Below are 72,089 nucleotides of genomic sequence, written 5' to 3'. Positions count from 1 at the left end.
AATTCTTGAGACATATTTTGGGTTACTGCTTGGAATTCTTATTCAATGTTATTTGCTATCCAGATTCTGAATTTGATTTCTGATATCTCAGCTATTTGTACATGGGATCTTGGGCTATGTCTGCCCCATTGTTCCTTTGGAGAGTTGATCTACTCTGATTATTCATATTGCCAGAGTATTTCCATTGATTTTGCCTCATGATTGTTTTTCACCATTGCCTCTGGCCATCCTCAGATTTGGGGAGGTGTCTCTCCAAGATTAGACCCCAGCAGGATCACTCTATTGTTGCTGGATCTTTGTAGGGAGTGACCCTGTGTAGCTCCTCTGGGGCTTCCCCAGCCATGGAGTTCTGGTTGTGGATGAAGCTTTGGAGTGTGACACACCCAGATCCAGCAACAGGGCGGGGAGTGGTGCACATGGTTCTGGGAGTGCCTGGCACCCAGTGACTTTGGCACACAGGGCCCAAGGCTCCAGCAGTCTCTGGCCAGAAGGGCTCTGTGCAGAAGCAGGGAGGGCTCCAGAGGGCACACGGCTACCAGAGTCCCTGGCCAGACGAGCGAGCCAGTGTGGTGGCAGGGAGGGTACAAGAGGGAGGGCGCAGGGTTGCGTGGCTCCCAGAGTTCCTGGTCAGGGCATGCGGAGGCCCGGCGTGCACAGGTCATGGGTTGCAGGTTGCGGTGCCGCTCATACAGAAGTCCGGGCAGGTGTGGGGCGTGGGGCGCGGCATGGGAGCTGGGCTTTTATTTGCCATTTCTCCTGCATGGCCAGACTGATCCATGCCTTCTCCAACATCACCCCAAGAGTTCAGGAAAAACACAGCCACAAAGGAAGGAACTCCAACAAAGCGGCAACAGTGATTAGACTTGGGGTTTCAGAAGATAGCTCTGCTGTCTCAGTAGACTGAGTTTGCACTGATGGACAACACAGCTGGAGGCATGAGGGTCAATGGGGTTGCCCACACAGTATTCCAGGTGGGAAGTAATGGAAGCTTGAATGGTGGGATGGGATGAAGAAGAAGAGATAAGCATGATGTTGGTCAGGAGTGTAATATGACTGCATCTGTTGACTGGATGGCGAAGTGAAAGGAACATGAAATCAATGGTTTCTATGGTTCTGGCTTAAGAATGGGGTAGTAGGCAGTATGACTGGCGAGATCCTGCATATAGGAGTCAGGATGGACTTGAGAAAAGGTTGGGGCAGTTGGTGATCTCATGAGTGTGTGTGTGGGAAAACTGTAGGAATGTGCCCCAAAGGAAGTCAGTATGTAAGTCTAAACTTTATGGGAAAGATTTGGAGACAGAGATTGAATTCACTACATTGTAGGTAATAGTTGAATCACTGTGGGCAAGAGCTGCAGAGAGAAGAGTTGAATAAGATGAGAACCGAAGAAGGGGATCCCACCAACCACTGAGGATTGGGCAGAGGAGTCTGAGAAGCAGCACTGGTCAGGTAGGAAGGGGGAGACTTCAAGAAGTCAGCATTCAGCATCCCATAAGGCAGGAAGGTCAGCAGACAGGGACCTGAATGCTTCATTAATGATTGTGGGGCAGCAAGGAGTGGGCACGGAAGGTTGACAGGAGTGGGAGAGGAGGAAACAAGAAAGCCAGGATTCTCTTTCACCAAAGCCCAATGATGAAGGACAGAATGAAATAAAGTGACCACTGGAGAGGGACATGGATTCAAGGAAATGAATTGTGTGTATGTGTTTGGCTTTCTCTGTCATTTTTATTCCCTCCAAATCAGCCACACTTTTGATCTCAAGAAGTCTTAGAAGAGTCATTGACTCCTCAGTACTTCCTTCTTCTTCCTTACAGAAGAGTTAAAGCTGGGTATTCACTCATCTCAGAATGTCTGATATTCACGTAGGGTTTGGGGGATGTCATGTAGGATTCCTGGTCTTGGGAGGCTTGACACACCAATCTGTGGATTCAGTCTCTTTCTCCCAGTTTAACTGAAGCTCTGTCCACCCATGACTTCAGCAATTAGAAGTGAGACTCTTGCCAGCCAGTCATAGCATAGCTCCAGACCCAGGGCTATCCGTGTTTGTGTGACTGGGGAATTTTGAGAGCAAAAGGCGTGTTATTAATAATGACACACAGACAAGAGGTACAAATGGGGGTTGCCAGAGCCAAATGGAGAAATAAGGCCACACCACTCATACTCTGTATCTGCACTGTCACACCTTAAAACACGTAAAGGGATTTTTGTATACATTGTATTATTTGCGACTTTTTTGAAAGGGCCACACATTATTTTAAAAATAAACAGGTAAAGGGAATGATGTTTGCAGGTGGAATGGACTGCCTGGTGCAAAGCACTCATTCTGTAAATGAAGATCCTGAGGCCCAGCATTCTGGAAGCTCTAGTAACCCCTGAATAACCCTCCGATGTGAGGTCCTTCCTGCCTCTGGTCCACCCTCCCTTTCTCTGCCAGTGGGTAGGAGGGTGGGAAGAGCCGCTGTTAATAGATTAGTCTTAGGAGGAAGAGCTATGATGATGCTTCCATGAGTGTCCCCAAATGGCAACCAAAGCATGAAGCCATTTACTCATATCTCACAGAATGTGGGGAGGGGGCCCAGATCACTGTTGCCTCTCTCCCGCTCAGGGCTTCCCTGTTTCAAGAGAGAACCACACCTGCAGTTTGCATCACACTACAAAGGTCCACATGTCCACAGGCTGTATTTCATCTGCATTACAGCACCAACCTTCGTCACTTTCTGTGCCACCAACTTTGGGAGAAAGAGATTTCATGGCTTTGATGGTCTCTCCTAAAGAGATAATTCATTTACATAAATGAATTATTAGTAAAACATAAAAATAAGGAAGTGTGATGGTTAATTCCAGGTGTCCACTTGACTGAATTAAGGAATACCTAGAAACCAGAAAAGCATTATTTTGGGATGGGTCTATGAGGGTGTTTCCAGAGGAGATTGGCAGGTAATCCTGAGTTGATCTGCCCTCTGTGTAAAAAGGCACCATCCAAGCTTCTGAGAGCAGCCCACAGAGGTCAAAAACAGAAAAAAGGAAAATGGACTGCTGTATCTGCTAGAGCTGGGTGCATCTTCCTCCCTTGTCAGCTCCAGGCTCCCACCCTTTGGATTCCAGGACTTAGTGACAATGGCCACTTGAGTTCTCATGCCTTTGGCTTTGGGCTGAGAGTTGCACCATTAGCTTCCCTAGTTCTGAGGACTTGGACTTGGACCGAGCCACACTACTCTCATCCCAGATGACTGGTCATGGGACATATACGCCTCCCTAATCACATAAGCCAAATTCCTAATAAATCCCCTCCATCTATCTATAATTATATCTGTATCTATCTATACGTCTATCATTGGTTCTGTCTCTCTGGATTACCTTGATTCACACAGGGAGTAACAAAGCATTTTTCCCAGGTTGTTTTGTCCTTCTTCTCAAAATCTAACTGATCACTCCCTTAAGTACTGGATTGAGCCACCGGAGGTTTGGGTCATGGTTCCTCTGCCATTTGCATCATCTTGTTTCAGACAAGATGCTCTGGCATTTGTCCACTGAGCCCCAGCACACCAATATCAAGATGAGAGATCTGTTCCAGACCCTGCAGTTTTTACCTCTCTCTAAAGTTATCATTCCTCTTAAATCATTCCCTATTATAAACCCCAAGTCTGAAATCAAAGAAACAAGGACTTGGCTTCTCTCATAATTGGAAAAGAGCTGTGAGCAAAAAAAGTCTGTGGGGACTTCTACAAATTACAGCGGAGCACCTGCAATTATTAGAGGAAGAAACTGCGTGTCTACAACATTCAAGTGGAAAGAGGCATCTCAGTGCTGTTCTCAGCCAGTATTCAGCATGGTGATGTTTCTGGGCTGGGCCAGCAGGGCAAGGATTCCTTTCTGGGTTTGCAGCACTCTATCATGACTATGGACGCTGTAGGACATAACCTGGCTTATTGTTCTGCGAGGCCCGGAACCCCAACCAGAGGAACAGCCCTAGCAGCAATCTCAGGGTCCCAGGCTGTGTGTACTGAGAAACAGCTTCACAGTTTGTGATCTGATCAGAGAAGAGGGGCAAATGGAGAAGCTCCGGGCAGAGAGGAGTGACCATGTACAAATGCCCACCCACCCCATCTCTTGGACCTCCATGCTCCAAGTCTACTTTTCAGGTTTCCCTTAGTCTTCCCCTCCCACTAATCACTACTATGACCGCAATACCCACCCTAGTTACCAACTAACAGTAATGTGATCTGTGAGGCCTGTATCAATGTGGCCCAGAAGCTTCTTGCTAGTTAATTACTCAAGTATACAAGCTTTAATAGAAGGAAATCCATCACTCTTCTCCTGACATTTCCTTCTCTCTTTCTCTAAATTGCCCAACCTCCCCGCCCCGAAGCTTAGTTCAAAAATGATGGCCCTCTGAAGTCCCAAGTGGGAGAAATGGCCTCCCTGAGACCATTCATGGCTTCTCACTGCCAGGAGGTGCTGCTGATGAATGCTGGCCCGAGCCATGGGACCCACTCCTGCCTGCTCTGAGCACAGCCTCTGGTCCACATTCCAGGGCGGGGGGTGGTGGTGGTGGAAAAGCACAACAGGGCACCAAGTTATGTTCTCTTAACTCACACACACATGTGCAGACATTGTTCCCAGAAACATAACCAGTGAGCCCTGGGGCAGGTTACAGAATATCATTATCACCTCTTATGTGCTATCCTGTATACCAGCCAACATTTGTGATGGTTGCTGAGGCCCTGTCTTAAGCCTAGACGACAAATATGTCTTAAAATATAATGTATTCATAAAAATTTTGAAGAAGGGTAAGACCAACAGATCAGGAGACCACCGCTGTTGGAAAAAGGAGTTCATTACTCACTGTTCCTAAGAGAAGGCTGCAACATGCCCCCGGGGGGCTGCATAAGGAAGCAGCAGGGTTCGTCAGGTGGTAGACAGAGAGGAAAGATGTATAGGGAAGAGAATTTATTGTGCTTCTGCAGGAAAGAACAGGCAGGCTGGGTGAAGAGACTTAACGTTGGCTAGTTTGAGTAATTTCAGTGGGTTCTGAGATATAGGGACTGGCCCTGGTTGACTGTACCTGACCCTAGGGTAATTAGGGGAAGTGGGTAATGTCCCAGTGTATAAGTAAAAAGAAGTGGCTCGGGGTATAGGCTGAGGACTGGACTAGTTGGTTTATATTGAAGAAGCATGCTCATGGGCCAATGATTTATACTCTCTAGGATCTGGCTAACTCTGGCAGATGCAATCTGCTCCAGGTGCCCCAAGGCCCCACACCGCAAAGCACCAGAGCACAGAATGTGAAAGGCATGGTTAGTAGACAGTGTTGGCTTCCCGTTTTCTTAGGATGATTTCATCCCTGGTGTCTTATTTTCTCTCCCCATCACTGGACACAATCCAGGACTTCCTTGTCCACTATCTCCTTGACTTTGAAACTCAAAAACCAAGGCTTGAGTCCATTCCTCTCACGAAGGTCATGGATGCTTTAGTCTCTTAAAGGACCAGCTTTTGCTGGGGTACTCAAACAATTAAAGTTGCAATACAAATCCATAGATATAATTTTTCGTATTTTGAGTACCATGGCACAAGCATGGTTGTTTCTCTTTAAAATATTAGACCAGACACTGGTCTAACTCTTTTGTTCCTTTCCCACAGCTGTGCCAGACCAGCATTTTAAAAATAAACCCATTAAATTCTGAGGGAAAATATCTAGGCAAAGCTCAATTTTGCTGATGTCTTAAAAGGCATCATTGCACACATTGTCTAACTTCATCCACACAAAACTGAGTGAGATAAGCAGTATTATTATCCAAACTTTACGGGGGGAAAAAAACTGAGCTTAGAGAGATAAAGTGACTTAACCAAAACACAAGTTTTCATCCTATCCAGCCCTCTTCTTATTAACCCACTGTTCAGAAAACACAAGGCAAAATACAGTTGTTTCTAGAGACCGTATTTCCGATTTGCTCCTGTTTATCTTAAATAAAAAACAATATAATGATGAGAACAACTCACTCTTGCATTATCCACAATAGCCCAGATACAGAATCAATCTAAGCGTCTATCAATGGATGAATGGATAAAGAAAAAGGTGGTATATAATTACAGTGGCATATTATCCAGCCTCTAGAAGAAGGAAATCCTGTCATTTGTAACAATGTGGGTAAGCCTGGAGGATAGAACACGTAGTGAAAAAAGCCAGACACAGAAAGACAAATACAGCCTGATCTCACTTATAATGCCCAGAATCTAAAAAGTTGAACTCACAGTAGAGAGTAGAGTGCTAGCTGCTGAGGTGTGGGGGAAATGGAGGAGATACTAGTTAAAGGGCACAAAGTTTTATTTACATAGGGTAAAGAAGTTCTGCATATCTAACCTACAGCATAGTGACTATGGTAATAATGCTATATTGTGAACTCAAAATTTGCTAAGAGAGTCTTAAATCTCACCCCCCACGCACACACACACAAAAATGGTAACTGTGTGAGCTGATGGATGTTTTAATTGGTGTGACTGTGGTAATCATTTCAATGTGTAAATGTATTCAAACATTGTGCTGTACATAAATGTATGCAATTTTGTCTAATGTACTTCAATAAAACTGGAAAAGTTAATTAATTAACAGTTGGAAGAAGAATTTTGATCCGGAGCTCCCATCCTAGCACCTGCCACTTGCTCCTTGTGTGACTTCAAGTGAGTTCCTTCCTCTGAGCTGTTTCCGTACCTCTGAAATGGAAACGTTATCATGGTGCCTTCATAGAGCTCCTATGAAGATAACACATTTCCAAAGCTGCCCGGCACAAAATGAGCCTCGGGCATCTCAGTGAGTATCGTTGTTACGTGAGAGGATTGGTCTAACATCACAGAAGCTTGTTACATTTACCCAACACACATTAGCTGAACACCAGCTGCGAGCGAGGAACGAAAAAGGTTTTCTAAATTAAAGACAGGCAGTTTAGTTAAATGGAGACTGACAGTGAGAAAAGTCATTGCAATGTAGTACCCTGGGTCCCAGGCCAGAGGTTACAGGGAAGAGCCCATTAACCCCTAAGGGTGTCAGACAATGTTCTAGACAGCAGGGGAACAGCTTCCAACACAACAGGAGGGGAGAAATTACTGTATAAAGTGTCTCCCTTACTTGGATACCTCATTGTTTAAAAGACAAAGTTGAGAACTAAAATGAATTTTTAAAGAGCAAAACTATTAATAGTTTGAAAACAAATTCCTTGCATTGTTGCAAAACCACCTAGATTCTACACGGGTTATCACTGTTTGAACTAGTTGTTGGAAATGCACATTTGCACTCAATTTATTTTTGGCCTATTTGCTCCAAAGACAAACCTAAAATACACAGAAAAAACAAAAACACAGAAAAGACAATGTCAAAATGAAGAAAACCACTTCGTGGTGAATCTCCCCAGAATTAGCAATAAACTCCTAGCAAATTCCAAAATTTAGATAATCATTAAACGCATAAATTATTTGAGGAAAACAGCCTCCACAATGCATAAATGCTATCTAGGAATAAGAAAATGAGCGACTGAAAGTATCTATTTTTACCAGTTATTCATTTGGACATACTTTTTTGAGACAGGGTCTCACTATGTTGCCCTGGGCAGAGTGCCTTGGCACCACAGCTCACAGCAACCTCAAACTCTTGGGATTAAGCAAGTCTCTTATCTCGGTTTCCCAAGTAGCTGGGACTACAGGTGGCCTCCACAACACCCAGCTGTTTTTGTTGTTGTTGTTGCAGTTGTTTTTTAGCTGCCCCGGGTTGGGTTTAAACCCGCCACCCTTGGTGTGTGTGGCTGAAGCCATAACCACTGTGCTACGGGCGCTGAGTGGACTTTGGTGTGTTTTTTGTTTGCCTTTTAGATGTTACTAAATTCTCCTCTCCATTCATTGCATGCTGAGGAGAATGGAAATAATACAAGTAGGGCAGAGAGATATAGAGAGGGTGGAGATTAGGGAAGGAGGGTGAGTAGAGGAGGAAAAGAAAAATAGTAGACAAGTGTTACTATTAGACAAGCATAACTGAGTAGACAAGCATAACTGAGAAGGAATTCCTTGCACACCCACATATACATGTGGACATAATTATTTGTCATAGAAGCCAGGTCTCTCTGGCTGTACCTCCCCAGTGGAGAGCTGCATGGTTTGCAGACTAATTTTTTCCATTTTCATCTGACACTTGAGTGGGGACAACTCTCCCATCTCTGCTATTAGAGGGCCTTCACCTTTCACAGGAGGGCCCCGGGGTAGTCACTCCTCCAACACAGCACAGCGCCCCAGGCATCAGGGGATGGTGTGCAAACTCACCTATCTGTTTGGCCCTTTGCCAACTTTCAGACTAGAAAAACCCCAACTTCAGACCCCTGGAAGCTGTCTCACTTAGTCTGCTTTAGGCTTAGGCTGCTGAGACAGCCCCATGGTTAAGAAAAGACTCCTTTTTGAAATTCTAATTTGAGTCGGTGGTCCCTATCCCACCGCATAACATAGACATCCTTCTCTCAGTCATAGATGTCACATTGTGTGGCTACTTGTGATGCTTTTTAACGTGACAGAGAACCCGCCGAAGACGAAGGTGCTGACTTGATCTGGGCACTGCAGCCTGTTTTAAACTAACCCCTCCAGTAATGCACAAACTCTTTTATAGATCTAGCACCCGCATGTCCTTCAAATTTTTATTTTGTGTGGTAGCTGATTTTTTTAAAAAATAGGCGACTCTTTCTTCCATGAGGATGAAATTGAAAGGCATATAAGAATATTTTTAAAATTTCATACACTTAGAAGAGAAGACCCCAAAAAATCAAAACATGAGTTCAAAACAAAGACATTTGGGATCAACAACAAGGAAAAATAGAATGTTCCCTTGCATTTGTTCAGTACTATAGGAGATAAACTGTTTCACCAGAGTAAATTCTTTAGTCAACGGAAATATAACCCTTCAAAGTACTTCTTTAAAACATTTCTAGCTGGGCATGGAGGCTCACGCCTGCAATCATAGCACTCTGGGAGGCCAAGGCGGGTGGATTGCCTGCACTCACAGGTTTGAGACCAACCAGAGCCATAAGTGAGACCCCGGCTCTAAAAATAGCCAGTCATTGTGGCCAGCACCTGTAGTCTCAGCTACTCAGGCAGCTGAGGCAAGAGAATTGCTTGGGCCCAAGAGTTTGAGGTTGCCATGAGTTGTGATGCCACGGCACTCTACCCAGGGTGACATAGTAAGACTCTGTCTCAAAATATATATATATTTCTAGTCTTGTAAGGGAAAGTATTTTTTTAAGTTCAGACTTTGCATATTTAGGTGAGGTAGAGTAATGGCAATTTAACGTTTACCCTTCTTGAGTAAGGATTTGAGCTGTGACCCAAGGTCGTTCTAAGGCAGTGAAGAGAGCTGTGCTCTGCTGGAAGCAGCTCCAGGCTGCCCGGTTGCTTTACTTGCCCACGTACATAGTGTTCATTTACCTCCCCTATCCTCCACTTTTTTTTGAGACAGAGTCTCACTCTGTCACCTAGATAGAGTGCTGGGGCATTATAGCTCACAGCAACCTCAAAGTCCTGGGCTCAAGCAATATTCCTGCCTCAACCTCTCAAATAGCTGGGACTACACGCACCTGCTACTATGCCTGGCTAATTTTTCTGTTTAGTATAAAGGAGGGTCTCATTTTTGCTTAGGCTGGTCTCAAACTCCTGAGCTCAAGGGATCCACCTGCCTTGGTCTCCCAGGTTCTGCGATTACAGGTGTGAGCCCCTACGTCCAGCCTTCTTGAATCCACACTAGCAAACACTCACTATCTTCTCTTTTAGGTGAATATTATTATCTTGAAATCGTGTATGTGCCAGCAAACTGTACAATTACATTTCTGTTTAGGTAAATAGGAAATCAGAGACTCACTTCATTAACATCCTCGCAGTCTTGCCTGTTGAGTAAAGTGCATGGGCTTTTCTCTTTTTCTTGGTGGCGATTATTTCATCACTCAGATTTGTCCCCTTCCTTCCCTTTGTTGACTAATTTATTTAATTTTTTTGTTTGGGCTTCAGAGAGAATCAGCTGCCTGAAGACGGAGACACACACATTTCCGTTCTGGGTGCTCCTCTACCATTTCTCTGAGAGTAGCCAGGTGACACGTATAAGCAACTTCTCTTTCTACCCTACACTTTTGTGTTGGCTTTTGGATTGTTTTGTTTTGTTTCTAGAGAGCCTCATGGGCTTAAGCAATCCTCCGCTCTCAGCTATTAAGTCACTGAGACTATAGGCATGTGCCACCACACATGGATAATTTTAAAAAATTTTAGAGATGGGATCTCATTCTATTGCCCAACTCCTGGCCTCAAGCAATCCTCCTGCCTCAGCCTCCTGAGCCACTGGGAGCCTTCCAGCCACCATGCCCACCTCTATCCTGGAAAGATGGGGCCAAACGGTGCATGGATCTCATTTCTAGATGGAGAAAGCGAGGTGTCAACATGGGAGGGGATTTTCCAGTAAAGTCAGGAATACAATTCAGCCTGACATTAGAACGAATATTGGGAAAGATGGTTATAAAAACTATTTCTCTTTTTCCCACCAACAACTATATTTTATCAACTTGATGGTCCCCAGGATAAGCAAAGCAAACCAATTTCACTAATTCTGCTCAGTGTTAAGTCTTGACCCTTCTCAAGACACCCCTCCCTGGGCACTCTGGTCCCATCAGCGAGGTCTTGGCGAGCCCCGCCGGGAGACAGATACTCAGTGTAGCTCAGTATGGGGACACCTCAGCTGGATGCCACTGCATCGTCTTTGCTCCGTCAGCACCCATTGCTCTGATTACACCCATCTCATCAGCCTCCTCATCATGAATGGGACACATTCAGGGTCAGAAAATCCACTCGTCCTACAAATTTGAGTCTTGTGGTTCCTTATTTCTTAAATAAATTAATATTGATGTTCAGCTTTTTCTTTCAGTCCTTTGAGCTGTTTATGTGAGTCTTCCTCTGTGATGCAAGTGGCAAAATTAATTTCTAGTCCTGCAGGCTGAAGGCCAGGCCTGGCAAAATTGCCACAATGTGGAGGGCCACACCAAGCTGAGGGGCCCCTGAAGAGCCACCAGGAAACAAGGACAGATGCCCAAGGGCTGTTTAAATTTTTCAACATGCGTATGCTCCCTATTTATATTGCATTCTTTTCCTTCCTCCGTGCAAATTCCTAAAAGGCAGCCATTATCCCTCACAGGTCTTGTTGAGGTCACATAATGCAGAGTACAAAAGGTAAGGAATTAGTTTTCACTAGAAACCACGTTTTGTCTTTCTAGTTGTATTGACCTGAGAAATAAAATGTTTACATGGCCAAGAACAAACGAGAACTGAGGTCCACATGTTTGCGGACGAAGGAAGAAGCGGATGACAGATCAACAGTTTCACTTTTATGTACAGAAAAGCCAGCAATTCTGGAGAGCAGTGGGGGTATCTCCCCAAAGAACTGCTCTGCCCTCCTCTTTCCCTTTGTTACTTTTTATTCTTACAGCAAAAGTAAACATCAGCAATGTTATTACCCATCATAAGTTAAACAGATTCCCTCTCATAGGATACAAATTTACACTATATCTTTTTATCTTAAAGTGGTGATATCTTCAAAGTATTTTTCTTCTGGACTAAATTTACAGTGAACACTTCACTGGGTGTGCAAAGTGCCCTGGGTCCTTGTCTGGTACCATGAAGTCCAGTTCCACAACTTATCCTTGACAGCAGGTCTTGGAAGTGAATAAACAGCTGCAAATGTCAGTGTGTAGCCTCTTCTCACCTCGATTGGGCCTGACCAGCAGGGCCCTACACGAAATTAATGTTGAGATTCTCCTAAAGTTGGGGTCTGATCAGCCTAAACAAAGGGAGGCAAAAGGTTTCTAATAATCCATTTTCAGAGGATGTGTTCTTAGGGAATTCAGTTTCCAGACCGTTAGACATAAATCAGCACAGTCGGACAAGCACAAAAATAAGCAGTTTTCAGGTGTTAACTGTAATTATATTTCCTTTCCACTAAAACCCTCACAAGCAAATTCTGTCAGGTCAGATGAAATTTTCAAGACTTTTCCAGCCACTATTTTCATGTCAAATATTGTAGTATTTTTCAGCTTCTGTTATAGCTCTAGTGAAATAATTAATGCCAACTGACAAGGTCAATAGACATCTCAGGATCTGTGTATTTAATTCTAAGAAGATTTCAGCTGCTAATACTGAGCTCCCTAGGAAAATTATAACATAGGGATGCAGTTTATAAATGAAAGTACAGATTTTTTTTGTGTGATTAATTCCTTTCCCCTGCCCGCAACCCCATCCCCAAATCCTTAAACTCATTTTGGACCCTAGGGACCAATGACAGAAGAAACTGCCACATGCTGTTGTCCTTGGTGTTGGAAGGAAAGGAAGGCCCCACAAGTGCTGCTCTGAACCTGGCCAGAGCCAGTGCCGGTGCTCTGATGGCTCCCGGGAGAGTGGATGAGTCACTGGGGGAAGCATGGGCATGTCAAAGGCCACCAGGTCCCCAGTGCACGCAATCCCCGTGTTACAAACATGAGGTTTACGTACAACTCATGGGGAGAGTATTACAGGTAATAAGTAAATGTACCTGTTCTAACTTAAATACAAATTCAACTTGAGCAAACCTACAGAGCCGATCTCGTTAGTAACCTAGGGACTGCCTGTAGCCATTTTCTTTTAATCCATCATAGTTTCTTGGAGGAGAGAAGAAAGGGTGGTGAGAATTTGTCAAGTATAGCATTTGCTTCCCATGAGCTCGCAGAAGCTTTCTGGAGGTCACGACTCATGGCCTCCCATCTTCAAAGACAGTGCCACCAGGGTACAACTGTGTGGTGTTCAGCCCTGACCTACCACGTACCATGTGTGAGATTTAGGGCAAAATACCTGAAGTCTCTGAGTCTCAAATTCTTCATCTTTAAAACAACGAAAGTATATATCATTTTAAAGAATCTGGTGAGGTAATAGAAATGAAACTACTTTATATATTTTCAAATCACTTGGTAAATGTCAGATTTGTATCATAATGGCTAATGAAAGTCTTATCTGGAGAAAATTCAAAGGCTGCCAGCTGCCAAGTAATATTTTGTCTTTTAATCCAAGATCTTCTTGGCTGGGAGGCCGATTCTGAAGGAAAGCACGCCTCCTCCAAGGAACTGGTGTTAGAAAATTAAGTTTATTGAATTAGTCATGTAATGCAGAATTGGTCCTATGATAATGTTAGGCAGCACCTAACATGCTAGTACCCATATCAAGGTTTCTTCTGGTATTTCAGTCTTCAAATAGCAGTATAGCAATATCAGTCAAGGTTAGGGATAAGAAGAGTTAATATTAAAACAGTTTTTGTAGCAGTACCTGGAATATTTATTAAAAGCATACACATATACACACACAGAGACAGACGCACACATACACAGCCTGGAAGAAGAAACAAATTTGTGTCAAGTTGCAGAAACTCAGGGAATTAATATTTCAGGTGTGAACTAAAATAAAATCTTAAGCCCCACCCACAAACAATGGACTGATTGGATCCCCTCTTGGCCAAGGGGAGCCCTATACCTGAGTTGCTGGCCATGAGAAGGGAGATCAGACCTTCCTCACCATGCCCTTCGACCCATCCTTCATGACTCATTAACAGACCTTGCAGGTTCTTGATACACACAACAAACCACCTGAGTCTGGGCATGGATCCTGCAGTTTGTCTCTGACTAACAGGCCAATATCTTAATTCAGCTTTCCTTTTCACTGACTCCTGTTGTAAAAAAGCCTAACTCTTTATTTTATTTATTTATTTGTTGTTGTTGTTGTTGTTGTTGCAGTTTGGGCGGGGCTGGGTTTGAGCTCGCCACCCTCGGTATATGGGGCCAGCACCCTACTCACTGAGCCACAAAAAGTCTAACTCAGCCAATTGTCAACTAAAGAACCTTTAAACCCACCTTTTTGGGTCAAACCAAGGTATGCTTTTTACACATTGATTTATGACTTTTTGTGTAATTCCTGTCTCCCTGAAATGTATAAAACCAAAATGTAACCCAACTGCAGAACTCCACTTGCTCAAGGCTCTTTGCTCATGGCTCTGGGTCATGGTCCCCAAATTCGGCACAAAATAAACCTCTTTAAATTATTTTACGAAGTATGGCTTCTTTTCTCTTGACACAGGTCCTCTTAATATCCATTTATGTTTTTCTCTTGGGGAGTTTTATATTCTTCTTACCCATTTCATTTTGGATGGAGACATATTGCTTTGACTTCATGTGTTGCAGGGATTACCATTCTCAAACTTGGGCTCAACATGACCTGCAGTCTAATAATATGACACATTGTCTTATCTTGAGCAAGGAAGGCAAAGTGTGGGGAAGCAAACACACACTATTTAAATGGTAGCTGCCGGCAAGTCTCAGCTATATTCCATGGCCCCTAAAAGCTCCAGAATTTTTTAAGGAAATTCAGACTTCAGTAGGAAACAAAAAGTGTTCTGGAAAAGTTAGTGCAGGATAAGACTTTTGCTGCACCTTACCTCCTCTAATAGCCCTGGGGCTGGAATCATCTCATGGGGCGTTAGGTGGAGCAAAATGTGTGAAAAGAACCCTCCAGCAATCGCATCTTCCCTGTGCAAGGACTCCAAACTCAACAGCTGTCTATGGAAGGAAAGCACCTTCGGAAGAACCCAAAATAAAGTGAGAGATCACAGTACCCAAGGTGTTAACATTATATCAAGGAAAGAGGCACCAACAGGGCAGAAAAGAGTCTGGAATCACCTGTGCCACCACTCTCCCACACCCCAGCAGAGTTGTGGAAGGGAGAGGGAAGTGATTGTCAGACTGCGTTGACAATCTGACAACGTTGATGGGCTCCCCCATCACTGAGGAACACAAGACAGGGCAGAATTCTGCCAGTGCCCACAGAGGGAGCATGTGGACCAGCCTGCCAGAGGGAAATCCTCAGCCTCAAAATCAGCTTGCCCCACAAAAAGAGGCCTGGGGCCTGGAATAAATCTGTAAGGCAGTCAGGCTGTGGCAAGAAGATGAGGCCCAGTGGAGAGAAAGAGCACCATGTTTATTTCATACAGTGGATAGAGGAACAGAAGAATTCAAATGGCTCAGTCTTCTCCTTTTTACCCCCAATCAAAAATGTCCAGCCCATAGGTACCTTTCTCATTGGTCAGTTTGAATCAAGCTGAAGAAGTGGGCTCCAGCTTTTACAGAACCATGGGCTTTCACAGAAGTTCAGTCTCCAAGTCCCAGGAAGTTAAGTTTTTACAAATTCCTAAAGAGCTGAGTCACCACAAGGAGAACCTTGCAGATATAACCTTTGAGTCTCCTTGAGAAGACTCATTAGTATGCTGAAAGTAGAGATTTTGATAAATGAACATAATTCAAGAAGTGAAATAAAAACAGCAGAATTAATTTTGTGCCTCATTTCCACTATTCTGGTATAAATAAAATACATACACATGTATGAATTACAAAAATACAAATTACATAATTTTAGGGATTGCATATACATGTTAAATGCTCATATAATTGCACTTAAACTAACCTTGATCAAAATAAATAATAAATAAACAGAATAGAGAATTCAGAAATAGACCCACCCAAATATTCCCATCTGAATTTTTGACAAAGGTGCAAAAGCAATTCAATGAAGAAAAGATTGGCATTTTAACAAATGGATCTAGAGCAAGTGGATATCCACAGGCAAAAAAAAAAAAAAAAGGAAAGAAATCTTGAGCATACCTTATACAAAAATTAACAAAAAATGGATTTTGGATTACTTAAATGTAAAACTACTAAGGAGTAAGGAAGGTCTGAGGGACAGAGCCCTCTGGAATGCCCTCTCTTTCCTTTTCCTTCTATGTCGTCATTCTCTGCATTAATGATTGACTGATATAAGAAGTAACATGAATCAGAAATGACATGAGAGGGTTCCTTGGCATTCATGTTTCTTAGAACTCCTGTTCTAAGGAGAGAGCCTCCTTAGAGAGAGCTCTAGGAGCTCTCTTTTTTTTCAGAGAGAGCCTCAAGCTGTCACCCTGGGTAGAGTGACAGCAACCTCCAACTCCTGGGCTCCAGCGATTCTCCTGCCTCAGCCTCCCAAGTATGTGGGATTACAGTGACCCGCCACAATGGCTGGCTATATTTTGGTTGCAGCCATCATTGTTGTTTGGTGGGTCCCGGGCTAGATTCGAACCCACTAGCTCAGGTGTATGTGGCTGGTGCCTTAGCCGCTTGAGCTACAGGTGCGGAGCCTACTATATTATTTTTATTCACTTCCTTTCTGTTTGTTGAGATCTGCAGTGTTTGTGTCCCCTCAACATTCACATGCTGAAACCTAATCTCCAATGATGGTATTTGGAAGGAGGGCCTCAGGGAAGTAATTAGATCATGGAGGAGGAACCCATCGGAATGGGATTTCCACTTTTATAAAAGACACTCCAGAGAGCCTCTTCACCTCTGTCACATATGGACTTGGACACAGTGTAAATACAGCAATGTATGAAGCAGAAAGTGAGGCCTCCTTAGACACCAAATAGGTTGCTGTCTTTTTCTTGGACTTCCATGTAGTAATTTATCTACTTATTACTATGCTATGTTGTAACTTATTAAGGTTAAAGTAGTTGAATCTTGGTGAGACCCACGAGTAAACATATCTTTATTTTCCAAATCAGTTGTACATAATTCTGTAAAGCGACTGAGTTCTCGAAATGTCACAGTGAACAATGTGAAAGTTCAAAATTTTATAGATTTATGTGTAGGCAAAAGCCTATCTCAAGACTGCTGGGGGCGGGGTCAGCATCTGAAAGGTCAGCAGTCTTGAGATAGGCTTTTGCCCACACATAAATCTATAAGCTTTAGGGTTATTATTTTTCATTTTTCCCAGTAATTGATAAAAAAGCTATTAGTGAAATGCTCGTCATCCTTAATCATCAGAGAAATGCAAATCAAAACTACTTTGAGATATCATCCAACTCTAGTAAGATTAGCCCATATCACAAAATCCCAAGACCAGAGAAGTTAGCGTGGATGTGGAGAAAGGGAACACTTCTACACTGCTGGTGGGAATGCAAATTAATACATTCCTTTTGGAAAGAAGTTTGGAGAACACTTAGAGATCTAAAAATAGATCTGCCATTTAATCCTATAATTCCTCTACTAGGCATATACCCAGAAGACCAAATATTACATCATAACAAAGATATTTATACCAGAATGTTTATTGCAGCCCAATTCATGATATACTCTTAAGTGAAAACATAAGAATAAAAACTAATTACAAGCCGGGCGCGGTGGCTCACGCCTGTAATCCCAGCACTGTGGGAGGCTGAGGAGGGAGGATTGCTTGAGCTCAGGAGTTCGAGGCTTGTCTGAGCAAGAGTGAGACCCCGACTCATGAAAAAAAATGGAAAAACCCAGCCGGGCGCCGCGGCGAGCGCCTGTAATCCCAGCGGCTTCGGAGGCTGAGGCAGCAGGATGCCCACAGCCGGAGTCTGAGGTTGCAGTGAGCTACGATGCCATTGCCCTCTGCTCAGGGCATAGGGTAGAACTCTGTCTCGACAAAAAAAAACAAGGAAAAAAAAAAAAAAAAACTAATTACAGAGAAAAAATGCTATTAGTTTAGCTGTGTACCTAGAAAGAATTTTTAAAGTGAATTTTTCTTTAAAAACTTTTTTCTTTATGCAGTAGGCACAGCTTCTCTCTGTAGGTGGGAAATCTAACTAGAAAGAATTATTTCAGTGGCCTTCTTATTTATTGGTTGGATATTTATATCCATTGCCCTGGGGATAAAGTATAGATGAGATTTTTACTCATTCAAAAGCTATTGTTATGATGCCTTACCAGGGGGAAAGAAGAGAGGCTTTCTTTTAGGACCAAGAAACTGCCTTGGAATAATCAACTCTTCTCTTGGAAGAGGCAGATGGTCATGGAAGAAATAGGTGGGCTGGTAGCAAAACACCATGGGCGTCCAAAGGGGAATTTATCACAGTGTCCATCACAGTTCCAAATCCTCCAACCTCAAAGGGTATCTGAGTTTTTATTTAAGCACAAAGTTAAAAAAAAAAAAAAAAAAAAAGGCAGAGTTAACTACACTATCTCCAATCACTAGTAAGTCCCAAGGCCAAGGGAAGTTAATGTCAAACCAAGAACACTTTATTTATTTAGATTTTATCTTTATTTTAGTTAATGTTGGTGAAGGGAAGAAGAGATATTAGAAAGATTCTCCTCCTACCCTTCATTCCTGGGTGGTTCATTAAATGGGTAAAAAGTCATCATTAGATGTGCTAATCTCTGAGTTCTTAACATGCATTGAACTGTGAAATATATTTCTGAATTTACAATACAACTTTTCCCATTATCTCAGGTTTTGCTGGGCAATGCTGAGAACCAAGGTTGCCATATCATCTGTCCAGCAATTGCTAATGAATGGCACCAGAAAAAGGCCTCCAGCGTGTGATCCCTTTCATAAGAGCATATAAGAGAATGCCTGAAAATGATTGAGAAGAGTTTAGAGTATACTGGTTTCTGGGACAGATTTGTCACTGTTCTGTTCATGTTTATTTCTCTTGCTCAATGAGTTTCATGAACTGGTGGAAAAAGTAAACGAACCAGAGTGGGTATGGTGGGAAATGGTGAAGTAAAACATGACAGAAAGAAAGACAAAAGTGACAGAGATGGACTTGAGAGACAAAGATGGAATTGGGAGGTGGGGTGTGGAGACAAGATGGCTGACAAGCCAGCTTTCCACAGAGGCTCCCATCCAGAAAGAGAGTTAAAGGACAGAAATATAGCAAGTAACCTGGCGGATTAGAGCTGTGCCAAGAGAAAAGGTTGAAGAATGCATATCAACCCTGCTGAGGTGAGCTGCAACCCCAAGGATACAAACGAAAGGTACAAAATTTATCACCAAGCATATGGAAGTCCCCTCTACAATGAGAATGACTTGGAGTACCCCCATAAACAAATGATCAGAGTTCAAAAGTCCTCCCATTATATCCCACGGGAGAGACTCTCTAAAAACTGAACCTACTTCCCCTATTAGGGTACCATGGCACTCTCCTGCCAGGCATAAAACTTAAACAGGCATGCGTATAAAACTGTATATATTCTCTACCTGCAATTCTGAGCTCCCCTCCACTGTCACTCTGAGGTCTGGAGGCCTGTCCCCCAGGAGTCCAGATACTTGGGAATTATCTCGAGAGGTGTGGACAGGGCATGAACTACTGCTGGTCAGTGTTGATTCTGTGGCACGGGAGTGAGGAAAGGATGGTTGGCTGAGAGGGAACCACACAAGAGTGGCAGTACTCTGAGGCACAGAGCAGCAGCCATTTTTTTGGCAAAAATAGGGCTCACCCCTGAATATTCTGGAGTCACACCTCCTGTCTCTCTGGGCAACCAGAGGAGGCCAGGCATCTTCTCTGGCGGGAGCCACTGGCAGAAAAGATCTGGGATGTAAACGCAGGCCCCATAAGTAAAGGGTTTGCCTGGGGCGGTACTGGCCTGGGTGGAGCACAGTGACTAGAAAATGCACATGCAGAGCCGGCAGATTTCCAGGGTGGGGCTGACCCAGAGGACTGCTTCACTGAGCCTAAGACACACCTGGCCCCCAGGGGATCATTAGCCCAGACAAAGGAAGGCAGGAGGCTAGAACTGACAGCTAACCATGCTGCGAATACAAACTACTGGGCAGCAACACAGACAGGGCCTGAGGCGCCGGTTCTGTGAACGCAAAACAGTTTCTCCTTTGCAGGGGAATTTAGCCAGGACAGAAACAAATTCCGCAAAGTTGTTCTGTTCTGTTGGTAACATCAATCAGGGGCGGGGATGAACAACCCCAGCCTCCATTAAGCACCCGAGGTTATCAGGCCTCACCTCCCCCTGCCAGATAGTGGCACAGAGCAGCGGCCTGGCTGAGGAAACATAGATCTCCCTGTGATTCCGGCAGGTGCAAACCCCTAGAGTATCTGCTCATTGGAGGCAACTGGGTCATAGCCCTGCGGGGTTATCAGTGACTGGGTGTGACAGAGGTGCAAGGTAGGAAAGAAGGCATTAACCAACCTTCCCAGACTAATCTATTTGCTAGGTGGGTCCTCCTGACCTCATGGAGCACTGGACCAAGTCATATTTGAGTTGAGTTGTCAGCAGACCCCTGTGATCTAGCTGCCAGAGGCCTTTTAAATTCTCCCACCTGAGACAGGTACTGATTGAGACAATTGATTTGGACCTCTTGAACTGGGCCAATCACCTGACAACTATCCAAGTGGTACCCTGGGTGTGTGGTTGTAGGAAGGTTTGATTTTCCTTTTCCAATTGTTGCCTGTGGGGGGTGGGGTGACTTAATTGCTAGTATTTCTCCACAGCTGAGACTTCAACACAAAGTAACTGATTCACTAGGGTTGGACAGAGACCAGCTGAAAACAAGACAAAGCAACTTAGCCCCACCGCACCAAGCAGGTCCCCAGTTTCTCAGTCTGTAGCACTGTAAGGGTCCTTGGCAAAGCTCCAGGGGGAAAGGAACAGACACCAGTCCCAGCATTTGGGCAAAAGGCTGGTTAGTCACCATTCCTGGAGCCCCAAACCCACCTTTTCTTTATCCACTCATCTAGTCAAACGGTGTAAAATGATCATGGAACAAAATCAGCAGAAAAACTCTGGTAACATGAATAACCAGAGTAGATCAACTGCCCAAGGAAAGATATGGCAGATGTCACTGAAGACCCTTTCATAAACAGATGGCCAATATGTCAGAAATTGAGCTCAGAGTTTGGATTGCAAACAAGATTAATAGAATGAAGAAAAGTTGAAATTGGAAAATCAAGGAGAAATTCAAAAGTTGTCTCAAGAATTGAACGAATTTACAAACAAGATCACCAAAGATTAAAGCAAAAATTTGCAGCCCTCAAAGTTCGGAAAAATACAGTAGAATCCCTCAGTAACAGAGTGGAGCAAGCAGAAAAAAAGAATTTCTGACCTTGAAGACAAAGCTTTTGAATGCTCCCAAACTTTAAAGGAGGAAGAGAAATGGAGAACAAAGATGGATCATTCTCGGGGATAATTCGAAGAAGGCTAATAACCACTTCACTGGAATCCCTGAAAGTGATGAAGTGGCTTCGCAAGGACAGAGGCTTTTCTCCATGAAATTATGAAAGAGAATTTTCCAGACATACTAAGAGATACTGAAATTCAGATAGCAGACAGTTTCAGAACCCCAGCATGACTCAACCTGAATAAGACATCCCCTAGGCACATCATAATTAACCTCACTAAAGTTAATATGAAGGAGAAAATTCTGACATCAGCCAGACGTAAGAAAAAACATAACCTACAAGGGGAAGAATATTAGAATGACTGCAGATCTCTCTGCTGAAACCTTTCAAACAAGAAGAGGGTGGTCATCGACTTTTAGTCTCCTAAAACAAAATAACTTTCAACCCAGGATCCTGTATCAATGAAACTGAGTTTCATTTATGATGGAGAGATGAAATACTTTAATGACATTCACATGTTGAAGAAATTTGCCATAACCAAACCAGCTCTTCAGGATATTCTCAGACCTATCCTCCATAATGACCAGCCCGATCCTCTACCACAAAAGTAAACTCAGTCAGAAACTTTTGATCAAACTCCAACTTCCACAGTGGTGAAAGGATTAAAAATGTCCACTGGACTTTCAAAAAACTTGATACCCAAAATTTTACCAGACTTATCAATATTCTCCATTAATGTGAATGGCTTAAACTGTCCTCTAAAGAGGCACAGGTTGGCTGACTGGATACAAAAACACGGGCCAGATATCTGCTGCATACAAGAATCTCATCTTACTTTAAAAGATAAATATAGACTCAGGGTGAAAAGATGGTCATTCATATTTCAGGTAAATGGAAATCAGAAAAAAGCAGGCGTTGCAATTCTATTTGTAGACACAATAGGCTTTAAACCAACAAAAGTAAGGAAGGATAAGAATGGTCACTTCATATTTGTTAAGGATAATACTCAATACGATGATATTTCAATTATTAATATCTATGCATCCAACCAAAATGCACCTCAATTTATAAGAAAAACTCTAACAGACATGAACAACTTGATTTCCTCCAGCTCTATAATAGTCGGAGATTTCATCACTCCTTTGGCAGTGTTGGATAGATCCTCCAATAAGAAGCTGACAAAAGAAATTTTAGATTCAAAGCTAACCATACACCATTTGGATTTAACAGACATCTACAGAACATTTCATCCCAAGAAAACTGAATACACTACTTCTCTTCAGCCCACAGAACATACTCCAAAATCAATCACATATTAGCTCACAAGTCTAACTTCAGTAAATTTAAAGGAATAGAAAGTATTCCTTGCATCTTCTTGGACCATAATGAAATAAAAGTTGAACTCAGTAACAACAGGAATCTGAATACTCATACAAAAACAGGGAAGTTAAATAACCTTATGCTGAATGAAAGCAGGGTCATAGAAGAGAATAAAAAGGACATTGCCAAATTTTTGGAGCAAAACGAAAATGAAGACACGAATTATCAGAACCTCTGGGATACCACAAAGGCAGTCCTAAGAGGGAAATTTATAGCACTGCAAGACTTCCTCAAGAAAAGGGAAAGAGAGGAAGTTAACAACTTAATGTGTCATCTCAAGCAAATGGAAAAGGAAGAACATTCCAACCCCAAACCCAGTAGAAGAAAATAAATAAACAAAATCAGACCAGAATTAAATGAAATTGAAAACAAAAGAATAATACAACAGATCAATAATTTTAAAAGTTGGTTTTTTGAAAAGGTCAATAAAATGATAAACCTTTGGCTAACCTAACCAGGAAAAAAAGAGTAAAATCTATCATTTCATCAATCAGAAATGACAGAGATGAAATAACAGACTCCTCAGAAAATCAAAAAATCCTTAATGAATATTACAAGAAACTTTATCCTCAGAAATATGAATATCTGAAGGAAATTGACCAATACTTGGAAGCACGTCACCTTCCAAGACTTAGCCAGAATCAAGTGGAAATGTTGAACAGGCCCATATCAAGTTCGGAAATAGCATCAACCATATAAAATCTCCCTAAAAAGAAAATCCCGGGACCAGATGGCTTCACATCAGAATTCTACCAAACCTTTAAAGAGAAACTAGTACCTATATTACTCAACCTTTTCCAAAAGATAAGAAAAGAAGGAATACTACCAAACACATTCTTTGAAGCAAACATCACCCTGATCCCTGAACCAGGAAAAGACCCAACAAGAAAAGAAAATTATAGACCAATACCACTAATGAATATAGATGCAAAAATATTCAACAAGATGCTAACAAACAGAATCCAGCAACACATCAAACAAACTATTCATCATGACCAAGTCAGTTTTATCCCAGGGTCTCAAGGCTGGTTCAAGGCTGGTTCAATATACATAAATCTATAAATATAATTCAGCACATAAACAAATTAAAAAACAAAAACCATGCGATTGTCTAAATTGATGCAGAAAAAGCTTTTGATAATATCCAGCATCCCTTCATGTCAGAACACTTAAGAAAATTAGTATAGAAGGGACATTTCTTAAACTGATTGAGGCCATCTACAGCAAACCCACAGCCAATATCATATTGAATGGAGTTAGACTGGAATTATTTCCACTCAGATCAGGAACTAGGCAAGGTTGCTAATTGTCTCCATTGCTTTTTAACATTGTAATCGAAGTTTTGGCCATCGCATTTAGGGAAGAAAAGGCGATCAAGGGTATCTGTATAGGGTCAGAAGAGATCAAACTTTTGCTCTTCACAGATGATATGATTGTACATCTAGAAAACACCAGGGATTCTATTATAAAACTCTTAGAAGTGACCATGGAATATAGCAGTGTCTCAGGTTACAAAATCAACATTCATAAATTGGTAGCCTTTATATATACCAACAATTTTCAAACTGAAACAATGGTTAAGGACTCTATTCCATTCACAGTAGTGCCAAAGAAGATGAAATATTTGGGAGTTTATCTAACAAAGGACGTGAAAGATCTCTATAAAGAGAACTATGAAACTCTAAGAAAAGAAATACCTGAAAATGTTAACAAATGGAAAAACATACCATACTAATGCCTGGGAAGAATCAACATTGTTAAAATGTCCATACTAACCAAAGCAATATACAATTGTAATGCAATCCCTATGAAAGCTCCACTGTCATACTTTAAAGAGCTTGAAAAAATAATACTTCGTTTTATATGGAATCAGAACAGCCAAGACATTAATCAGAAATAAAAACAAAGCTGGAGGAATCACACTACCAGACCTCAGACTATACTATGAATCGATAGTGATCAAAACAGCATGGTATTGGCACAAAAACAGAGAAGTAGATGTATGGAACAGAATAGAGAACCAAGAGATGAATCCAGCTACTTACTGTTATTTGATCTTTGACAAGCCAATTAAAAACATTCAGTGAGGAAAAGATTCCCTATTTAACAAATGGTGCTGGGTGAACTGGCTGGCAACCTGTAGTGGACCCTTTCACCATTAACTAAGATAGACTCTCACTGGATTAAAGATTTAAACTTAAGACATGAAACTATAAAAATACTAGAAGTAAGTGCAGGGAAAACACTTGAAGAAATTGGCCTGGGTGAATAAATTCACATGAAAAATGCTCATCATCCTTAATCATCAGAGAAATGCAAATCAAAACTACTTTGAGATGTCATCTAACTCCAGTAAGATTAGCCCATATCACAAAATCCCAAGACCTGAGATGTTGGTGTGGATGTGGAGAAAAGGAAAACTTCTACTGCTGGTGGGAATGCAAAATAATACGTTCCTTTTGGAAAGATGTTTGGAGAACACTTAGAGATCTAAAAATAGATCTGCCATTCAATCCTATAATTCCTCTACTAGGTATATACACTGAAGACCAAAAATCACATCATAGGGCGGCACCTGTGGTTCAGTGAGTAGGGCGCCGGCCCCATATGCCGAGGGTGGCGGGTTCAAGCCCAGCCCCGGCCAAACTGCAACCAAAAAATAGCCGGGTGTTGTGGCAGGCGCCTGTAGTCCCAGCTGCTCAGGAGGCTGAGGCAAGAGAATCACGTAAGCCCAAGAGCTGGAGGTTGCTATGAGCCGTGTGACGCCACAGCACTCTACCAAGGGCAGTAAAGTGAGACTCTGTCTCTACAAAAAAAAAAAATCACATCATAACAAAGATATTTGTAACAGAATGTTTATTGCGGCCCAATGCATAATTGCTAAGTCATGGAAAAAGCCCAAGTGCCCATTGATCCACAAATGGATTAATAAATTGTGGTATATGTACACCATGGAATATTATGCAGCCTTAAAGAAAGATGGAGACTTTACCTCTTTCATGTTTACATGGATGGAGCTGGAACATATATTCTTCTTAGTAAAGTATCTCAAGAATAGAAGAAAAAGTATCCAATGTACTCAGCCTTACTATGAAACTAATTTATGGCTTTCATATGAAAGCCATAACCCAGTTATAACTTAAGAATATGGGGAAGGAGGAGAGGGAGGGAAGAGGAGGGGAGGGGAGAGGACGGTTGGAGGGAGGGTGATTGGTGAGATTACACCTATGGTGCATCTTACAAGGATACATGTGAAACTTACTAAATCTAGAATATAAATGTCTTAACACAATAACTAAGAAAATGCCACAAAGGCTATGTTAACCAGTGTGATGAAAATATGTCAAATGGTATATAAAACCAGTGTATGGTACCCCATGATTGCACTAAGGTACACAGCTATGATTTAATAATAAAATAAATAAATAAATAAAAGATGGAATTGGGAAGTCTTGGAGATTTTTCTCTATCACCAGCACCTGTGGGTCTAAACAGCTTTATTTTTAAGGAGGCAGTATAAAGTTGATTTTCAAGGAAGACACATTTTCAATTTAATTATGAGAAGAGAAACCAGCCCGAATTCCTGGGTAAACATAACCTAATATTACTGTGTGACCTCTATAATATGCACAAACTATGACATTATCTGCAAAATTAGCTGGAAAATGCACATGGGTGCTTTGAATGGCAGCTGTAAAGTTAAAATCTAAAGTTTTAAGGAAAACATGTTTTTCTTCTGCTGGCTTAAATGTTGAAGCTTAGAGAAAATTTGTTATCTGCTGAGGAGGGTCACTAGAGAAGGGGTTCATTCCCTGGATGTTCCCCCCAAGCTGTGGGGGCCCTGCCACTTCATGGCTTGCATTCTACAATTGAGTGTAGAAATGGGGGACTCCCTGCTTAAATGATAGAGATGTCAAAGGAATCATTCAGAGAGGTTGGTGTGTGTTCTTGGAATCAGGGGTTATAGAGGACTAATCTGACCCTTTATATCTAATGATGAGAGCCGAGGATGGATCATTGTGCAAGGCTATAAAGCAAAGGCACAAGAAAGAAAGTTATTTCTGCATTAAGAAAGAACACACTACTTTTGAGGGTGAAGGGACAAACATTCATGCTTCCTATGGCCAGTCCTGAAGCCCACAAATGAAGCCTCCAAGAGCCATCCTGAGAAGGACTTTCCACAAATGAATCCTGAAGAGGCTGGAGTTTGTATTGTTGGAAACCAAGGACTGGTTGTTATAGCCAGTCAGAGGAGGCTTCCTTCGAGCCAGGTGAGACATCCCGGGAGGGCTAACTCAGAGGAAGCAGCAAGAGCCTCCTGCCATGAGAGGCTCGACTATGCAAATCACCAACCCTCATTATGAACATACAGTTGAAGTAAACTTTTCTCCCCTGCCTGTTCCCTCTCTGTATATTCTGTGGGAGGCGGAGCCAGCAGGTGCATCGGGTGGGAGAAATGCCCAGGCTAGGAAGGAAGAAAGACTGTCCATGACTCCATCCCTCCTCCTGCCCCACTGCAGATCCACACTCTGAAGCAGTGCTGAACTGCACAATGGGAGACAGGCAAATGGATGAGAAATTTCAGACTGCACATTTTAATATCTACAAGTAACTGCAAAATCAATACATCAGCATGAGATTTTATTCAGGGCCAGGGAAAAACGAGTTGGCAGTACAGTTTGAAATGGTAAGCTGTAAAAATGAATACATGTCCTTCCTACTGGCACCCTCCTGAATCTAGATTCTCCAATTAACTGGCCACTAATAGATGAGAAGTATTTTTTCTTTGTATTTCAAGTGGTAAATGTGCTCAGGAAAAGAATATTCATGTGACTTTAATAAAAGTTCTGGAAAGTGTAAAAATGCATGATATGTTAAAAATAAATTACACACAAAGCTTATGCTTTCCATCACACCGTACATTATCAAATTCTGCCACCACCCAAAATATCTTTTGCTTTGAAACAATTAAAAGGAATATTTTTAAGGTGACAGATCACATCTTACTTAGTAAACACTGAATCCACAGATTAGACATCATACTAAGATTTTACTTTATCAGGTTTGAAATAGGAATTGACATACAGACTTTTGAGCTTTTCATTTTGAACAGTGGGAAATTTCTGAGATATATTTTCAATTATCGAGTTAACAAAATATTCAAGACCATGGTTTCTTCTTAAGGAAAATGTGAAAAGAACTTTGTTCCATAAATGACAAAAAGAAGAATTTGAATTCTTCATCTAATGAATGAGAATTCTTGCAATTAGACAATATAAAAGTACTCAGAACACAATGTAGTAGAATTGCCAAAGAAAAACCCCACAAATATTGGTGCGTCTTTGTGTTACACATTTAGATGTTCAGCAGGAAAATTAGTGGCTACATTAAATGTCATTAAAGATTTCTTCTGCAATGACAACATCAATTGGATGCCAGTTTGTTTCCACTCAAGGGACTCAGAAACTAAATTAAATGCATTTTCATCTTAAAAGATCACCAAGAGTAACAATACAGACAAAAGATAGACAAAGGTTGCATTTTCTACAATGTCCACATTATCAAAAATAATTCATCGGGCGGCGCCTGTGGCTCAGTTCATAAGGTGCTGGCCCCATATACCGAGGGTGGCAGGTTCAAACCTGGCCCCGGCTGAACTGCAACCAAAAAATAGCTAGGTGTTGTGGCAGGTGCCTGTAGTCCCAGCTACTTGGGAGGCTGAGGCAAGAGAATCGCTTAAGCCCAGGAGTTGGAGGTTGCTGTGAGCTGTGTGATGCCGTGGCACTCTACCGAGGGCCATAAAGTGAGACTCTGTCTCTACAAAAAAAATAAATAAATAATTCATCATTCCTAAGTGATTTCAAACTGGTAGCTGGTAAAGCAGCAAGAATTCTAAGTCTGGTGTTAGGCCAGTAAGTACCATCTGTGGTTCTTCATAGCATACAGGGAGCACCGACAGTTTAACATATGATGTTACATTTTATTAGAGTGAAGTTTCAACAACCACTTCACTGAAGCAAGAAGAAGAAAAACAGGCCCTGACCTTGGGAGTTGGCCTAGTATTCACACCTAGGTCTTTGTGTATAGCTTTGAGCAGATGGGCACTCTCAGACCTGGCGTCAGACAAAGCCACCCTATCACTAGGATAGATTAAGACATAAACAAGATCACTCTGTAATCCTGTCTGCACAAATACAAAGCATGCACCTTGTTCAAGCAACCGACAGCATCCACTCCTGAAATCTACCTCCAAGTCCCCTAATGCAAACCCACAGTCAGTGGTCCTTTCTAACATACATATACAGAGAAACCCACAGGTCCCCAATGGTGTGGGTTAGGGGTGGGGAACCTTCCATAATGGAAGACCGCATTAATTTAACTGTAATCAAGTAAGGCCTCATTCAAGAAACTTCAATTAGATATACTTAAAAATGTACATCATTTTATAAAAATCTAACAAAACATGTCAAAATATAGAGGCAGATCAAGATGGCGGCCGAGTAAAAGCTTCCTTCCATCTGGGCACCGTGAGTCTGGGGAGATAGGACTCCAGGCATCTCTGGCTGGTGGGATCTGCCTATTATCACCCCTGTGAGGATACAGGGAGTCAGCGAGAGACTTCTGGACCCCCAAAGGAGGACTAAAACAGTGGAAAAACGGCAAGTGGTTGCGTGTGTTCAATCTGTCTAAACCCGCCCGCAAATATAAGTTCAGCAGCAGCGAGACTGCAAACTGGAAGGGCCTTACCTGTGAACTGTTTTGGTGTCTTTGGACTTGGCACTCAGTTGAACTGCCTTGGGGAGAGCCTGAGCGAAAGTGAAGAGAACTTTGGCTGTTGTCTAGGGCCCCAGTCTGAGCTGCTGAGACAGACGGAGCTAATAGTGTTTGTCTGTGGGTCACAGGGAGCCATTATGAGCGATCTGCCCCTGCAAGCTCTGCCCTCAGGGTCGCAGAGCTAGAATCGGGTGGGAGCTGGTAACCCAGCGACCAAGTAGCCTAAGGATGGGTTCTGAGCCGCCTTGCAGCCCTAACCCTCAGGGGCAGAGTGAGACCGGCTTTGGCACACTGGGTAAGTGGATAGCCACTTCAGCAGTGATTCCAGCAACAAGCACTTTCCTGAGAAAGCTTCTGCTCAGTAAGTATACAAGTTCAAGGTGCCTTTTAAAGGGCTGAAGAGAGATTTGGGGTGTCTACCTCCTGTGGTTTGAGGAATCAGCAGCCTCCAGTCATATCAGAACTGTGATTAACATCTCATACCCCAGAAGACCACGTGTTGCCCAGACAATATTCAATAATATATACATACTGCTTTGTTTTAGGTTCTGGTGTTCTTTTTGGTTTGGTTGGGGTTTTTTTTTTTGTTTATCTTGATGTTCTTGACGTTGTTTTGTTTTTTAATTTCAACCTTTTCCATACAGATCCTTTTTCTTTCTCAATTTTTCTAGTTTAATTATAATTTCCCATTGCTGCCTTATTCAATAACTAGAACTTCATTTTTGCTAGTGTTTCTACTGCTATTATTTGGTTTTTCACACAATTTTATCCCATGAAGTTTTCTGTTTGCTTCTTTTGGTTTGATTTATAGCATTTTTGTCTTTCCTCTCTACTTGGTGGAGGTGGGGTACTGTGTCTGAGCACGTCAGCAAAGAGTTGCTGACCTCAAGGGAACCACAGAACTGGGCACACCCAGAAGGTGGGGTTTTTTTAAGGTTGTGTCAAAGTACCCTACTGTACACCTATATTGCTCTGTCTCCCTCTTTCTGTGCCTCCTTTCTTTTTGTCAATTTTCTTTAACACACCCGCTCTCTTTTCTCTATTTTTTTTTTTCTTATCACTCGGTCCTCCTTTCTTTCATCCCTTTTTTGCTCTTCAACCTTCTCACCCGTCTGGTCCTGTAACCCTTAGTCCACAGGCATGAGAACTTAAAGAGCAAGAGGAAGTGAAAGGAAAATTAGGGCAAGGAATCAGATAAAAGAAATCACCCATGAGGAAAAATCAGCAGAAAACTCCAGGCAACATGAAGAACCAGTCCAGAACAACCCCGCCAAGGGACCATTAGGTAGCTACTGCAGAGGATTCCACCTATACAGAAATGTTAGGAATGACAGGAAAAGAATTTAGAATACACATGTTGAAAACAATGAAAGAAATGATGGAAACAATGAAGGAAACTGCTAATAAAGTGGAAATTAACCAAAAGGAAATCCAAAAACAGAATCAAATAAGAGATGAATGATATGAAGAATATAAAAAGGATATAGCAGAGCTGAAGGAAATGAAACAGTCAATCAGGGAACTTAAAGATGCAATGGAAAGTATCAGCAACAGATTAGACCATGCAGAAGAAAGAATTTCAGAGGTAGAAGACAAAGTTTTTGAGATGACTCAGATAGTAAAAGAGGCAGAAAAGAAGAGAGAGAAAGCAGAGCGTTCACTGTCAGAATTATGGGACTTTATGAAGCATTCCAACATACGAGTTGTAGGAATCCCAGAAGGGGAAAAAGCATGCCCCAGAGGAATAGGACATACTAGAGAATATTATAAAAGAAAATTTCCCATATATCACCAAAGATTCTGACACACCGCTTTCAGAGGGCTATCGGACCCCAGGTCGCCTTAACTCTAACCAAGCTGCTCCAAGACAGATTGTGATGAACCTGTCCAAAGTCAAGACAAAAGAAAAGATTCTGCAAGCTACCAGGAGTAAGCGCCAGTTGACCTACAGGGGCAAATCCATCAGAGTGACCGCAGACTTCTCTAATGAAACTTTCCAAGCAAGATGACAATGGTCATCTATCTTTAATCTACTTAAACAGAACAATTTCCAGCCCAGAATTCTGTACCCTGCTAAGCTAAGCTTCAAAATTGACGGAGAAATCAAATCATTTACGGATATACAAACATTGAGGAAATTTGCCACAACAAGACCAGCTCTACAGGAAATACTTCAACCTGTTCTGCACACTGACCACCACAATGGATCAGCAGCAAAGTAAGAACTCAGAAATTAAAGGACAGAACCAAACCTCCACACTGATGCAAAAGATAAAACTAAGCAATGGACTCTCACAAAAATAAGATGAATAGAATACTACCACACTTATCAATTATCTCAATAAATGTTAATGGCTTGAATTCCCCACTGAAGAGACATAGATTGGTTGACTGGATTAAAAAACACAAGCCATCCATTTGCTGTCTGTGAGAAACACACCTGGCTTCAAAAGACAAATTAAAGCTCCGAGTCAAGGGTTGGAAGACAATTTTTCAGTCAAATGGAACTCAGAAGAAAAGAGGAGTTGCAATCTTATTTTCAGATACATATGGATTTAAAGCAACTAAAGTGGAAAAAGACAAAGATGGTCACTTTATATTGGTGAAGCGAAAAATACAACAAGAAGACATTTCAATTCTAAATATTTATGCACCCAATTTAAATGCTCCCAGATTCTTGAAACAGACCTTACTCAGTCTGAGCAATATGATATCTGATAATACCATAATAACAGGGGAGTTTAACACTCCTCTTACAGAGCTGGACAGATCCTCTAAACAGAAATTAAACAAAGACATAAGAGATTTAAATGAGACCCTAGAACAACTGTGCTTGATAGACGCATATAGAACACTCCATCCCAAAGATAAAGAATATACATTCTTCTCATCACCCCATGGAACATTCTCCAAAATTGATCATATCCTGGGACACAAAATAAATATCAACAGAATCAAAAGAATTGAAATTTTACCTTGTATCTTCTCAGACCATAAGGCAATAAAGGTGGAACTCAACTATAACAAAAACACTTGACCCCACACAAAGGCATGGAAATTAAACAATCTTCTGTTGAATAACAGATTGGTGCAGAAAGAAATAAAACAGGAAATCATTAACGTCCTGGAGCATAACAACAATGAAGACACAAGCTACCAAAACCTGTGGGATACTGCAAAAGCAGTTTTGAGAGAAAAATTCACCGCTTTAGATGCCTACATTCGAAAAACAGAAAGAGAGCGCATCAGCAATGTCACAAGCGATCTTATGGAATTGGAAAAAGAAGAACAATCTAAGCCTAAACTCAGTAGAAGAAAAGAAATCTCCAAAATCAAATCAGAAATCAATGAAATTGAAAACAAAAGAATCATTCAGAAAATTAATGAAACAAGGAGTTGGTTTTTTGAAAAAATAAATAAAATAGATAAATCATTGCCCAGACTAACGAGGAATAGAAAAGTAAAATCTCTAGTAACCTCAATCAGAAATGATAAAGGGGAAATAACAACTGATCCCACAGAGATACAAGAGATCATCTCTGAATACTACCAGAAACTCTATGCCCAGAAATTTGACAATGTAAAGGAAATGGATCAATATTTGGAATCACACCCTCTCCCTAGACTTAGCCAGGAAGAAATTGCGCTCTTGAACAGACCAATTTCAAGCACTGAGATCAAAGAAACAATAAAAAATCTTCCAACCAAAAAGTGCCCTGGTCCAGATGGCTTCACTCCAGAATTCTATCAAACCTTCAAGGAAGAGCTTATTCCTGTACTGCAGAAATTATTCCAAAAAATTGAGGAAGAAGGAATCTTCCCCAACATAGTCTATGAAGCAAACATCAACCCGATACCAAAACCAGGAAAAGACCCAAACAAAAAGGAGAATTTCAGACCAATCTCACTCATGAATATAGATGCAAAAATTCTCAACAAAATCCTAGCCAATAGATTACAGCTTATCATCAAAAAAGTCATTCATCATGATTAAGTAGGCTTCATCCCAGGGATGCAAGGCTGGTTTAACATACTCAAGTCCATAAACGTTATCCACCATATTAACAGAGGCAAAAATAAAGATCACATGATCCTCTCAATAGATGCAGAAAAAGCATTTGATAAAATCCAGCATCCTTTTCTAATTAGAACACTGAAGAGTATAGGCATAGGTGGCACATTTCTAAAACTGATTGAAGCTATCTATGACAAACCCACAGCTAATATTTTACTGAATGGAGTAAAATTGAAAGCTTTTCCTCTTAGAACTGGAACCAGACAAGATTTCCTCTGTCACCCTTACTATTCAACATAGTGCTGGAAGTTCTAGCCAATACAATTAGGCAAGACAAGGAAATAAAGGGAATCCAAATGGGAATAGAGGAGGTCAAACTTTACCTCTTTGCTGACAACATGATCTTATACTTAGAGAACCCCAAAGACTCAAACACAAGACTCCTAGAAGTCATCAAAAAATACAGTAATGTTTCAGGATATAAAATCAATGTCCACAAGTCAGTAGCCTTTGTATATACCAATAACAGTCAAGATGAGAAGCTAATTAAGGACACAACTCCCTTCACCATAGTTTCAAAGAAAATGAAATACCTAGGAATATACCTAACGAAGGAGGTGAAGGACCTCTATAAAGAAAACGATGAGATCCTCAGAAAGGAAATAGCACAGGATATTCACAAATGGAAGAACATACCATGCTCATGGATGGGAGGAATCAACATTGTTAAAATGTCTATACTTCCCAAAGCAATCTACCTATTCAATGCCATTCCTATTAAAATACCAACATTGTACTTTCAAGATTTGGAAAAAATGATTCTGTGTTTTGTATGGAACCGGAAAAAGCCCTGTATAGCTAAGGCAGTTCTCTGTAATAAAAATAAAGCTGGGGGCATCAGCATACCAGATTTTAGTCTGTACTACAAAGCCATAGTGCTCAAGACAGCATGGTACTGGCACAAAAACAGAGACATAGACACTTGGAATCGATTGAAAACCAAGAAATGAAACTAACATCTTACAACCACCTAATCTTCCATAAACCAAACAAGAACATATCATGGGGGAAAGACTCCCTATTCAATAAATGGTGTTGGGAGAACTGGATGTCTACATGTAAAAGACTGAAACTGGACCCACACCTTTCCCCACTCACAAAAATTGATTCAAGATGGATAAAGGACTTAAATTTAAGGCATGAAACAATAAAAATCCTCCAAGAAAGCATAGGAAAAACACTGGAAGATATTGGCCTGGGGAAAGACTTCATGAAGAAGACTGCCATGGCAATTGCAACAACAACAAAAATAAACAAATGGGACTTCATTAAACTGAAAAGCTTCTGTACAGCTAAGGACACAATAACCAAAGCAAAGAGACAACCTACACAACGGGAAAGGATATTTGCATATTTTCAATCAGACAAAAGCTTGATTACTAGGATCTATAGAGAACTCAAATTAATCCACATGAAAAAAGCCAACAATCCCATATATCAATGGGCAAGAGACATGAATAGAACTTCTCTAAAGATGATGGACGAATGGCTAATAAACACATGAAAAAATGTTCATCTCTCTATATAGTAGAGAAATGCAAATCAAAACAACCCTGAGATATCATCTAACCCCAGTGAGAATGGCCCACATCACAAAATCTCAAAACTGCAGATGCTGGTGTGGATGTGGAGAGAAGGGAACACTTTTACACTGCTGGTGGGACTGCAAACTAGTACAACCTTTCTGGAAGGAAGTATGGAGAAACCTCAAAGCACTCAACCTAGACCTCCCATTCGATCCTGCAATCCCATTACTGGGCATCTACCCAGAAGGAAAAAAATCCTTTTATCATAAGGACACTTGTACTAGACTGTTTATGGCAGCTCAATTTACCATTGCCAAAATGTGGAAACAGCCTAAATGCCCACCAACCCAGGAATGGATTAACAAACTGTGGTATATGTATACCATGGAATACTATTCAGCCATTTAAAAAAATGGAGACTTTACATCCTTCGTATTAACCTGGATGGAAGTGGAAGACATTATTCTTAGTAAAGCATCACAAGAATGGAGAAGCATGAATCCTATGTACTCAATTTTTATATGAGGACAATTAATGACAATTAAGGTTATGGGGCGGGAAGCAGAAAGGGGGACGGAGGGAGGGGGGTGGGGCCTTGGTGTGTGTCACACTTTATTGGGGCAAGACATGATTGCAAGAGGGACTTTACCTAACAATTGCAATCAGTGTAACCTGGCTTATTGTACCCTCGATGAATCTCCAACAATAAAAAAAATATATATTTCAAAATATAAAAACTATTTTTAAGCCAAGGTGTTCAAGATGGCAGAACAAAAGGATTGTTCAGCTGAGCTCTCCTAGAATGATTGGGGAAAAAGAGAGAACCCAGCCATACCTGGCATGGGGACCTTACCCAGAGTCATAGCTCAGGGAGCACAGTGAGGAGGAGGTGAACTGGATATAGCATATGATCATGGAAATCTCATGAATTAGGCAAGTTACATTGTGACTGCTTGGGATTGGCTGCCCCCCACAGAGGTCTGGAACACGAGGAAGCCTTTCTGCAGCCTTTCACTTATTGGGGGAAGCTGTGCATCGAGTGGCAAGCTTGAAAGAGTGGGTGGACATGAACAGTATACAACAACCAGATTTGGATGCCAGTTGTAGTGGATTTGCCATAGGTTTGGTGGTGGGCAAGGCAGCCATACTGAGAAGGTCTCAGTGGCCAGTGGCTGCCGTTGTGAGAAGGTTGAGAAGTTCTTAGCAGGGGGCCTAAAGAATGGCTGTCTTAATTCCACCTGCCAGGATCAGACCTCCAGTCCTGGAACAGGCTGACAGACTCCCACACTCCACAGGAACTGGAATTGGGGGGTCACTGTGAGAACTTCCCTTGAAGGATTTCTTGTGAGCCTTAAGAGTTGAACCTGGCAGGGTCTAAATGCCAAAGGCAACTAAGTTTGGAATAAAGAGTATAGAGGAGCATACAAGTTGCTGGCTGTGCTGTCTCAAAAACAAACAAACAAACAAAACACAATGCCACCTGGTGTACTGACAACATATTACAACATACTGTCATCAGAGCAAGAACTTCTGTTTGAAGCAAAGGAGGCAGTGAGAAAGAAAAAAGAGGACAAGGAGATGAACAAGAAGAGTGTACACCTGAGGAGGAACCAAGAGAAAATTTTGGGCAACATGAGAAAGGAAAACAGAGGAACTCCCCCAAGGGACCATGAGGCAGCTACTGCAGAAGACTCCACCTATAGAGAATTAATGGACTTCACAGAAAGGGAATTTAAATTATGGATAATAAAGACAATAACAGGAATGGACAAAAAAATGGAAAGACAGAATCAAAAGTCAGATGAGAGATATGAAGAATATAGGAAGGATGTGGCAGAGCTTAAGGAAATGAAGAAGATAATCAGGGAATGTAAAGGTGCAGTAGAAAATATCAAAAAATAGGTTAGACCATGAAGAAGAAAGTACCTCAGAGCTAGAGGATAAAGTTTTTGAGTTAACCCAGGCAATTAAAGAGGCAGAAAAGAAGAGAGAAAAAGCAGAATAGGAACTTAGAGAACCTCATGAAGCATTCAAGTACACAAATAATAGGGATTCCAGAAGGGGGAGAAGATTGTCCCAAAGGAATGGAAGTCCTACTGGAGACCATGATAAATGAAAACTTCCCAAGTTTTACTAATGACACTCACACACTCCTTTCAAATGGATATAGAACCCCAGATCTTCTGAACTCAGTTTGTACTCAACTCAAACATGTAATGAACCTGTCCAAAGTCAAAATGAAAGAAAAATTCTGCAAGCAGCCAGGAGTAAGCATCAACTGACCTACAGAGGCAGAGCCATTAGGATGACAGCAGACTTTTCAACTGAAACCTTCCAACACAGGAGAGTGTAGTCACCCAGCTACATAATTCTTTTTTTTTTTCTTTTTGAGACAGAGTCTCACTATGATGCCCTCAGTAAAGTGCTGTGGCATCACAGCTGACAGCAACCCCAAACTCTTGGGCTTAAGCGATTCTGTTGCCTCAGATCCCAAGTAGCTGGGACTACAGGTGTCCACCACAATGCCTGGCTATTTTTTTGTTACAGTTGTCATTGTTGTTTGGCTGGCCCAGGCCAAGCTCAAACCTACCAGCCTTGGTGCATGGGGCTGGCACTATAACCACTGTGCTACAGGTGCTCATCCATCCACCTACACAATTCTTAAACAAAACAATTTTCAGCCCAGAATCCTGTATCCTGCTAAACTAAGCTTCAAAATTGATGGAGAAATCAAATATTTTTGTGGATATACAAGCTCTGAGGAAATTCACCACAACAAAATCAACACTATAAAAAATACTTAGACCTGTCATCAGCACTGACCACCACAATGCACCACCAGCAAAGTAAACATCCAGAAGGTAAAGGTCAAAACTTAGCTCCCACAATGGTGCAAAGGATAAAACTACACAATGGACTCTCACAAACTATCTCATAATAAGATGAATGGAATTCCACCACACATATCACTTTCTCAATAAATGTTAATGGACTGAATTCACCACTGCAGAGGTGCAGGCTGACTGACTGGATAAAAAAGCACAAGCCATCTGTACGTTGTCTCCAGGAGACACACCTAGCCTTGAAGGACAAATCAAGACTCAAGGTTAAGGGATGGAAAATAGTGTTTCAAGCAAACAGAAATCAGAAGAAAGGAGGGATTGCAATCTTATTTTCAGATACAAGTGTATTTAAAACAACTAAAGTTAAGAAAGACAAAGATGGACACTTTATACTGGTCAAAGGACCAATACAACAAGAAGACATTTCCATTTCAAATATTTATGCACACAACTTAAATGCTCCCAGTTTTATATAACAGACCTTGATGGGTCTGAGCAATATGTTATCCCATGACACCATAATATCAGGGGACTTTAACACCCCTCTGATGGATATGGCATTTGATACAGGTGATAGATACAGGAGTAACACAAAAAGAAGAAATATTCTAATCACAACATAATATTGATTTGTCTTTGTTAACTAATTGATCTTTTAAAAGAATTAAAGCTTCCTCTAAATTAGTTAATTAATTATTGATTTTAGAATCTATTCTTTTTTGTAAGATTTATTTATTTATTTATTTTGGAAGTTTTTTGGCTGGGGTTGGGTTTGAACCCACCACACCACCTCCAGCATATGGGGCCAGCACCGCCCTGGAATCTATTCTTCGTTGTGCAGTTCACAATCTATCTGAGTCTATATGCCAGCTTTGAACAAAATCAACTGCTTTGATGAAGGGCCACTCCAGCAGTAGCTGCTGTGGCTGTTACTGCAATAATACCTATAATAATGGACATGATAAGTCCAATCATTCTTTTAGTTCTTTTCTTTAAAGTTTCTATTATATGTTGATGATGGAGATGCTGATGGAGAATCTTGCCAAGGGTGGTTCATCTGAACAGGCAGCCAAATACCTATATGAGCTCTTAAAAGATAAATGTTTTCAAGATTGTGATTAAAAGGAGTAGAGAAGTTAAACAAGTAAATAAAGTACAGTTTGAACAAGTAACAATAGAGTCTTTTGGATGCCACTGAAAAGGTCCTTTTAGTAATAGATATGGAAGTCTCACACCGGCTCTGATAAAATGGGATTCATTACAAGTGAAAGTTAACATGATATTGTTATTATTATTAACAGAAATATTACCTTGCCAAACAAATAATGGTGAAAAAACTGAAGAAAGTTTCCAAAGGTGATGCTGTGTGGCTCCATGAAGCATAGGTATAGGTGCAGACAGAACTCCCCCATGCCAAATGATAGAGGAATATTCAGCTATGGTTGTGATTGTGTTGTTTTTCTGATGCCAGCATAACTTACTATCTAGATGTTTATCTTGGGCTGAACCATGGGGTTCCCAATCAGTGATGCTTCCATAGGAAGTATTAACTAGTACCCGAGGTTTTTCTCTTCTGCAAGTACTCCATGGCATCCATTGAGATAACTGAGTAGCAACAGGCAGCATGAAGATAGGTAGATCAGGTGGAGGAGGTATTATTTCAGAGTCATACTAAGCTGAGGTCTGGAGGAATAGTATAGTTTTAATATGCTTAGTTTTTATATTATTGTGAACAGTGGAGAGCCACACAGTAGAAGCCAGTTTAAGACAGTGGCTGCCATTTCCTATGCATATGGGTAGGCCAGAAACCCCCAAAGTGTAATTAAAAATGTGAGTTCCTTCTTGGTTAGGTTTAAGTTGTCCTCGGGTATCATAAGGATCAGGTAACCAACATAAATCATCGATACATATAGGAATAGTAGGGTCATTGCAGGATATAACTCTATTTAAAAGTGGATTTGGGAATTTAAGCTCAATATGATAAGTTTGTGGTGGAAGCTCTTACCTTGGTCTATATTAATGCAATCTTGGCCAAAAACAGGAAGTCTGCTGTTAGAGGTTTATCTTATTATCTCACTAAGTTTTCAGCTGCTGTTGACAACTTCTTTATCTGTCCCCATGAGGGGAAGATGGCATTAGTGGTTCCTGGAAGGGGGCAGCGTATATTGGTCTGCTGAATGGTCGTGTGAAGGCTGATTCATCAAAGTACTGGTGAGGTCTCTTGTTCATGTTGTGGCTTGATCCAATGGGCAGGTAGCCACTGCTTCTCTTGTTGTTCTGTAATGATATGAACAAAACCTTGGCCCCATTGTAATACATACCCAGGCTTCCATTCTGCACTATCAGGTTTTTTATAAAAGATAGGTTGTTGTATTTGAGGAGGTTTTGGATGGGTAAGAGACGTTCTGCTGCTGTAGATCCTTCAGTATCCAAATTTTAAAAATTAGGAGTAAATAAGGCTTTCATAAGATTACATCTGGGACTATTGTTAATAGGGAATATATCAAAATTTTCTCCCCCTTTCTGTTTTAAAAGCATGGTTTAGAGGATTCTATGCTGATGTTCAATAATAGCTTGTTCTTGTGAATTATAAGGAATGCCATGAGAGAGATGTATGCTCCAAAATGAAAGGAAAGCATGTAGTTTCTGAGCTGAATATGAAGGGGCATTGTCAGTTTTTATAGATTGAGGTAAATCCATAATATTAAAGCATTCTAATAAATGTTGAATTACATGATGAGCTTTTCCTCCGGGTAGGACTGTAGCCCAGGAGAAGTGAGAATATGTATCAACAGTGTGGTGTACATATTTTAATTTACCAAAAGAAGGAATAATGGTTACATCCATCTACCAAATTTGGTTGGCTGTTTCACCTCTGGGATTTGTTCCTTCAGAGAAAGGTGATGACTGTATTTTTGAACAGGAAAGTGGACAGAATGTGTTAAGATTGAACTTTTGTAAGATTGAAATTTTTATGAAGTAATTTTGCATTTGCATGTGTATAAGAATGAAAAGTTGATGCCTCTTGAATGGTGGCAATAAGAACTTTATCTATTTGAGAGATTAGTAAGGTCATTGGACCCAGTAAATGAGTGTGTGCTCTAATGTGTGTGATGTATAAGGAATGAATGCAGCATCAAAGTAGGTTTTGAATAGAGAGAAAGAGAAGAAATTTCATCTGTAGAAGTAATAGTTGCTGTCTCTAAATGTTTAATAGCAAAGCAAGAAAATTGAGAGTCACTGATCATGTTCATAGAATAGTGAAAATCTTGGAGTAAAATTAAGATAGCATACATTTCATTCTTTTGGACAGAATTATAAGGACTTTGAACAATTTTTGAATTAGAGCCATCAGTATATCCAGCTTTGCTATTTTGGGTAGCATTCATATAAAGGGTAATGGCATCCATGATTGGGGAATCTTTCACAATTTGAGGAAGAATCCAAGAGGTAAGCTTTAAAAAATGAAATCCAAGTTATAGGCATCCCAAATATCACCAAGATTCTGTCATACTCCTTTCAGAGGGATATCGGTCCCCTGGTCACCTCAACTCAAATAGAGCTTTTCCAAGGCATATTGTGATGAATTTAGCTAAAGTCAAGACAAAAGAAAAGATTTTGCAAGCTGCCAGGAGTAAGTGCCAGCAGACCTACAGCAGCAAACCTATCAGGGTGACCAAGAACTTCTCTAATGAAACATTTCAAGGAAGAAAACAATGGTCATTTATCTTTAACCTACTTAAACAGAACAATTTCCAGCCCAGAATTCTATATCCTGATGATCTAAACTTTAAAATTGATGGAGAAATCAAATCTTTTATTGATATGCAAACATTGAGGAAATTTGCCAAAACAAAGACCAGCTTTACAGGAAATATTTCAACCTGTCCTACACACTGACCATCAAAATGGACCTTCAGCAAAGTAAACACCCAGAAATTAAAGGACAGAACCTAGTTTCCACAATGATGCAAAAGACAAAACTAAGCAATGGAGTTCCACAAAATAAGATTAATAGAATGCTACCACACTTATCAATTATCTCAATGAATGTCAATGGCTTGAATACCCCGACTGAAGAGGCATAGGTTGGATGATTGAATTAAAAATAACGAGCCATCTATTTGCTGTCTGCAGAAAACACACCTCACATCAAAAGACAAATTAAAACTCAGAGTTAAGGGTTGGAAATCAATTTTTCAGGCAAATGGAATTTAGAAGAAAAGAGGGGTTACAATCCTGTTTTCAGATACATGTGGATTCAAAGCAACTAAAGTCACAAAAGACAATGATGGTCATTTCATATTGGTCAAGGGAAAAATACAACAAGAAGACATTTCAATTCTAGATATTTATGAACCCAATTTAAATGCTCCCAGATTCTTGAAACAGACCTTGCTTAGCCTGAGCAATATGATATCATATAATGCCATAATAACAGGGGACTCTCAGAGCTGGACAGATCCTCTAAACAGAAATTAAACAAAGATATTAGAGATTTAAATGAGACCCTAGAACAACTGTGCTTGATAAACCTATATAGAACACTCCATCCCAAAGATAAAGAACATACATTCTTCTCATCGTCTCATACAACATTCTCCAAAATTGATCATATCCTAGGATACAAAATAAACCTTAACAGCATCAGAATTGAAATTCTACCTTGCATCTTTTTAGACCACAATGCACTAAAAATGGAACTCAACTCCAAAAATAATGCTCAACCTCACACAAAGGCATGGGAAGGTAAACAACCTTATGCTGAAAGATGGTTGGGTGCAGGAAGAAATAAAAATGGAAATTTTTAACTTCCTTGAGTATAACAACAATGAAGACACAAGCTACCAAAACCTATGGGATACAGCAAAAACAGTCCTGAGAGGAAAATTTATCACTTTAAAAGCCTACATTCGAAAAAATGGAAGAGATTGCATCACAAGCCATCTTATGGAATTGGAAAAAGAAGAACAATCTAAGCCTAAACATAGCAGAAGAAAAGAAATATCCAAAATTAAATCAGAGATCAATGAAATTGAAAACAAAATAATTCAGAAAATTAATGAAATAAGGAGTTGGCTTTTTGAAAAAATAAATAAAATAGATAAGCCTTAGGCTGTATTACAAGGCCATAGTGGTCAAGACAGCATGGTACTGGCACAAAAATAGAGACATAGACATTTGGAATCAAATAGAAAACCAGGAAATGAAACTAACATCTTACCAATGCCTAATCTTTGATAAACCCAACAAGAACATATCTTGGGGGAAAGATTCCCTATTCAATAAATGGTACTGGGAGAACTGGATATCCATAAGTAAAAGACTGAAACTGGACCCACAGCTTTCTCTATTCACAAAAATTGATTCAAGATGAATAAAGGACTTAAATTTAAGGCATGAAATGATAAAAAACCCTCAAAGAAAGAATAGCAAAAACACTGGAAGATATTGGCCTGGGGAAAGACTTTATGAGGAAGACTGCCATGGCAATAGCAACAACAGCAATAATAAACAAATGGGATTTAATTAAACTGAAAAGCTTCTGTATAGCCAAGGACACAACAACCAAAGCAAATAGACAACCTACTCAATGGGAAAGAATATTTGCATATTTTGAATCAGGCAAAAGCTTAATAACCAGAATCTATACAGAACTTCAATTAATCCACAAGAAAAAAACCAACAATCCCATATATCAATGGGGAAGAGAGAAGAATAGAATTTTCTCTAAAGACGACAAACAATAGCTACCAAGCACATGAAAAAATGCTCATTATCCCTAATTACCAGAGAAATGCAAATTAAAACCACCCTGAGATATCATCTAACCCCAGTGAGAATGGCCTATATCAGAAAATCTCAAAACTGCAGATGCTGGTGCGGATGTGCAGAGAAAGGAACACTTTTAGGCTCAGCGCCTGTGGCTCAAGCGGCTAAGGCGCCAGCCATGTACACCTGAGCTGGCCGGTTCCAATCCAGCTTGGGCCCGACAAACAACAATGACAGCTGCAACCAAAAAATAGCTGGGCGTTGTGGCGGGCACCTGTAGTCACAGCTACTTGGGAAGTGGAGACAGGAGACTTGCTTGAGCCCAGGAGTTTGAGATTGCTGTGAGCTATGATGCCATGGCACTCTACCCAGGGCAACAGCTTGAGGCTCTGTCTCAAAAAAAAAAAAAAAAAAAAAGGAACACTTTTACATTGCTGGTGAGACTGCAAACTAATACAACCTTTTTGGAAGGAAGTATGAAGAAATCTCAAAGAACTCAACCTAGACCTCCTGTTTGATCCTGCAATCCCATTACTGAGCTTCTATCCAGAAGGGAAAGAAACCTTTTATTATAAAGACACTTGTACTAGACTGTTTATCACAGCCCAATTTACAATCACTAAAATGTGGAAACAGCCTAAATGTCCTTCAACCCAGGAATGGATTGGTAAGCTGTGGTGTATATATACCATGGAATATTATTCAGCCATCAAAAAAATGGAGATTTTGCAGCATTTGTACTAACCTGGATGGAGGTGGAACACATTATTCTTAGTGAAGCATCACAGGAATGGAGAATTATGAATCCTATGTATTCAACTTTGATATGAGGACATTAATGACACTTAATGACATGGTGGGGCATGGGGGAAGGGGAGACCATACAGAGAAGGAAGGAGAGGGTGTGGGCAAGGAAAAAAAAGAAAAGAAAAGAAAAGAAAAAGTGACTAATTCTCACATAAATTTGGTTTAATTTAGACCAAAGTACATTACTTAAACATTAATTTTTAATTCAACTTGTTAATATGTTGTTTAGGATAGTGCATCCTCATTTATAAGTGGAAATATGTTTGTAATTTCCCCTTTAAAATAATATATTGTCTCCAATTTTAATATCAGGTGTATCCAGATGAAGTAGAATGATTTTGAAGTATTTCTTCTTTTTCTATTGTCTATAAGATTTGGCATGATCTCTTTTTTGAAACTATCTTTTACTTTTATTTATAAATATTAATTGTCTATTTTGTGAGACTTTGGGAAAAAAATAAGAAGTTAACTGATGACTCCATACTGAACCTCAAAGCTTTCTATAATAGACATACTTTTATCTGACAATGTGAATGTTACTTTCTTTGCATTATTATTATTGCTTAATATTTCAATGCAGCAATTGTCTGATTTCTTTTCTAAATGTATTTATTGTCGTTCATTCTTTATGATGTTTTTGTTTCTAGTCCTTATTTAATCATTGTTATTGCTATGAAATTTTAAGCCATTTTAGTTCTGTGAAGGCAAAAGTGGAAAACTAATAAACACATGTATATGTAAAAATATTAATAAATAAAGATTAAGAGAAGGAAACAACAAAAAAAGATATCTTTTATCAGTGGGATAGCTATTAGTAATGAGGCTGACAAAGGAAGCAAAAGTTACTTGCCAAGGTAAAGATAGTTGAAAATTAAGCTGAATTTGTTTTTCTGTAAAAGGAACAATAGTAGAACTGAATCATACCCAATAAGTTGTCTAATTCTATTTCTGCCTTTTGCCACTAATTCACAAATTTTGTTTAGATATTGTTGCAATTTCTCTGTGGTTTTATTAGATAGAAAAAAACATTCAAGAAGAGTTTCTTCTTGATAAATAATTCCTCTGGGTGAAAGAGAAGTTGCAATAATGATTAAATGAATGGGAAATCTGATATCAACACGATCTAATTCTGTGGTAGCAAACTCCTTTTCAATTAACTGTAACTCTTTCCTTGCTTCTGGGGAGAGTGAGGAGGGACAATTTAAGTCTGCAGGGCCTTCTAGAATTTTAAAGAGATTAGTTGAAGCATAAGTGGGGATTCCTAATATGGGTCATAGCCAATTAATATAACCTAACAGTTTTTGAAAATCATTCAAAGTGGAAAGAGAATCTAGTCTAATATTGACATGTTGAGGAAATAGTTTTGTTTCTATTAGTTTGTATCCTAAATAGTTATAGGGAGATGTAGTTTGAATTTTTTCTGGGGCTATGTGAAGGCCATATGATCTTAATACCAAAATGGCATCTTTAAATATTTCTTGAAGGATTGCTAAACTTTGATGTGCAAACAAAATATCATCCATATAATGAATGATATAGATTGAAGGAAATTTCTTTCTTATTTGTAATGATTGATCAACAAAATGCTGACACAAGGTGGGGCTATTTAACACCTTATGGCAGGACCTTCCAGTGATATCTTTGATAAGGTCCCTGTTGATTATATGTGGGGATTGAAAATGTAAAACTAGGCCTATCTTCAGGGTGGAGACATATAGTGAAGAAGCAATTTTTAAAATCAATTACATGTAAATACCATTTAGAAGGAATCATAGATGTTAGTGGCAACCCTGGTTGTAAGGATCCCACAGGAATAATTGTTTCATTAACTTTACAGAGATAAGTAAGCATTCTCCATTTACCTGATTTCTTTTTTATAATAAAAACTGGGGGAATTCCATGAGCTAGTAGAAGGTTCAATATGCTGTTCTTTTAATTGCTCCCATATTAATACTTGTAATGCATCCAGTTTTTCTTTAGTTATTGGCCGCTGCTCAACCCACACTAGATTGTTGCTTTTCCAAGATAATTTTAGAGCATATTTTGGGGCAGTGGCCTCTAGGCTAAATTTGACATCTGAAAAGAATTATTCATGGATGGTATACTAACTATAGTTTTCCGTTGTTGGAGCAAGTCTCTTCCCCCAAATTAATGGCTATATCAGCTATGTAAGGCTGAATTTGAGCATTTTGATATCTGGTCTGGAACAGGACAAAGGTAAAGTACTTTGAAGGACTAAATTTAAAGTTCCAATACCAGTAAAGGTGACATCAACTATTTGCTTTGGCCATTCTTTAGGCCATTGTTTTAAAGTCATGACAGACACATCAGCACCAGTATCTAACAGGCCAGTAAAGGACTTATCTTTTAAGGTGAGTGTTAATTGAGGTCTGTTTTGATGAATGGCTGTTTGCCAGAATATACTGCCCATACTGCCAAAACTGTCCATGAGTTTTTTATCTATGGTTTCTAATTTGATATAAGGCAGAAGTAATAATTGAGCAATTCTTTGTCTGCTAAAATTTGTGTTGGTTGATCTACTGAAATCATAATTTGTATTTCTCTCATGAAACCATTATCAGTTACACCAGTGTGTACATGCACATCATGAGATGTTAAACTACTTCTGCCTCATAATAAGCCAACTGAATCAGTATAGGGCCACAAATGCCTGTTTCACTCCCATGTTTGGAAGTAGTAAAACAGTAGTAAAACAAGCTGGAAGACCTAAAGTGGCACTTCCTGGGGTGGCATGTAAAAGAGATTGGATGGGTTTAAGTTGCTGGTCAGTGGGTACATCCCCATACCTGTGTTGTTTGCCTGAGGGCCCCAGGTTGGCCCGACTGATAGTTTCCCTGGTGGGCCCATCCTTATCAAATTGAAAGCGGCATTCATTTGCCCAATGAAATCCTTTTTTAGAACTAGGACAAATGCCTGGAGGCTTGCGTCCACCCTGTCTTTGTTGGTTATTGGTAGTCAAGCTTCTCTTATTGCTATCATTATTACTGTTTCCTTTGCAGCACTCCTTTCTGACATGGCCTAATTTTCTACAATTATGACATTTGATAAAATTTGATTTGAATCCATCCTTCAAGGCAACGGCAAGGAGATTAGCTTTGTGTGGTTCAGTCACAACATCTAAACATGCCCTTATATATTCTTATAAAGGGGCATTCTGGGCCTTTAAAGGTTATAAAACCTGTTGGCATTCTGAATTGGCATTTTCAAAAGCTGAGTTTGAAAAAGCCTATTCCTAAGTTCAGGTTGTGCCACAGCCTTATGGACTGAAGTTTTCAGTCATGCCAAGAAATCAATATAAGGCTTACTCCCTGATTGCATTACCTTAATAAAAGACTTGGAAATATCACCGGGAGCCTGGACTTTCTCTCATGCTCTAAGGCAGCATAACCTTGATACTGGAATTTCACTCTTCAGTTAGGTTCTTGGTCTCAGTGATTAGAAGAATGAATCTGCAGACCACAGATCAGTGGTAAGACAGGATTTATTTACAGAAAAGAATACAGAAACGGCAGAGCTCCTGGCAGAGAGAGAAAACTCAAGTCAGGAGAGAAAATATCTCTCTCTCCCTGGCTGGCTCTCTCCGGGCTCTTTGTCTAGGGGTATATAAAGTCATTCGGGGCCCTTGGTAGTTACATTTAGTGTGTCTGGGACATGTCTGTGTCATGTCTGGGACAACATGTCTAACCTGTCTGGCACTCAGTAGTTAACATTTAGCGTGTCTTGGTAGTTACATTTAGCATGTCTGGGACATCGTGGAAGCGGGGATTAATTACAGTGTCAGGTTAGAAGAACAAAGTCAGTGATGTTTAAAAGAAAACTATATTAACAATTTTCTTGCTGTCTCCTAAAGAATAACCTTAAATTTTCTTTAGGCTCACAAGTGTAGGTGGACTGTGGTTGATTCTCTTTCCAGTCTGCTTCTGTAGCAGGTGGTGGGTTCCAGGATTTTACTCATGAATGATGTATCTAGGAATCTATCCCCATAACTTTAACAGCTGTAGAAGAAGACAAGATAACAGAAAAAGGACCTTCCCAAGTTGGGGTTAGGGAAGGTGAATTAGAGGGAAGAGTTTTGATCATGACTAAATCTCCAGGAGAGAAAAGCTCCTTTAGTGTTGAATGTGAAAATGTAGTTGGGAGGTTTTAAAGGATTTGTTGAAATTTAGCTTAAAAAGTATTATGTTTTACTAATTCTGTGGTTTCTTGATCTAATAATAAATCATTAGTTTAAAAGTCTTCCATATAATAATTTGAATGAGCTACAGCTGAGATTCTGAGGTGAATTTCTTATTCTAACGTAAACAATGGAAAGCAATTTAGTCCAAGGGAGATGAGTCTCTTCAGTTAGCTTTTGTAACTGTTCTTTGACTTTATCATTCATTTTTTTCTACCTTCCCAGAGGATTTGGGCCTCCAAGAGCAGTGTAGATGATATTTTATGCCTAGGGCTTTAGATATCCCCTGTGTAACAGCTGCCTTGAAGGCTGGCCCATTATCTCTTTGCAAACTCGAGGTAGCCCAAACCTGGGGATAATGTCATGTACTAAAATCTTTACAACTTCCTGGGCCTTTTCCATCCTATAAGGGAATTCTTCAACCCAATTAGTAAAAGTATCCACAAATACCAGCAAATATTGTATACCAAGTACTTTAGGGAGGTGAGTGAAATTTGCCCATCTTCACCTGGATATTTACCTTGTCTCTATATACTTGGGGGGAGCCAGATGATGATTTAAAGGATTGTTTCTTTGACATACCTCAGAAGTCCTTGTTATCTGTTTTATGGTTTTAAATAAGTTTTTTCCATGAAAGAGAGCTTTAGTCATTTGCCAGGTACTTTTAGTGCCAAAACGAAAAGACTGATGCAAAGTTTTACATTTTTTCCATGGGCTTGTGGCAGATGATAGGAAAAATCCACTTCTATTTTGTAGTCAGCCTGATGAAAGTAGTGAATAGCCTCTGGATAAAGCCCATTCCTTTCTTTTTGGGTATATTGAAGTGCATGATTCTCAAGTGATCCCTCCCAAATAAGGGGTGCTGCAAGGGGAATTTTTCCCTTCTGTGCTGCTATTTTAGCCTCTTTATCAGCAAGTTGGTTACCTTCAGAAGTCTCATCTAAGGTCTTTTGGTGTCCCTTACAATGAATAACCGCTACTTCTTGTGGAGCATGAATGGCTTGTAACAACCTGTCTATTTCATGGTGATATTTTATGGGAGAGCCATTGGACGTTAGGTATTATCTTTCTTTCCAAATAGCAGCATTGGCATGTAAAATGAGGAAGGCATATTCTGAGTCCATGTATATATTGACTCATTTGGTTCTCCCAATTTCTAAAGCATGGGTTAAGGCTATTAACTCAGCTAATTGCACACTGACTCCTGGAAGGAGACACCCACTCTCAATTACAGCGTACTGAGTAACTGCAGCATAGCCTGCTTTTCGAGTTCCATGTTCTATGAAAGAACTTCCATGTGTATATAAAACCATGTCAGGATTAAAAAGGTGGGTTTCTTGTAAGTCTTTTTTAGTTACATAGGTTTGTGCTATAATTTGTTGGCAATCATGCCCTAGTTCCTCATTGGATTCAGGAAGGAAAGTGGCAGCATTCAGAGCAGCACAGGTGTGTAATTGTAGCACTGCTCCTTCTAGTAGTAATATTTGATATTTAAGAAGGCAGTTATTGGGCGGAGCCTGTGGCTCAGTCGGTAAGGCGCCGGCCCCATATGCCGAGGGTGGCGGGTTCAAACCCAGCCCCAGCCAAACTGCAACAGCAACAAAAAAAAATAGCCGGGCATTGTGGCGGGCACCTGTAGTCCCAGCTGCTCCGGAGGCTGAGGCAAGAGAATCGCTAAGCCCAAGTTGCTGTGAGCCATGTGACGCCACGGCACTCTACCCGAGGGCGGTACAGTGAGACTCTGTCTCTACAAAAAAAAAAAAAGAAGAAGGCGGTTATCTGACAGCAAAAGATTGCTTTTTGAATTTAAAAGTCCAGTAAGGTCGTGAGAAGTGTAAGTAATTAGATCTCTTCCTAAAGTTAGTTTTGGTTGCTTCTGGGGTTAAGAGGGCTACAGCTGTCACAACCCATAGACAGTGTGGCCATCCCTTGGCCACCGTGTCAATTTCTTTACTAAGATATGCTGCAGGTTGTAAAACTGGATCCCGGTATTGAGCCAAACCTCCCAGGGCAATTCCAGTTCATTCTGTAATGTACAGATTAAACTGTTGTTCAGTGGGAAGACTCAAAACAGGGGCCTGCAAAAGAGCAGTTTTCAACTGTTGGAATGCCTTATTTGCTTCTAGTTCCCATTCTAGAGTGAGTAGGCCTCTTTTTGAGCATTTTTAATTAAAGAATAGAGTGGTCTAGCTATTTCACTATATCCAGGAATCCAGAGTCTGCAAAAGCCTGTGATTCCTAAGAAGCCTCAAAATTGTCTGGGAGTTCGAGGTTTAGGGTGAGCCAGTATTGGTTCTATTCTTTCTTTGCCCAGGGCTCTCTTCCCCTGTGAAAGGTGGAGACCCAAATAATGAACTCCTGGGACACATGATTGGGCTTTAACCTTGGAATTTTTGTACCCACAATCAGCTAGAAAGTTTAATAGAGTCTGTGTACCTTTGTGACATTCTTTTGCATCAGGTGTTCCCAAAAGAATGTCACCTACATACTGAGTAAGAGTCACTGTAAGATATGAAAAGCAACTTAATTCTTTGGCTAACATTTGTCCACATGAGTGAGGGCTGTCCCTAAATCCCTGGGGTAACACAGTCCATGTGAGCTGGGTGTTGGTGTATGTCCCCCGCAAAAGGAGAGCAGGATTTTCAGGCATGATTAGGAAGGCGTGAGAGAACAGCCAGTCATCCAATTGCAGCTTAAAGGCTGAGAGACAAATTTGGTAACTGGCTTTCCAGGCATCACCACCCCCACCCCCATATAGTTACAGATTTGGGGGATAAAAGCCCAGAGTTAGAGAGAAGTACAGAAAAGGTGCTCCAGAGTCCAGAAGAAATTCTACCTCCTGGCCCTGCACTATAAGGCAAATCCAGGCCTCCTGAGGGTTGATGACCCAAGCTGGAGCCATGAGAATCTGCCCTGGGCACCCTCAATCCAGTTTGGGTGTTGATGGGATCACTGTCCCCAGAGGCCTTCGCCTCTGAGGACAGGCCACCCTCCAGTGGTCACCCTTGCATTCTGGACAGGGGCCAAGTGGCTTGCCCAGCCAGTGGTGCTTCTGGGAGCAGTCCTTTCTGAATTGGCCAGCCTGACCACATTGGAAGCACTTGTTCTTAGCGCCTCTGGCTTCCCTCTGCCCCTGAAAGGTGCTCTTTTGTTGGAGTGCCATTACTAGAGCTGTCAATGTTTTCAAATCCCTTTTCTCTCTTTCTTCCTTGTTCTCCTGATCTTGGTTATAAAAGACCACAGTGGCTGTTTTAAGAAGATTCTCCAGGTCTAGGCATAGAGTCAATTTCTAGAGTTTTCTTCAAATGTCTGGGGCCACCTGAGGGATACATTTATCTTTCAAAATAATTTGGCCCTCTAAGGAGTCAGATGTTAACTGTGTTTTCTCATCACCTCCCTAAGCTGCTCAAGAAAGGCTGAGGGACTCTCATTTTGCTCCTGGTTAATGGTAGATAACTTAGAATAATTCACAGGCTCTTTCTTGGATTGACGTAAACCTTCCAGGATACATGTTAGAAAATGTTTACGCCACCAGTCACCTTGTTTCTCAGGGTCCCATTCGGGATCCTCAAATGGAACTGCCTGTCTTACCGTGGGGTATCTGTCCCTTTCCTCAGGAGACATATTGCCATCAGTATTGGACATGAACCACAAATCACCCCACTTTCTAGCTTCATCTAACACTTCATTTTTGTTCATTAAAAGTTAAAGTTTGATCTAGTAGTAACATTACATCTCTCCAAGAGAGGTCAAAGCTTTGTCCTAACCCTTGGAGAATATCTATGTACTTATTGGGGTCATCAGAAAATTTTCCTAAATCAACCTTAATTTGCTTCAAATCTGCCTGAGAAAACAGAGTGTATACTCACACACTTCCCCTTTCACCACCCGCTGTCTCGACCAAGGGACACAACGAAGGATATGGCTGCCTTCTGAGGGTCTCGGTAGGACCAGACAAATTCTTGACACAGCCTCCCTCCTGGGGTTTTCTGAATGCACAGAGGAAGGTGCAGGAGAAGTACATGTTGGGTTTGAACTAGGTTGTGACAGAATGTCCCTCGGTAATCCCTTACCATTTGGGGAAGTGACTACAGCCAGGAGAGCTGAATCTATCTGACAGGTTTTACACAGCTGAGGATTGTCCCTGAGGAAAAAGAAAGCTTGCACATAGGGCACTTCAGACTACTTTTCTTCTTGTTTACAAAAAGTATCTAACAAAAAATGGTGTTATAATTAAGAGTACCCTCTGGAGGCCATTGTTCACCAGTGGATAGTTGACACTGAGGCTAGGCCTGGGCACAGAAGAAAACGATACATTCTTTTTTCAGTGTCTAGGGATCAAACATTCCCAAAGCTTCAGAATACAGCCCAGTGAGGTGTTCTCTTGGCAGGAGACTATGTTACCCTTCTGTGGGAAAGAACAAACGTCCAGCATCTTAATTAATCCCACTCCGTATGCCTGGGGTGTCAAAGCATCCTCTGACCAATCCAAGAAGCCTTCTGCCAAACAAAAGGAAGCATCCTTCCAATGTTTTGGGGAAGAATCCCCAAGGAGAGTGGGGATCCAGACAAGTCTCCTGTACTTGTCTGGATTTAGCTACTCTTACCAGTATAGTGCTTAGTATCTGCTGGCTCTCCTGTGCTTATAATATGCTGGCAGCACAGCCCAAGAAATCAGGTATCAGGGAGCCTGGTCCCACCTGATGCATATTGTGACCCTTTCTGCCCCTTCCTCCTCCCCCCCAGCTCCAGAGTATCAATCAAAGTGGGGATGAGCCCCATCCTATAGAAAATGGCTGTGCGGTTCTTGCGCATTTAACTGTATATAATCTTTACAAGCATCTTCTAAATTCCCAGTATCCATGGAAAATATCAGGTCTTAAATGCTGTTTTCAAACCTCCCTTTTCTTTCTGAAAAGTTAGCCAGGCAACAATAATTACTTAGTGACAAATCAGAGTTGAGAGACACTTTGAAACTTTTGCATTAAATGAGCTGAAATCTTAATGAAACCTGGAACTATTTTAAACTTTCCCATTTACATCAATAAAACAAAAGAAATCAAATACCCAGGGGCATTTTCATTGCCTTTCTTCATTTTTAAGAGACGGAACTAGGGCTGAGGATGTAGGGTCATTCTTGACTTGGGGAGTTGCTTCCCTCCATAATCCTCTAGTTGCCCAGAAAAGCCATGTAGGGAAGTCCTTTTGCCCTTTGTTTGGAGCAAACTATGTAGTTAACATAGTTTAGCCTTATTTCTCAGACACATGGAAATGCCATTGAATTTAATTTTGCAATGAAAGGCAATAAAAAGGACCTTACAATATACCTACAACATCTTAGGTACACTTAGAACATCTGAAAAATACCAGAATGAACCTGTACAAAAGCAATTCTTTACCAACATTCAAACAAAGCATGCAAAACCCAAGGAGAGCCAGAGAAGCAGAAGAGGTCTATAGAGATTCTAGAGATAAATCAGAAAAGTTTGGGACTGTGGTAGAGAAGAGAGGATAATTAGAGCTGGAACAGCACGATTTTCCAAAGGCTATCCCGTGTCCTGGGGTCAGAATCATTGCTTGAGACCTCAGGGCCTCTGGGTGCTACCTCTTTGCTCAGCTCTCAACCAGAGAAAAGGAGTAAATATAGAACAGTTTCAAAAGTCTTCTAACAGGGCGGCACCTGTGGCTCAACCGAGTAGGTCGCCGGCCCCATATGCTGGAGGCAGTGGGTTCAAGCCCAGCTCCAGCCAAAAACTGCAAAAAAAAAAAAAAAAAAAGTCTTCTAACATTCTCTTTGACTTCTTTCTGGAGCCAGGGGGAATTAGAAAGTTCATTCCCCAACAGCCTCTTGCCTGTGACCTGGAGATCAGCACATTTACTGGCTGATGAGCATCAAAATTATTAGTCTCCATTATTATAACTACAGAGAAAAGCAGGATAGAGGTAAGTGGTCCCATTCCTTACCACAGATCTTCAATCCCGGACACGAGCACCCAAATATGATGCCAGAATTTCACTCTTCAGTAGGTTCTTGGTCTCAGTGATTCGAAGAATGAATCTGTAGACCACAGATCAGTGGTAAGACCAGATTTATTTACAGAAAAGAATGCAGAAGCACCAGATCTCCTGGCAGAGAGAGAAAACCAAAGTGAGGAGAGAAAGCTGTCTGTCTGTCTCTCCAAGCTCTTTGTCTAGGGATATATAAAGTCGTATAGGGCCCTTGGTAGTTACACTTAGCGTGTCTAGGACATGTTTGGGTCGTGTCTGGGACATCGTGTCTGAGTCATGTCTGGGTCTCAAATGAATGGTTACAATCCCTTTCATTCCCAGGCCTAGGAAATGCACCACCCCACCCCACCCCCCGCTGGAGGCGGCCAGTGCATGTCCCCCAGGTCCATGAGCTGGCTGGGATGCCACTTGTCCTGTTATCAACCTGGTTTGTACTATGGCTATATCCTCATACTATAATTGTCAAAGTATTCCCATCCATTGTCCAGACCCAGTGAGTTGTTCTGATGTTTTTTTTTTTTTTTTTTTTTTTTCTGGTTGCAGTTCAGCCGGGGCCAGGTTTGAACCCACCACCCTCGGTATATGGGACTGGCGCCTTACTGACTGAGCCACAGGCGCCACCCGAGTTGTTCTGATGTTATAGGAACATTTATTTGTTGGTTCTGTCTACTCATTAAATCAGCCTCTTCTTTCCATCATGTTTTAAATTGTAAATATTGCCCTGATTATAGAATTGTTCTGGCTATCATATCCCAATTGTAGGGAATAAGATGCTGTTCTTGTGCTAGTTCTTATAATATGCCTCTAGAAAAAGGGTATTGCATGTCATTTTGTGTTACAGCCTGTTTTAAGTCCTTTAAGGTTTTGAAAGTAATCATATGATGGTCATATTGTTGTCCCCTTTGTGGATACTGCAGACTGGGTGGAATATTAGTCACAACAACAGGGAAAAGTCCCAAAGTGTCCTCAAAAGTAAAATTTCCTGTTTTCCTGCCTTCTAGTAAAGTCTTCATGATGGATGTTGTAGAGGAATTATCTGGGCTTGAAGGCTTGTCTAGATATAGAGGTGCTGAAGGAGTGGTGCTTTTTGTTGTTAGGTTATTTGACTTTCTAACTGTTTGATTTGAGTGGCCATAATGGCAACAGCTGTGTCTTCCCTTGTCCTTATGTTTCTGCTACTTAATTATTCCTCTGAGGAGGAATCAGAGGAGTTTTCACTACATCAATGGTCCTCCTTTTTTGTTGCATTCTCCTCATCCCCTAGTTTCTTATTAACAGATGGAGGCTCGTAGCCTCTCAGAGGTTTTTCTTGCTTTTTACTATCTTCCTCTGAGTGAGTTTTATACACTATAACATTCCCTTCTTCATCAGTTTCTGACTGAAAGGTTGCAATGCTAAGGCAATGAAGTTACATAGGGAACATACCTATAATGGTATCATGTCCCCTAATTGATGAGCTCTACAGAGAGCTCTCACAACCTATTTCCAGACCTTTACATAAAGAACTGCCCTTCCTGTAGGCTGGAACCAATAATAATGTTTCTTAACATGTTTAAATAATTATTTAAAAACTTTTTGTTTCATTTTCACTCCAGTCGACTTCAAAAATGTTTTTTAAAGCCAAAGATATTGTGATTCAATGGGTGGGGAATTGCGCATTGCTTCCCGATAATCTCCTTCTTGTGTTTGCCAAAGACTTTACTCAAGTGTTTATTTTCCTTCAGTCCATGGCCTGGTTCAGGTGCTGCCAACTGCGCCAGATGTTGCAACCGCATAAATGATCAGACAACACATGGATTGATAGTACACGCTAGAAGAGGTGAGGCTAACCATAGGTGTAGGATAGCACTGAGCACTTCTCGCAGAGTCCTTTTATTGAGAAGATAGAGGGCAGAAAGATTACTAAGCAAAGACATGCAGGGACTGCGTGCTCAGCGAAATGATCTCATAGGTGCCAACAGAGTATGTACTCAAGGATATGATCTGCAAGGGTGGTAAGGAAATGATCTCTAAATACTAAATGCAATTTTTCACCACTAATCCTTTAAGGAATTGTCATAAAATGCTTAATGTTTAACAATAGCCTTACTACTACAGGACTGAACTTTGCTCCTCCAGGATTACTGAGTTACTCGGTGGCTTGCCTTCCAAGTCACAAGAGATATCCAGGCTTGATAGGAGAATGTCTTGTTCTCAGTAATTCCTCAGATGAATTATATTGGTGACTATTGTAGTAAGTATAATGTTTAATCCTCTATACATTTTTGTCATCAGCCCATGGTACATACTCCAAAATTGACCATATTCTAGGATAAAAAAAAAAAAAAACCTCAGCAAAATTAAAAGAATAGAAATTACACCTTGTATCTTCTCAGACCACAAGGCAATAAAGGTGGAACTCAACTCCAACAAAAATGTTCATTCCTACACAAAGGCTTGGTAATTAAACAACCTTATGCTGGTTCAGGAAGAGCTAAAAAAGAATATCACTAAATTCCTCAAACATAACAACGATGAAGATACAAGTTACCAAAACCTGCAGGATATAGCAAAAGCAGTCTTAAGAGGGAAATTTACCACATTAGATGCCTACATTTGAAAAACAAAAAGAGAGAGCATCAACAAACTCATGAAATGGGGCAGCACCTGTGGTTCAGAGGAGTAGGGTATTGGCCCCATATGCCGAAACTGGCGGATTCAAACCCAGCCCTGACCAAAAACTGCAAAAAAAAAGAACTCATGAACCATCATACGGAATTGGAAAAAGATGAATAATCTAATCCCAAACCAAGCCTAAGAAAAGAAATAACCAAAATTAAATCAGAGCTCAATGAAATTGAAAACAAAATAATTATTCAAAAAATTAACAAAACAAAAATGATGGTTTTAAAAATAAATAAATAAAACAGATTAAATCTTTGGTCCCAGTGCCCATTGCACAGTGGTTATGGCACCAGTCACATGCACCAAGGCTGGTGGGTTTGAACCTGGCCTAGGCCTGATAACAACAATGACAACTGCAACAAAAAAAGTAGCCAGGCATTGTGGCAGGCACCTGTAGTCCCAGCTACTTGGGAGGCTAAGGCAAGAGAATCGCTTAAGCCTAAGAGTTTGAAGTTGCTGTGAGCTGTGATGCCAACCACTCTACCCAGGGTGACATAGTGAGACTTGGTCTCAAAAAACAAAAAAAAGAAAAAGAAAATTGATAAAGCTTTGGCCACATTAACTAGAAACAGAAAAGTAAAATCTCTAATCATCTCAATCAGAAATGATAAAGAAGAAATAACAGATGCCACATATATACAAGAGATTATCTCTAGGTGGCACCTGTAGCTCAGTGGCTAGGGCACTGGCCACATAAACTGAGGCTGGTGGGTTTGAACCCAGCCAGGCCAGCTAAAACAACCACAACTGCAACAACCACAGAAAAAAAAAAAAAAATAGCCGGGCATTGTGGAGGACAGCCGTAGTCCCAGCTACTTGGGAGGCTGAGGCAAGAGAATTGCTTAAATCCAAGAGATGGAGGTTGCTGTGAGCTATGACACCATAAGCACTCTACCCAGGGCAACAGCCTGAGACTTTATATTTGTTAGTGAGACCAATCTCACTAATGAATATAAATGCAAAAATTCTCAATAAAATCTTGGCCAATAGATTACAGCTTATCATCAAAAAAGTCATACATCATGACAAGTAGGTTTCATCCCAGGGATGCAAGACTGGTTTAACATACACAAGTCCATAAATGTAATTCACCATATCAACAGAAGCAAAAACAAAGACCATACGATTCCTCTCAATAGTTGCAGAAAAAGCATTTGATAAAATTCAGCTCCTTTTCTAATTAGAACACTTAAGAATATAGGCTGAGTAAATTGGATACTTTTTCTTACATTCTTGAGATACTTTACTAAAAAGAATATGTTCCAGCTCCATCCATGTAAACATGAAAGAGGTAAAGTCTCCATCTTTCTTTAAGGCTGCATAGTATTCCATGGTGTACATATACCACAATTTATTAATCCATTCGTGGATCGATGGGCACTTGGGCTTTTTCCATGACTTAGCAATTATAAATTGGGCTGCAATAAACATTCTGGTACAAATATCTTTGTCATAATGTGATTTTTGGTCTTCTGGGTATATACCTAGTAGAGGAATTATAGGATTAAATGGCAGATCTATTTTTAGATCTCTAAGTGTTCTCCAAACATCTTTCCAAAAGAAATGTATTAATTTGCATTCCCACCAGCAGTGTAGAAGTGATCCCTTTACTCCACATCCACGCCAAAATCTCTGGTCTTGGGACTTTGTGATTTGGGCTAATCTTACTGGAGTTAGATGGTATCTCAAAGTAGTTTTGATTTGCATTTCTCTGATGATTAAAGATGTTGAGCACTTTTTCATATGTCTGTAGACCGTGCGCCTGTCTTCTTCAGAGAAGTTTCTCTTCAAGTCCCTTGCCCAGCCTGTGATGGGATCACTTGTTCTTTTCTTGCTTATATGTTTGAGTTCTCCGTGGATTCTTGTTATTAAACCTAATTTATGGCTTTCATATGAAAGCTATAACCCAGTTATAACCTAAGAATATGGAGAAAGAATATGAGGGAGTGGAGGGAGGGGGGAGAATGGGCGGAGGGAGGGTGATTGGTGTAATTACACCTGTGGTGCATCTTACAAGGGTGCATGTGAAACTTAGTAAATGTAGAATATAAATGTCTTAACGCAATAACTAAGAAAATGCCAGGAAGGCTATGTTAACCAGTGTGATGAAAATGTGTCAAACTGTTTATAAAACCAGTGTATGGTGCCCCATGATCGCATTAATAAAAAATATATATATACATACATAAAATAAAAAAAAAGAATATAGGCATAAGTGGCACATTTCTGAATCTGATCAAAGCCATCTATGACAAACCCATAGCTAATATTTTACTGAATGGAATAAAACTGAACGTTTTTCCACTTAGAACTAGAACCAGACAAGGTTGTCTTCTGTTGCCACTACTATTCAACATAGTGCTGGAAGTTCTAGCCAATACAGTCAGGCATGAGAAGGAAATAAAGAGCATCCAAATGGGGGCAGAGGAAGTGAAACTCTCACTCTTTGCTGACAATATAATCTTATACTTAGAGAACCCCAAAGACTCAACCACAAGACTCCTGGAAGTGATCAAAAAATACAGCTATTCTCAGGATATAAAATCAGTGTTCACAAATCAGTAGACTTAGTATATGCCAGTAACAACCAAAGTAAAAAGCTGATCAAGGACACAACTCCCTTCACTATAGCTTCAGAAAAAAAAAAGAAAGGAAGAAAGAAATACCTAGGAATATACATAACAAAAGAGAGGAATGACCTCTACGAAGTAAATTATGAAACCCTAAGAAAAGAAATAGCAGACGATATTAACCAATGAAAGAACATACTGTGCTCTTGGCTGGGAAGAACCAATATTGTGAAAATGTCAATAATACCCAAAGCAATCTACAGATTCAATGCAATCCCCATTAAAATACTATCGTCATACTTTCAAGAATTGGAAAAAATAATTTTTCATTTCGTATGGAACCAGAAGAAACCCTGGATAGCCAAGGCAATTCTTAGTAATAAAAGAAAAACTAGGAATATCACCCTAGCAGACTTTTTACTCTACTACAAGGCCATAGTGATTAAAACAACATGATATTGGCATAAAAATGGAGACACAGACACCCAGAATTGAATAGAAAATCATGAGATGAAGCTAAAATCTTATAGCCACCTGATCTTTGTTAAGCCAAACAAGAATATTCAATGGGAAAAAGAATCCCTATTCAATAAATGGTGCTGGGAGAACTGGATAACCACATGTAAACCCTGAAACTGGTCCCGCACCTCTTACTACTTATAAACATTGATTCAAGATGGATAAAAGATTTAAATTTAAGGCATGAAATGATAAAAATTCTCAAAGAAAGTGTGGGGAAACACTTGAAGGTATCGGCCTGGGGAAAGATTTTATAAAGAAGACTTCCATGGTAATTGCAACAAAATAAAAATAAACAAATGGGACTTAATTACACTAAAAAGCTTCTGTACAGCTAAGGGAACAACAACCAAAGCAAACTGACAACCTTCAGAATGGGAAAAGATATTTGCATATTATGAATCAGACAAAAACTTGATAACGGGTGCTCCTGTCGCTCAAGGAGTAGGGCCATGGCCCCATATACTGGAGGTGGTGGGTTCAAACCTGGCCCCAGCCAAAAATAACAAAAAAATCTTGATAACTAGGATCCACAGAGAACTCAAGTTAATCAACAAAAAAAGACCCAACAATACCATATGTTACTGGGCAAATGAGATGAATAGAACCTTCTCTAAACAAGACAGACGAATGGCTAACAAACATAAAAAAATGCTCTTTGTCCTTAATCATCAGAGAAAGGCAATTAAAACGACCCTGAGATATCACCTAACTCCAGTGAGAACAGCCCACATCACAAGGTGGATGCAGATGCTCGTATGGATGTAGAGAAAAGGGACTCTGCTGGTAGGACTGCAAATTAATACAACCTTTTTTTGAAGGAAATATGGAGAATCCTCCAAGAATTCAAATTAGACCTCCCATTTGATCCTACAATCCCATTTCTAGGCATCTACCCAAAAGAAACAAAATCCTTTGATCATAAGAACATTTTACTAGACTGTTTATTGCAGTTCAATTTACAATCACCAAAATGTAGAAACATCCTAAATGCCCTGCAACCCAGGAATGAATTAACAAGCTGTGGTATGTATATACCATGGAATACTATTTAACCATTAAAAAAGATGGAGACTTTACATCTTTTGTATTAACCTGGATGGAGGTGGAACACATTCTTCTTAGAAAGCATCACAAGAATGGAGAAGAATCCAATGTACTCTATTCTAATGTGAAGGCATCAGATGAGCTAATACAGGGTGGGGGCTGGAGGGGAGTAGGGCAATGAGTAAGTAGGGAGAGGGGGAAAGGAGGGGGATGGAGTCACGGTGTATGGCATACCTCTTGGGGGCAGGACACATTTCTAAGAGGGACCTTATCTAAAAAATGCAATCAGTGTAACCTAATTCTTTGTACCCTGAATGAATTCCAAACAATAAATATAATAAATGAAAACAACCTATTTATTAATTTTAAAGTTAACTCATGACTTTGTTTGCCTTTTTTTTTTTTGGCAGTTTTTGGCTGGGGCTGGGTTTGAACCCACCACCTCTGGCATATGGGGCCAGTGCCCTACTCCTTTGAGCCACGGGCACTGCCCTGTTTGCCTTCTTTTCATTGGAAAACATTTGAAGCTTTGGTCCAGCATGGAGGTCTGCAGTTTCAGTTGATTCTCTAGATGGGGATCAGTCATTTGTGACATTGTGGGCATCTTAATTTGCATTAGGAAGAAGGATGTAGATTCACAGCAAAAAGTGGTTGAAAAGCTGGAATGCACTTTACAAGAATGCTACCAAAGGCGTGGGCATTATTTCCAGGTTTTCTTGCTACTTGAAAGAATTGTCTTTTCATCTTTCAGTATCTGTAATACAACCCTTCCCGCCTCTCCCTCTAATTTAAAATATTTGTGGACCATATGAGTGTTATCATGCTACAAGCGTATTTCTATAACGTTGACATCGCAGTATAACAAAGCAAGCAGAAACAAGATAATATTGCAATTCCCAATCCTCACTAAAAAAATCTGTTTCTGGGCGTCGCCTGTGGCTCAGTCGGTAGGGGGCCGGCCCCATATACCGAGGGTGGCGGGTTCAAACCCGGCCCGGCCAAACTGCAACCAAAAAATAGCCGGGCGTTGTGGCGGCCGCCTGTAGTCCCAGCTACTCGGGAGGCTGAGGCAAGAGAATGGCTTAAGCCCAGGAGTTGGAGGTTGCTGTGAGCTGTGTGAGGCCACGGCACTCTACCGAGGGCCATAAAGTGAGACTCTGTCTCTACAAAAAAAAAAAAAAAAAAAAAATCTGTTTCTTCCTTCAGCATTCTCTTGGTCTTCTTTGACATGATAGGCTGTTAAACAGACAGAGTTTATAACAAACTATTGAGCAGGGCAACTATTCACAAATTTCACTTGAAATAGAAACACAGTGCACCTTGTCCAAACTGATAAGAGACTGGTGTACGCAACCCCCATACACTCTTGCCAACTAGCTTTGTGATGGTGGCGCCAGTCAGGCAGGGAATTTAGAACTAGGTCATGAACGTCCCTTATGGCTTACTAACATTCTTATTGAGCTGGTCAATCTCAGAAGATTATGTCATTAAAATTTATTTTATTCTTTGGTATTTTAAATACATTCATTTTTAAAAAATACAGTAAAAACATAAAAGATGAACAAAAATGTATTAATAAAAATAAAAAGATTTGTTCTATAAAATGGGATTCAGTCACAAAGGCGGCACTTAAGAACCTAGAAGGCCACATGAGGTCTAAGCCCAACTGGCTCAACTGCAAATGTGTTCCTGGCTAGAGGACATTTATAGAGATATAATTTATGCTCAATAAAATGCAACTATTTTGAACATGAAGCTCAACAAATTTTTGGCAATATATATGCCCATGTACACCCAAATAAAGACATAGAAATAAAGATAATAGAAAATTTCAATCACTTAGTGCCACTTCTCAGTCAAAACTTAAAGTGCTTTTAGCCTCAGGCAACACAAACGACCAGATAGCTCTCTTCTAGAGGTCTAAATAAAGGCTCACGCCTGTAATCCTATCACTCTGGGAGGCCAGGGCGAGTGGGTTGCCTGAGTTCAGGAGTTCAAGACCAGCCTGAGCAAGAGTAAGACCCAGCCTCTTAAAAAAATAGCCAGACATTGTGGCGATCACCTGTAGTCCCAGCTACTTAGGAGGCTGAGGCAAAAGAATTATTTGACCCCAAGAGTTTGAGGTTGCTGTGAGCTATGACACTATGGCACTCTACTCAAGGTGACAGAGCAAGACTCTGTCTCAAAAAGAAAAACTCATAGATACAGTGCATGCTTTTCTCTGCCTGACTGCTTTCTCCCAGCTTTTGTGATCATGAATACAGTTTCATGTCTTTTTTTCCAGTAAGTAAGTTTTACCCCATTTTTTATGTCACATCACACCATCTGGACCCTCAGGGTTAGGCAGAGGTGGTAAAGGTGACCACTTTCACTGACCTTAGACTGACAGCCTTGCAGCAGCAGCTGCGGGTCAGCTGAAGATTTTGCATAGATCCCCACTATCAGATTGAGGCCACTCACTTCTTTTCCTTATTAATCAGTTTTTATTATTAACAAGTGACAAACGTTATCAAATGATTTTTATGTATCTGTTGAGGTGATCATATGTTTTTTTTAATCTTTCATTTTTTAATACGGTAAATTATAGTTTTTGAATGGCTACCTAACCTTTCAATCCTAAAATAACTTCCCACTTGATCATAGTATCATCCTACTAGTATTTTGCTGGATTTGATTTGCTAACACTTAGTTAAGGACGTTCATGTTGACATCAGGGAGGGATATTTGTGTGTCATTTGCTTTTCTTGTCAAATCTGGTTTAGGAATGAGAGAATGTTGTTCACATAAAATGAATTGGGAAGTGTTCCCTACTCTTTTCATTTAAAAAAAAAATATTGTGTAGGATTGACAATATTTTTCTTTAAATATTTGATAAAAGTCACAAAACCATCTGAATCTGAAGGTTGGGTGTGGGAGGGTTTTAACTATGAATTCAATTTATTTAAATAACATAGGGCAGGTTTTCTATTTCTCCTTGAGTCAATTTTGGTAATTGTGAGTTTTAAGAAATTTATCCGTTTCATCTATTCTGCCTAATCCATTGGCATAAAGTCATCCATAATATTTCCTAATTATTCTTTTAACACCTGTCAGAACTATATTAATGACCTGTAGTTCCTTATGGCTATTTGTAATGTTCTTATCTCATCATTAAAGAGGTTCATCAATTTTACTTTTTTAAATAACCAGCTCTGCTTTCTTTGAATTTTTTTTTTCTTTTCTTTGCAGTTTTTGGTTGGGGCCAGGCTTGAACCTCTGATATATAGGGCTGGCGCCCTACTTCTTGAGCCACAGGTGGCACCCTCTTTGATCTTTTTATATCCCATCCTTCCCTGTATCATTGATTTCCACTCCTAACTTTATTATTTCCTTCTTGTGCTGTTCTTTTACTAGCTTCCTCAGAAGCTGAGTTATTGATTCCAGACTTTACTTCTTTTCTAATATAAATATTTAAAGCTACAACTGTCCCATAGCTGTTTTCATTCAAACTATTTTTTAATTTTCCCTGTGATTCATTGTGATAAACATTGTTTATAGGTTAGAGGTATGTAGTTTAATTTCCAAATATTTGGGAATTTCTCAGGTACCTTTCTGATATTAATTTTTTTAAGTGTATGTGGTCAGAAACCAATTTCTGTATATTTTTAATTTTTAAAAATATTTCGAGGCTTGTTTTATGTCACAGAAATATGGCCTTCTTTGGGGAGATTTTCAAGTTTCTTTAAAAATGTGGGAGTCTCTGGGTTTAGGAGGGGTTAGTTTTTTGGTCTTTTTTATAAAGTCAATTTTTTTTCTTTGAATAGATTTAGGGAGCACAAGTTGAATTCTGTTATGTGTACGTGTTGTGTAGTAGTAAAATCTGGACTTTTACCATCCTACCACCCAAACAGTGTGCATTGTACTCCATATGTAATTGTTGTGTAAATGTTAAGCCAAGTTGAATGATCAGTCTTGTAGATTCTTTTTTTTTTTGCAGTTTTTGGCCAGGGCCAGGTTTGAACCCACCACCCACCACCACCTCCCGTATATGGGGCCAGGGCCCCACTCCTTTGAGCCACAGGCACCACCAGCCTTCTAGATCCTTATTAAAATTTTTGCCTAATTGTTCTGTCAAGTATTGAGAGATAGTTGAAATCCCCAAATTGGTGATTTGTTATTTCTCTTTCAATTCTGTCAATTTTTCCTTCAGGAATTTGAAGTTCTCTTATAAGGTACATACATAATCAGGATTGTTGCCCTCGGTAGAGTGCCCTGGCACCATAGCTCATAGCAACCTCAAACTCTGGGGCCTCAGCCTCCCACGAACCTAGCATACAGGCCCCTGCCACAATAGCTAGCTATTTTTAGAGACTGGGTCTCGCTCTGGCTCAGGCTGGTCTTGAACCTGTGAGCTCAGACAATCCACCCACCTCAGCCTCCCAGAGTGCTAGGATTACAGGTGTGAGCCACCACGTTGGCTTTGTTACATCATCTTTATGAATTGTTTTCTTTATCATTATGGAATGTCTCTCTCTCTTCCTGGTAACATTCCTTGATTTAAAGTTTACTTCACCTTGTATTAATACAGTCCTCCCAGAATTCTTGTGTTTGCAAGATATATCTTTTCTCATGTGTGTTCCTTTTACAAAAACAGGATCTTAAGTAGATCCTGTAAGTGGAACATAGGTGAGACCTGCTTTTTTAATCTAGACTCTATTTCCATTCATTGTAGTATCAGTATGATTAAGGTAAATCTTTCCTCTGTTCCTTTTAATGTTTTCTTTTTCCCCCTCTTTTTCTGTCTTCTTTTGAATTAACTGAGTAATATTTAATATTTAGTATTTATATCACCACTATTGTCTTATTAGTTCCATCTCTTTGGTTTTATTAGTGATAACTATGGTTTTCCATTTGCATATTTAAATTATTATAGTCTATAATTAAATAATATTCTACCCTTTCACATTTAATCTTAACACCTTAAAACTTTATACTTCTTCTTTTTGAGACAGAGCCTGGCACTGTCACCCTGGGTAGAGTGCCGTGGCATCACAGCTCACAGCAACCTCCAACTCCTGGGCTCAAGCGATTCTCCTGCCTCCACCTCCTAAGTAGCTGGGACTACAGGCGCCCACCACAATGCCTGGCTATTTTTTTGGTTGCAGCCATCATTGTTGTTTGGCGGGCCTGGGCTGGATTCGAACACGTCAGCTCAGGTGTATGTGGCTGGCATCTTAGCCGCTTGAGTCACAGGCACCAAGCTAAAACTTTATGCTTCTGTATCCCTTTGTAATCCTTTGTGCTATCAGTTATAAATTTTACATCTCCATCTTTTGTAAAATCCACAAAACATTTTTTGCTTTAATTACTAAATTGCCTTCTAATGAGAAAAACAATTTTAAAAAATATATGGGTCATTTACAACAGAGATTTTCTTTTTCTTTAAATTAAATCATAGCTGTGTACATTACTGCCATCATGCAGTACAATGTGCTGGTTTTATGTACAATTTGAAATATTTTCAACAAACTGGTTAACATAGCCTTCACATTTTCCTAGTTATTGTGTTAACACATTTATATTATACTCATAGTAAATTTCACATGTACCCTTGTAAGATGCACCATAGGTGTGGTCCCACCAATTACCATGCCTCCACCCATCCTCCCCGCATCCCTCCCCTCCCTCTCCCTTTTCCCCTTCTTCATGGGCTATAATTAGGTTATAGCTTTCATATGAAAGCTATAAATTAGTTTCATAGTAGGGCTGAGTACATTGGATACTTTTTATTCCATTTTTTTAAATTAAATCATAGCTGTGTACATTAATGAAATCATGGGGCAAAATACACTGGTTTTATAGACCATTTGACATATTTTCATCACCCTTGTTAACATAGCCTTCCTGGCATTTTCTTAGTTATTGTGTTAAGACATTTATATTCTACATTCAGTAAATTTCACAAGTACCCTTGTAAGATGCACCATAGGTGTGGTCCCACCCTTCACGCTCCCTCTGCCCATGCTCCCTCCTCCCTCCCCTCCCTCTTCCCCTTCCCCATATTCTTAGGTTATAACTGGGGTATAGCTTTCATATGAAAGCCATAAATTAGTTTCATAGTAGGGCTGAGTACATTGGATACTTTTTCTTCCATTCTTGAGATACTTTACTAAGAAGAATATATTCCAGCTCCATCCATGTAAACATGAAAGAGGTAAAGTCTCCATCTTCCTTTAAGGCTGCATAATATTCCATGGTGTACATATACCACAATTTATTAATCCATTCATGGATCGATGGGCACTTGGGCTCTTTCCATGACTTAGAAATTATGAATTGGGCTGCAATAAACCTTCTGGTACAAATCTCTTTGTTATAATGTGATTTTTTGGTCTTCTGGGTATATACCTAGTACAGTAATTATAGAATTTAATGGAAGATCTATTTTTAGATCTCTAAGTGTGCTCCAAACATCTTTCCAAAAGGAATGTATTAGCTTGCATTCCCACCAGCAGTGTAGAAGTGTGCCCTTTTGTCCACATCTATTCCAACATCTCTGGTCTTGGGAATTTGTGATATGGGCTAATCTTACTGGAGTTAGACGATATCTCAAAGTAGTTTTGATTTGCATTTCTCTGATGATTAAGGATGATGAGCATTTTTTCATATGTCTGTGGGCCATGCACCTGTCTTCTTCAGAGAAGTTTCTCTTCAAGTCCCTTGCCCAGCCTGTGACGGGATCACTTGTTCTTTTCTTGCTAATACGTTTGAGTTCTCTGTGGATTCTGATTATTAAACCTTTGTCAGAGATATAGCCTGCAAATATCTTCTTCCATTCAGAGGGATGTCTGCTTGCTTTACTTACTGTATTCTTGGCTGTGCAGAAGCTTTTTAGTTTGATCAGGTCCCATAGTGTAGTGTATTTTTGAAGCTGTTTCAATTGCCCAGGGTGTCCTCCTCATAAAATCTTCACCCAGACCGATTCCTACAAGAGGTTTCCCTGCACTCGTTTTTAATATTTTTATAGTTTCATGTCTTAAGTTTTAAATCTTTAATCCAGTGAGAGTCTATTTTAGTTAATGGTGAAAGGTGTGGGTACAGTTTCAGTCTTCTACAGGTTGCCAGCCAGTTCACCCAGCACCATTTGTTAAATAGGGAATCTTTTCCTCACTGAATGTTTTTAATTGGCTTGTCAAAGATCAAATAACAGTAAGTAGCTGGATTCATCTCTTGGTTCTCTATTCTGTTCCATACATCTACCTCTCTGTTTTTGTGCCAGTACCATGCTGTTTTGATCACTATCGATTCATAGTATAGTCTGAGGTCCGGTAACATGATTCCTCCTGCTTTGTTTTTATTTCTGAGTAATGTCTTGGCTATTCGAAGTATTTTCTGATTCCATATAAAATGAAGTATTACTTTTTCAAGCTCTTTAAAGTATGACAGTGGAACTTCAATAGGGATTGCATGAAAATTGTATATTGCTTTGGGTAGTATGGACATTTTAACAATGTTGATTCTTCCCATCCACGAGCATGGTATGTTTTTCCATTTGTTAACATTTTCAGCTATTTCTTTTCTTAGAATTTCATAGTTCTCTTTATAGAGATCATTCACGTCCTTTGTTAGATAAACACCCAAATATTTCATCTTCTTTGGCACTACTGTGACTGGAATAGAGTCCTTAACTGTTTTTTCAGCTTAACTATTGTTGGTATATATAAAGGCTACCGATTTATGAATGGTGACTTTGTAACCTGAGACGCTGCTATATTCCTTGATCACATCTAAGAGTTTTGTAGTAGAATTCCTAATGTTTTCCAGATATACAATCATATCATCTATGAAGAGCAAAAGTTTGATCTCTTCTGACACTATATGGATACCCTTGATGGCCTTTTCTTCCCTAATTGTATTGCTAATACTTCCATTACAATGTTAAAGAGCAGTGGAGACAATGGGCAACCTTGTCTGGTTAGGACTGCCTTTGTGGTATCCCAGAGGTTCTTCATTGTCATTTTGTTCCAAAAATTTGGCAATTTCCTTCTTAATCTCATCTTTGATCCAGCTATCATTCAGCATAAAGTTATTTAGTTTCCATGTTTTTAATGAGTATGTAGATTCCTGTTGTTACTGAATTCAACTTTTATTCCATGATATTCTGAGAAGATGCAAGGAATAATTTCTGTTCTTTTAAATTTACTGAGGTTAGACTTGTGACCTAAGATGTGATCAATTTTGTAGTATGTTCTGTGGGCTGATGAGAGGAATGTGTATTCCATTTTGTTAGGATGAAATGTTCTGTAGATGTCTGTTAAATCCAATTGTTGAATGGCTAAGTTTAAGTCTAAAATTTCCTTGCTTAGCTTCTTATTGGAGGATCTATCCAACACTGCCAAAGGAGTGTTAAAATCTCTGACTATTATGGAGCTGGAGGAAATCGAGTTGCTCATGTTTGTTGAAGTCTCTCTTATATATCAAAGTGCATTCTTGCCCATCACAAATATGAAGTGACCATCCTTATCTTTCCTTACTTTTGTTGGTTTAAAGCCTATTGTATCTGCGAATAAAATTGCAACACCTGCTTTTTTCTGATTTCCATTTTCCTGAAATATAGATGAGCATACCTTCACCCTAAGTCTATATGAGATTCTGGTCTGCAGCAGATAACTGGCCTAAGTTTTTGTATCCAGTCAGCCAACTTGTGCCTCTTTAGAGGACAAGCCTTTCACATTAATTGTAAATATTGATAAGCCTGGTAGAATTTTGGGTATCAAGTTTTTCAAAAGTCCAGTGGACACTTTTAATCCTTTTGCCACTGTGGAAGTTGGAATTTGATCAAAAGTTTCTGAGTGAGTTTACTTTGGTGGTGGAGGATTGCACTGGTCATTATGAAGGATACATCTGAGAATATCCTGGAGAGCTGATGTAGTTATGGCTCATTTCCCCAACATGTGGCTGTCATTAAACTATTTAAATTCTCCATAATAAATGAAACTCACTTTAGCTGGATACAGGATCCTGGGTTGAAAGTTATTTTGATTTAGGGGAATAAAATTTGAGGACCACCCTCTTCTAGCCTGAAGGTTTCAACAGAGAGATCTGCAGTCATTCTAATATTCTTCCCCTTGTGGGTTATGGTTTCCTTATATCTGGCTGCTTGTAAAATTTTCTTCTTCATTTTATCTTTGGCGAAGTTAATTATAATGTGTCTAGGAGATGTCTAATTCAGGTTGAGTTGTGCTGGGGTTTTGAAACTGTCTGCTATCTGAATTTCAGAATCTTTTGACATGTCTGGAAAATTCTCTTTCATAATTTCATGGAGAAGGGCCCTTGTGCCTTGCAAAGCCACTTCATCGCTTCCAACGATTCCAATGAGGCAGATCTTAGCCTTCTTCGAATTATCCCAGAGCTCTCTGAGAGAATGATCCTTTTTTCCTGTCCATTTCTCTTCCTCTTTGAGAGTTTGGGAGTGTTCAAAAGCTTTGTCTTCAATGTCAGAAATCCTTTCTTCTGCCTGCTCCATTCTGTTACTGAGGGATTCTACCATATTTCTCAGATATTTGAGGGCTGCAAGTTCTTGTCTCAATGTGTCAAAATCTTTGGTGATTTTGTCTTTGAACTTGTTGAATTCTTGGGACAACTTCTGAAATGCTCCTTGAATTTCTAATTCTAACTTTACTTCATTCTATTAATCTTATTTTCAATTCAAATTCTGAATTCAATTTCTGACATCTCAGCCATTTGTTTATGAATGGGATCTTCTGTTGTGTCTGCCATGTCATACTTGGCGGAGTTGATCTACTCTGGTTATTCATGTTCCCAGAGTTTTTCCGCCGATTCCACCCCATAATTATTTTACACCATTTAGCCAGAAGAGCAGATAAGATGAAGTTGGGTTGGAGGCTCCTGCAGTAGTGATTAAACAGCCCTTTGCCCAAGAGCAGTGACTGGTGTCTGTACCTTTTCCCCTGGAGCTTTGCAAAGGACCTGTACAGTGCTATTGCCTGAAACACTGGGGACTTTCTTGGTGTGGTGGGGTTAAGGGGCTCTGTCTTGTTTTCAGCTGGTCTCTGTCCTACCCTAGTGAATCAGTTACTCTGGGTTGAAGTCTCAGCTGTGAAGAAATACCAGCAATTAAGTCACCCTGCCCCCCATGGGCAACAACTAGAAAAGGAAAGTCAAACCTTCCCACAACCACACACCCAAGGTACCACTTTGGATAGTCCACATGTGATTGGCCCAGTTCAAGAGACCCAAATCAATCGTCCCAGTCAGCACCCAGTCTCAAGTGGGTGAGTTCAAAAGGTCTCTGGCAACTAGATATCAGGGGTCTGCTGGCAGCTCATGTATGACTTGCTCTGGTGCTCCATGGAGTCAGAAGGACCCACACAGCAAATAAATTAGTCTGGGAAGGTTGATGCCTCCTTCCCCACCTTGTACCTCTGTCACACCCTGTCACTGGTACCCCCTCAGGACTATGATCCAGTTCCCTCCAATGAGCAGATGCTTTAGGTGTTTGCACCTGTCTGAGTCACAGAGAGTTCTATGTCTCCTCAGCCAGACCTCTGCACTCTGCCACCATCTGGCAGGGGGAGGTGAGGCCTGACAACCTCGGGTGCTTAATGGAAGCTGGGGTGGTTCACTCAGTTCCAGCCCTGTCCCTGATTGATGTTGCTGACACTTATATTTTCTCAGAATTTATGTTTCTGTCCCAGCTATATTCCCCTGTGGACCAGGCCCTGTTTGAGTTCACAGAAACTGCAACTCAGCCCCGGTCTTTGCCACTGCCCGGAGCTGGCATGTCTGTCTCCATTGCACTCTGTCTTGGGGTGGGTGCCATGAGAGCTCACACTCAGCTCTCAGTTCATGCCTCTCCTCACCTGCATTTGTCTCAGCTATAATCCCCTGGGGGCCGGGTGCTTCTTAGGCTCACTAAAGCAGTCCTT

This window comes from Nycticebus coucang, chromosome 10 (genome assembly GCF_027406575.1).
Source record: "Nycticebus coucang isolate mNycCou1 chromosome 10, mNycCou1.pri, whole genome shotgun sequence".
Taxonomy (NCBI): Eukaryota; Metazoa; Chordata; class Mammalia; order Primates; family Lorisidae; genus Nycticebus; species Nycticebus coucang.
This window is presented reverse-complemented; position numbering follows the sequence as displayed.